The sequence below is a fragment of the Pinus tabuliformis genome, chromosome X (genome assembly GCF_031772625.1).
Source record: "Pinus tabuliformis cultivar Carrire ecotype Pingquan chromosome X, CPIR1, whole genome shotgun sequence".
Lineage (NCBI taxonomy): Eukaryota > Viridiplantae > Streptophyta > Pinopsida > Pinales > Pinaceae > Pinus > Pinus tabuliformis.
In genome coordinates this window covers 1,039,691,438-1,039,763,526 of record NC_142308.1, presented here as the reverse complement: position 1 = coordinate 1,039,763,526, position 72,089 = coordinate 1,039,691,438, and the positions used below count along the sequence as shown (strand labels likewise).

General features: G+C 38.4%; 1 pseudogene; it reads right to left on the bottom strand.

The window, feature by feature from the left end:
• Positions 1-16,483: 16,483 nt before the first annotated feature.
• Positions 16,484-52,196, bottom strand: LOC149143329 (20 kDa chaperonin, chloroplastic-like; annotated as a pseudogene).
• Between the last annotated feature and the right edge of the window lie 19,893 nt (positions 52,197-72,089).

The following is a 72,089-nucleotide window of genomic DNA, read 5'->3' as shown; positions in this document are numbered from 1 at the left end:
GATCGCAATGCACTGAACACAGCATTCGGGAAGATTGACCGCCCGCACGCCCTCTACCTAGAACTCCAGAGCAGTTCCTTTTGGCCTTTTTCAGACTCTATAACGGAAAAAGTCCATTCGAGCATTTGTCACTTCGGGCTCGTTAAAACATCGAAGGAGACTAGAGTCATCTTTAGCTTTTTCTCGACTCTTTAAAATTGAAAAAGCAAGTTGTGTCTAAAGCGTCTAAAAATTCGTTTAATTCGGAAACAAATTTTCCCCTTTTATATTTTGGTTGATCGAGTAATCCGCAATCGTGGAAGAAAGTCAATTGAAACCCCGTCGTTCGCGGAGGCTTACGAGTCAACCGTCTTTGTCTCCGGAATCGAAAACAATACGGACAAAGCGAACTCGTTTAACCGGTTCGAAATCTCCTATCAAAGTTAGAACAAGTGTTCCAACAACATCCGAGATTCCGGTTACTCGAAATATTTCTGGAAACCCTGCCTCTATAGAAGAAGTTCAACAGCCACAAAGGGACAGTGTTACTGATCCTAGTCTGAGAGCAAACACTTGCGTTACTGAACCAGTTCCATCTGCAACCGGTTCAGAGAGTCTTGCTCCTCAAACATCTGTCGTTTTCGATTCAACACCTTCTTCGGCACCAGAAATATTTTACGGACCTAACGGTCTTCCCCTTCCACCTGGTTTGATTGCGATAGAGGAAATTGTAGAAGATCCGCAAGCAAGTTCTCCAACACATTTTGGAGTCGGGGTCACTCTATTTCCTTCGACATCTGAAGTTGGTCTACCACTAATGGAAGTTCCTGTAGAATCGCTAGGTAATATTTTGGATAGACTCAAAATGTCTGAACAACCGTCAATATCTAGGACTGTGTCGAATGACACAGCAACAACAGAACTCCCTGTCGTCACTCCGACAATGTTTGCCCGCATACCATCTGTCCCGACTAGCTCACAACCGCTAGAAGGAGTCCATCCAAGGACTATTTCGACAGTGTGGTCCGTTCCTGTTTGTTCTTCCGGAATAATATCTGGCAACTCTTATGTTGAGACTCGGCAAATTGATCCATTTGGAGGTCAATTTGGGCCATCCAATCCCCAAGGGCAATCAATTCCCCTGAGTTCCGGATTACCACCGTATGGGGGGCAGTATGCCCTTTCATTACCCCCTCCGGGAGGATATCCATACAGGAGTTCTCAACAATACTCAGGTTATACTGGAGTTACGACAAGTGGTTGGGTACCTATACTACCCCAACAACCAAGAGTTGTGTATTCTATGCAACAATGTGTACCTATGTCGAACATCCCGACTACACCAGCTATTGTGACCGTGTCGCAGGTTCAAACGTTGCCTGTTGTATGTCAACCTCAGAATTCCCAGGTTGTAATACAACAGCCCCTTGACCCTGTGACTCAACCACAATCGCCAACTGGTGGGGCAACACAGGTCCAAACGGGTATAATTACCCCACATCTTGGTCCGACGGTTAGTATAGCGCAACAGACCATGGCTTCACAATCGTGGCTGATGCAATACCAACAACCACAATTCCAACAAGTGTACCAAGTTTATGAGCAGCAGATCTTTGCGAACAGTGGACAACCGTACATTCAAAACGGTCAAAATCAACCACTTTACAGTGGTCAAGTCCACCAACCGTATCAGTCATACCAGCATCAACTACATTATGTTGGTATGCAAAGACCAACTGTTCAGGCAATTCCATGATACCCTGGGTATGCTTCGCCTAACCTGAATCAACAGTTACCATTCGTGGAGACTTTAGAGTTACCCGATTTACACCGGTTAACAAACGATCCAATTGCTTACGCCCCTTGGTGGCCAGCGATTCCTCACAAACTTCCATCAGACATTCCTAAATTTAATGGAAATCCAGGTGAGGACCCGTCGAATCACGTGATGACATTTCATCTATGGTGTTCATCAAACACCCTAAACGATGATTCGATAAGGCTTCGCCTTTTTCAAAGGACGTTAACGGGTCCAGCGGCAAAATGGTATATAGAATTTCCTAGAGCTAGAGCTTCGTTCGACAATTTCAGCACCTTAGCCACGACTTTCTTAACCCATTTTCAATTACCGATAAGGTATGAAACGGGAACGGAAATCTTAACCAACTTCAAACAGACAACGGCCACTCACATATCTGATCATATACATGAGTGGCGACGTCGTCGTAGGATGGTAAAAACGTACGTTCCCGATCAGCTATTAGCTGAATGGTTTATCAAGTCGTTACTTCCTGCCATAACAGAAGATGTGGCGAAGGGGGGAGTCGTAACGGAAGAGCAAGTTATCGCTCGTGCACAATATTTGGACTTGGTCTATACTCAGTCTGGCACGCTCTATGACAAAATACCTGACGCCCCTAGACCGGAATTATCAATTCCTCCTCCTCCTAAATCAAATAATGACTCTCATGCCAGCGACGGCGTGATTGGCACGACAAACGCGAAATCAACAAAGGCCAACTCCAAGAAGGCCCGTAAGATTTCAGATCAAAATGCGAAAGACGAAATTCTTGCTTCGGAAGTAAATGCTGTATCAGCAGATAAGGGCAAAGAAACCAAACAACCAGGAAGCAAGAAGAAGCAAAGCAAAGGGAAGAAGAAGAAACAAGGTGAGTCATCTCCTGAAAAACCTTCTTCAAACCATCCTGGAAATAGGAAACCCCCCACAACGGGATGTCACATATGTGATGAGGGTCATTGGACCTCAGAATGTCCATACAAAGCTGAGCTTAAAAGATTCTCTAAAAGTTCAAAAACCTCAGCAGTGTTAACTGATCCGTTTCCAAATCCAGGCACAAATCTGGTTGATAGTGGAAATGCTTCCCCGTCGCAAGTGCTAATGTTGTCAATTTCAAAGCAGCAAAATGATGCTTTGATTTCGACAAGGAACAAAGATTACGGGAATCCGCAGCTGTCGAATGGCAAGGAAAAATATCAACCAAGCAGTTCGACAACAACTTCGACAGAAGTTGTGCCACCCATCATTCCTGAATTAACAATAAAACCGCCAAAGGGAGTAGTACACAAGTCGACATTTAATCCTCGCGCCAGAGTAGCGCAACATTATAACATAGTGGAAGATTTGGCCCAATCGCCATCCGCTATGTCGACTCTTGAAGTACTGCAAAATTGTCCATCCCAAAGGCAGGCTTTGTTATCAGCCATCGGTGGGGTTGATCCTAAGGATTCCAATCTTGTATCCTTTGACCACAAAGGATACAATCCTCAGTTACCAGCTCAACTAGCTTTCCTTATCCAAGTGAAAGCCCTAAACAAAACTATTCATCGAACAATTATTGATGAGGGGGCATCTACATGTATTATGTCGATGAGTTTCTGGAAAACTTTAGGATCTCCAACCTTGTCGCGATCTTCGACAACATTAAAAGCATTCGACGGAAGGACATATACCCCATATGGTATCCTAAATAACTTGAAAGTTGAACTAGAGGGGAAAATAGTAGAAATAGATGTTGAAGTCATAGATGGGAATCTTGATTACAACATCCTACTAGGAAGACCATGGATATATGCCATGGCAGCTGTTGTATCGACCTATTTCAGAAAGATTGCATTTCCTTTTCAAGGAGGGATTACAATCGTCGATCAACAAAACTTCCTCCCCAATGGTTCTCAAGTTACTGGAAGCATTCCAATGATCCATGGAAGCAATCATTTGCTCCAAAATATCGGAGTAGGTCTCCTAAAAGACCCTGCCTTAATGGGTACTTTTGCCCTACCGCCTCCGAGTAATCTGGCGGAAGTGGCCACAGTGGAATATGAAACCTTCTATATATAATGGATTTGGGATTCGAGGATGGTTCTTATCTCATGTCAACCTCGTTAAAAAATGAAACAAGGAGTCAGGAGGATAGTTCTTTTACTGTGTCAACCTCATTAAAAAATGAAATGAACCCCTTTCCAAATCTCAAAGGTAAACCTTCATTCCAACCACTGAGTTGAATGCAATGAAGCTTGGGGGGAATGCACCTCGATTTGCGTTATTATGCTGGGGGCATGCAAGCTTAATCGAGCAGTTTTAGCACATAGTTGATGCTCGTTAAAAAATAAACATAAGTTTCGAGCAGTTTTAGCACATAGTTCATGCTCGTTAAAAAATAAACATAAGATCGAGCAAGTGTTTCAATCCGCGTTTAAGCTCGTTAAAAAATGAACTACCTGTAAATAACCACCGTGAATGTAACATTATCAGCCATTAAAGCCTTGGTCGTGTTTGCACCGTCACCTCCACTTTTCCATTGGCCGATCATTCACCTCCATTTGATTGTTTACCCATTTTGAGGAACAGCTGCGAAGAGTGATTTCACTAAGCCATCCTTGTGACACTGCCGTGATTGGAAAATTCCAAGCCTTACCTGGAATCTGCTGCTACCCTGTTTATCACTCGTTCCTCAAAAGACGAGTCTTCTTTAAGCTCTTTTCATCTGACTCGTAAAATATAAAAAGATTGCCGAGTTTTGGCCTTCCAGCTTGTTAAAGCGACCGGAATGGCCATCCCTCCTCTAGATTTTAATCTTTTTGGACCTGAGGGATTATTGCACAAAAAGATCGAGCACTTGTTTTGTTCGGCTCGTTAAAACTATCGAAAACTCATCCCTTCTGTATTGTTTTATACTTTTTCGGACTTAAGGGATTAGATGACGAAAAAGGAACTTTCGAGTTATCTTTACGTACCTTTTCAGACTCTCTAAAATTGAAAAGGACCGAGTTATCTTTGTCGTTAGACTTGTTAAAAGCATTAATAACGACAAACATGTCTTTAGACGAGAACGAGTTTCACTATCGCTAGGCTCGTTAAAACATAGCGATGGGTTTACCCGAAGGGTAAATTATAGAACAAGCATATGTTATCCTCCTCAAGCTTGACAAAAATAAAGAGGTACTGGTCAGAAATGACTGGGGAAAATTGGGAAGAAACTCAAAGAACTTTATTGGTAGCAAGTCACTCTTGAACATGACACTTCCGCTCCGTGCCTGAGTCGGGTTGGGTTGTTTCATTCACCGGTCACATCACCATGGTCTCGCCATACCATCCACCTTTGGGGTAAATGCTACCAATCCATCACACAAGTGTCGCCGATATGTTCAAGAGAAGTCATCCAGAGAAGTCAACCGTGTCCCATCCACTACCATACATTATCCTTCATCCTTTCATGACCGCCACCCTGAACCATATATCATCAGATCGTTTTCACCTCTATCAAAATCATTTGCTCCGTTCCATGTCACTGATGTGGGATACATTAAGGCCCTCCTTTGACGGATCGCTTCTTGTCGACATCAGCTCATTATCCAAGAAGTTGATCTAGGAACACCCCCTTCAGTACTTTGAAGCTTGCATGCCTCAATGGCAAGTTTCTCACTTCCGGCGACAGGTATACATCAATGACCTTCGACCGAAAGATTTTGCGTGGTGTTCGACGCCAAGTCCTTTATTCACACCACGTGAATTGTACTGCAGTACCTTGAGGGTCATCATCATTATCGGTGATTCCTCTCGCGCTTGTTAACGGTTTACATCATTGACTGGTAATCAAGCGATGTCTTTCCATGTTCGACTTCAAAACATTTCTCACATGGATCGACTTGTACTTAGAGTGAAGATCGGACGAGATTGAAGACCCCGAATCTAGTTTCATCCATATGGGCTGCGATATATATTCAGGAAAAATAAAGACATTGACATGTACAGCATTGCAGCAGATAAGCATCCTACCAAAAGGATGATGATTTCATCAAAATCATCAGTCTACCATCAGACGATTGTCTGTTCTATGTACAGAAAAATGAATTTATAAAGCTGAGCATAGGAATGCCCGCCTCAGCTAGATCATGAAAGTAGTATGAAAAATAATGTATTGTATTGTATCTTATTACAGGTCTCCTCCCAGCATTGGAAGAACTTCGGATCCTCCTGATAAAGCATTTCACCCGATAAATGGCCTCATACTTTAGGGGGCAACTGTTATAGAAATTTTTGTGCCTTACAGCATTGAGCATGAAATGTCCATAATCCAAGGGATCCAAAGTCCCTAAAAGAGTTGTTCCTACCCCTAAAGGAACAAGGTCAACCAATGACAACTTCTCCCAGAAGTTCTCCACCAAAAACCACTCAGAAACAGTCAATTCAGGATCAATTCAAGAGCTCCACTAGCTGTCTGCGCTGAAATGCAGAGTTTACACTGGCTAGGTGCACTGCAACGCAGGTGAAAGCACTACCAGGGTGCGCTGAGCGAGAAATGCCAAATGGCAAGTTCATTCAACGAGGTGTCCAAGCACTGGAAGCTTCCAGAATCTTCCTCAATGACACTTGCCTCAATGAATTCGACTAGTGATGAGTAAGAGGTTCTCAACCTCCAAGTGGAAGCAAGAACTGACAGAGGGAAGCCACAAGTCAAAACATGAGCTGACTCATCCTCTCTGCTCACATCTATATATGGATCTCTCACCCAGAGGTTCAGGAGGCTGGAATTTTGTACTTTGCAGAGAATTGTTGTTGGTTTGAGATTAGAACTATTGGGTGATTTGCTTTGAAGGAGGTGAAGAAGGGATTCCTTTTGCTGGGAAGGTGATGCTGGATTGGGCCTCACTTGGTTGTATCTCTTCCTGAACCTTGTTACTTCATCAATAAAACCATTTGAGTTTCTCCTATATGCTTGTATATCAATGATGTTTTGTTATATTTGCATATTTAGTTTATTCTAATCCTAAACTAGTTATGAATGTGAATCTATGTTTTTGTAGTTTTCCTCTCTTGTGATCTTGCAGGACCTTGACGAAGCTGGACCAGTGAAGGAGCAGGCAGTGGGAAGCGAACAAAAGAGAGAGATTGGATCAGCAAACTAGCGGAAGACACCGGTTAGTTACATCCTTCTTCTCTATTTGCATTTCATAAAGAAGAATACTCAGATTGTTTTCCTTGTTTGTTGCTAAGGCACTATCACACCTTAGAGTGGGATAGGGGCATTCCGTATTGGATACTTTTCCCAACAACATCTATGCCTTATGGATACACTACACATTTTAAAATAAAATAAATTATCATCTATGACTAATCATATAGAAGAAATTATTCCTCCAAAATTAAAAAAAAAATAAAAATAAAAATTATTTACCGCTTAACACGAAATTAGAAAGAATCCAGTTAGACTCCTCCCCTATTTACAACATTTCACAACCATTATCTAACCATGTGTTACCTCCATGCACAATGTCTAATGGTGGGAAACAAAACATTTGAAAACCACTACTTGACCACCCATTACCTTTGTGCACAATAGTCAAAGGGCGGGAAACCCATTACCTATGTGCACAATAATCTAAGGGAGGGAAACAAAGCAGTTTCATATTTAAAACCTGACTTTTCTATCAGACCATTGATTTAGAGTCCATGAAGAAAAAAATGACACAGGTTGCAGTCTACTTATTGAGTGTTGTGCAAGATGGATTCTTACTCATTTCCTATCCTCACTGTAAAAAAACATTTTTAGTAGTCTAACAGAGTTTTGGGTTTGGCCCGTTACCCACAACTAGCTTCTGAAATCAAACCCTAATACCATCTCCCATATCTACCATTACTTCACTCAATACATAACCCAAGCATAAAAACATTTTTAGTAGTCTAATAGAGTTTTGGGTTCGGCCGGTTACCCACAACTAGCTTCTGAAATCAAACCCTGATACCCTCTCCCATATCTACCGTTGCTTCACTCAATACATGACCGAAGCATAGGGATTCTGTGTATGTATGCATCTAGCTATTTGGATTTGTATTCACAAGAATGAGAGCGTGCTTTAGGATCCAGGGTTTATTTTTTCTTATCTACATGCAGTAACAAGACAAAATTACCAATATTCTGTAATCTGGAAATGATTACCGATCTTTTGTGATTTGGAAGTGTTGGAAAACGAGGAGCCACATAGAGAATCCATGGGAAATGTTAATTCTATTTCAAAATTCAGAAGATAATTCCAAATTTTTGGGATTCCAAGACCCCCCTCCCTCTTTTAGCGGAATACCATGAGCGTATGAAGAATTGAACCTTGGACCTTCCTGTTTCTGCGCTAGCTCATAGCCACCCGATCTTCTTATTTTGAGATTTTAACGGGAAAATATTGCATACGTTTTTCTTTCTGGCATGCGGCGAACGCCTGCACTGCTTCCAGGGATCCAAGCCCCTATTTGAAGAGGGGAAGGAAGGGTTCTAGAATTTGTCAATAAAAGAACGAATTCAGGGTCCAAACACCAGTTTGAAGAGGGGAAGGAAAGGTTCTGGCACTTGTCAATTAGTATACATGTGGGGAGAGCGGGGCTTTTTACCCTCGAAAATGTTGATGATGTAAATTGAAATAATACCGTTGGACTGTGTTTATTCTTGGAAAATGAGAATACATGTAGGGGAGAATGGGGTTTTGGAACTAAAAAATGGTGATGGCGGAAATGAAATATAACAACCATCATGTGCTTACTCCTAGAACTAAGGGAAGTTGCAAGCCAACATGTTCTTACTCCTGGAAGTTGCAAGGGTTGTATCCCCAGAGAAGTTTTATTAATAAAGCTTGAAGTTCTGTTAGTCAACTTACTGATTTCATTTCTGATGTGAAAGAGGTTGTTTAGTTGTTTTTCTTCCATGAGCATGGTGCACTTTGATTTGTGGCATATAGGTCACAACACCATGTCAAAGGATATTTTTACTATGAATCAAATTAAAAAAAACTACTCACCCATTTTGTTCACAAAAATCATTACCAGTGGTGGTTCCATTATCCACAAAATTCTAATATAATTCCCTTCTCATTGAGCCCCTATTTTCACCGAAGTTTGAAAGATCTACCCGCACTCACCATGAAGCTTTTTTTTGTGTTTCTTCCACTGGTATAAGATGACCTACAGGCCATTTAAGTTGCATCCAGGATCCGTTTCAATGGATATAACCATCCATCTTAGAGAACATTCATAGTCTCAGATGAACCCATTTTTCTTCGGCTGACCTTCACTTCAAAATCTAAGATATGATGGAAATCTAAGTGTATTGGAAACATACAAAACCTCTAGGGGTTTTCTACCAAAAGAGGCTCCTCACCAACAATCCATTGCTGGTCTTGTTTTGATAAGAATGGAGAGATTATATAGTATAGTTGGTGAACAAGATTGGTGAACAAGATTGCTTTATAAGTATACGGTTTTATGCAGCCCGTTAAAAAGTAGGTCAATCTGATCCGAGCATAAGTTTCAGCTCTCCAAAACTTTAGCAATCACATCCAAGCACAAAGAAACCAATCTTCTCAGTTCCATGATTTCTCTTCAAAGGATATTTTCAGGTCCAATCACCAGCGTACCATCAAGTTCTTCAACGTTTTCATCAATTTCTGCGACTACAGGTGAGATGGACATCATATGTTGCGAGATCCTTGTGCTACCTTTTATATTGGATTTAATGTGTTTTAACATTTTTTCTTCGTACTCATGGAGAAAATTTGCTGAGTCGGAACATAATTAACTGAGATTTAGGTAGAGAGACAATCAAAGCAACCTCTAACTTGGGCATTAGAGCTTGAAATGAAGTAGTTGTAGCAAAATATTTTGGTCCTGAATAAACAACAATCTAATTTGCAGGTTGAAGTGCAGAATCTCTAAGAGAAGATTAGCCAGTATAATAATAAGGTATGATCTTGGAATTTATGGGTTCTTTTATTTTCGTAATATTACTTGTGTAGAACTTGGTAAGTCCAACTTGGATTCAATGTCAGACTCATTTTATTTTTGAGACCTTTAAATCTATCTTCCTTTGGTTAAATGTTGTCACCCAATACTTATGAGGTTTTGAGGTTTTGGATCGTTCTCTTGACTGTTCTGTATCATTTTTTCTGCTAGACTTGCCATTGCTTGAAATACCTCTCACTTATACTAGGAAGCAATCAAGTAGATATTGCTTCTTGCCTTGCAGTGCTTGGTGTTTGAAAAACAAGATATGTTCACACAAGTTGAATACCTTAAGGCAAATGTATCACTGTCTATCTAGAAATTTCTAGCAATTTTTCTTCAAAATATTATATTTTCTTTAAGCAAGCATTGGAAGACCTTCGTTGGTATACTTGCACACAGTTACCACTACAACTAGTTAAAAACTAAAACTAGTGGACATGATAACCAACAATGGCTCTCCTCCGAAGGAACAAAAGAGATGGTCAAACATCAAATACCAATAAGGTCAGTTTCTTAATTATCTTGAAATCCCCATGCAACCAATAGCTTACATTTGAAAGCAAAAATATTACCAAGAGAAAGATCTTGGCCTGTAAGTCCCATCAACACACTTCAAATATAAACTTCGAATATAAAATTCATTGTGTAAGGAATCACATCATAGGCAAGGATCTTCAATGCGCCAAAGCATAAAATCTGAAGTGCCACGAGAAGATTTGGATAAAAGCAATTTTTGAAAATATGTTTCAAGGGAAATGTGATCTAAAAACCCAAATGAAGAAGGTTCCATCAGAGAGCATCAACAACATTAGGCATACCGAGTTCACATTTAAAGAGTAAAATTTTGTAATAAAAAATTTAAGGGCAAAGCGAAAAAAGTCTATGAAAGAAAAAATCGAGAATTAGATGGCTTCAAAGAAAGATATAGAGACACTAAATTCTACAATTAAATGATCAATTGTGAACACCATAATAAAAGTGTTTCACCCCGAAGTGCCAGTGGAGCAAAAAAACAAAAACCACAAAGACATTGATGGAGTCCAAAACTTATTACCTGCAACTCCTCTAGAAGCTAGAGACATATACATCATAGGGCATGAATTCTGTCTTAAACCAGATTCCAAGGTTGGTAACCCCAAAACAAAACAAACTTTATAAAGAGGTCACACTCTAAAAGAAGTTGAGAGAACAATGACAGAAAATGGCAACCCGAAAGTCGCCATGCCTAGACAAGTTCACCATAGAATTCTTTCAAGACTGTTGTAGTTCACCATAGGGTCCTGTTGTGGCCAGAAACAACCCCCCTTCTTATTTAGTTTTATCACTAATACTAAATAAGTGGGGACCCTTATTAAAAAAATTAAAAAATCAATTAATGTTTGTATTTTCGTTTTCAATAAAACTTACTATCATAAACTTATGAGAACACCCTCGAAAAATCTAAAAAGGCTTAAGTTTTATGATAAGTTAGAATAAAATCATTCCTTAAGAAACATCACATCGCAAAAAGGGTAATGGATGCCTCCCTACAAGCGGAATTCTAAGATTGCAAAATCGCGATGCGAAACTACGCACTAAAAACATTCATCGCATCGCATGCCTCAAACATCACTTACGCTGAAATACCTCAAAATACCGATATGCGATGGCGCATATCACAAATCGCATTTTGCAGAAAACCCATTAATGGATGATTGTCATACGCTACGAACCAACGATATTTCGATTCCGCAATATTGCGATCTGCGATCTGCGATATTGCGAAGAAAATCGCAAATCGCCTTATTGTAGATCTTTAGGGCTCGTTGTTCGAAAAATCTTTTTCCATAAATCGAGACCTAGTTATGCGTGTTAATGTTAATTAATGAGTTAGTTGGCAATCATTAATGAAATATGGTTTTGATCTGATCGAAGTAGCCATTTCACGTAAGGTGGTATATTTTATATGTTTTCCGCATTTAAAGCTTTCCCGACACCTTTTTCTTATCATTATTCTCACCTCATTTGTAAACTGCAAGAAAAAAGAGCAGAGAAGTATACATAATAGTATTCAGGATATTATGGCAAAGAAGGGGAAAGCTCCGAGTTCTGAAGACAAAGAAATGACGCCCTTATATACAGACACCGCCTATAACAAAGATGCCAGTATTACTACTTGGGAAGGCATGTACAGTCTACTTGAGGAAGAAAATCCCAAAATGATGGAGGTTACAGCTACTGCAGGCTCACATGGATCTTCTGAAGCATCTATTACAGAATTTTCTTGTTCGTTCTTACACCAGATAGTGGTGAGGCCCAAAATTCTTCCATACACAAACATGGTTAAATGGATACTGGATAGCGCTGACATTACAAATAGACAATTTAAGACTTAGGGTCAAGAACTCACGGAGTCGTTATTTCCACAAAATTTAAGCTTTATATCCTCTAACAAAAAGCGCGCAAGAGGTGAAAATCGCACCAGGGAAGCCCGAATCAAGAAACGGAGGTAGCTAGGCGCTAATCGCGCATTGCTGGGCAAAACCCCTTGAAGAGGAAAGCCTCTAATTTCTCAGTCACCTGTAAGCTCAGAAATTTGTAGGAAAGAAAGCTAGAGGCAAAAGGAAAAACTTGAACTCTAAAACCAGTGGTATTTATTAGAGATATCCTCAAAGTGGTATGTAGATAAGTACAACATCTGCAGACAGGCTGGAGATAGAAGGCTCAAGAAAAGGCAGAATCAATCAAAAGATTAACTAAGTTGAATTGGGATTCTTACTGGACATACTTGGTAAAACCACACAGCTAGTGCATGACTCTCAAATGTATCATCAATTATGTCGAGAAGATGGCGCCAACTCTTTCCGATTCCATTTTCGTAGGACAGCTAAAGTCGGAAGTCGGCCAGCCAACTCTCCTCAAGTAGATACTGAACACTTGCGATTTCAAGGAAAAGATACACAGATAGTTAGTTTTAGATTCAGTTTTAGTGTTAATTTTTCTTTATATTTGCCTGAAATGGGGACGGTCATTTAAACCGCATCCTACATTTTTGTAATAAATTATTTTTAGATTTAGTTAGTAGTATTTAAACCCTTCTCATGCATTTAGAGAAGGGTCCTGAAATTTATCAAAAACTTGTCCTCAAAACGCACTTTTGCACCCTCCGAGGAGGTTTTGATGAATGAATGGAACAAGATTTATTGATATCTGCATTTAATATCTACTACTGATATTACAATTTTGTACTCTTAGTGGATGTTGGATTAAGAAGAGATAAATCAATATTGCTTGAAGCTCATGAGTAGAACTAGTTATAAATGGTACTTTTATCTCTTAACTATTTCTGCCTATGTGTTAAAGTGATATTCATGTTCATTTATTTATGTATGAATGCGTGAATGCTTGAGTTATCATTTGGCACTTCTGTACGGTGATAGTTATTTATTTATGCTTAATATATGAGTAGCTTGTTATGTGATATGTTTTTCACAACTGTTTCATCTAACCTTTTAAACGAAATGGTTTATCTTTATTGAATTCCTTTCTCATAGTAGTTGAATGATCTTTATTACCAATTGTTATTTGAAATATTTTTAGATCGCATAACGGAAAGATTACATCCCAGGTTAGTTTAGAATTAGATGTTTCTGTTTATTAGAATACAATTGCATGTTGTTAGATTAGATTTAGAATAAAAGCATTTCACTTAGGAACTCTTAGAAAGGAAATATCAATTCTCAACACACACACACACATATTGGGAAACCGGTCCCATATCCCCAGTCGGACCCACTATACCAAATGGAAAAGGAGCTGCTAACCAAGGTCCGGACCGGGTGGGTATCCCCCTTGTTGTAGACCCGATTTTCGGGGCTTCAACAGGTCCTTTCATGACTATTGTGTAATCATAGGGGAAAATGTCTGCAAGAAGTCCTCCAAGCATTTAACTCCACTTTCACTTCATACCTAATTTCTCCCACTTTCGTGACTTTCCATTCATACCCAATTACTTCACTTTCCTCTTTCTTGTCTCACACCCAAGGAAGACAAGGCTGATTCTCGAAGCAAATTTAGACCGATTTCACTCTAAAATATGATGTTTAAAATCATATTTAAGATAGTAGCGAACACACTAGTAGAGCCAATCATGTCTTACCGAATTTCACATGTTCAGGGAAGCTATATTGGAGGATATTTAAGATAATAGCAAACATTATAGATTCAATCATGTCCTACAGAATTTCGCATGTTCAAGTAAGCTATATTGGAGTATATTTAAGATAATAGTGAACACACTAGTAGAGCCAATCATGTCCTATAGATAGAATTTCACATGTTCAAGGAAGCTATATTGGATTATATTTAAGATGATAGCTAGCACACTAGTAGAGCCAATCATATCCTAAATAATTTCACATGTTCAAGGAAGCTACATTGGAGAACATCATATTATTGCTTGTGAGACCATTCACTCCTCCGAAGCCCAACGAAAAACCAAGTATGTTATTAAATTTGGCATGCCCATCTCTTGTAATCATTTAAATTGGAACTTCTTAGTTCAAATGCTATGGGAATTTGGATTTAGTTAGTGTTGGGTTAGCTAGGTCAAAATTCTTATCTCGTCATCCTTATTTACTCTAGTTAATGGCTCCCTCACCTTCCCATTTAACCTATCTCGTTGTGTCAAACCAACATGTGGCAGGAGGAGTGCATGGAGCCGCACCATATATCTTTAGTAGGGGGTTTCTATCCTAGTAACTTAGTGCCATATGTGTTTCATGTCCAGAAGGACAAGTATAACTCACTCATAGAATTGATCTGTCGGAGGCGAGCTCAATCAAGAAGGTGTTTTTTAAGAGCCATCAATTCAGATGTTGTGTTTCAGAGGAGGAAGGGCAGGTATAATGCTACTCATCTCATATTCTAGATGTTGCATTTTGGATTCCAATTATTTCTTTTGGGATCTTGTGTACCATTCCTTTCTTTCCTTGGTCGAAGCAAACTCCTTCTGATCTAGTGGATGAACCCTCCACCTCCTCAATGGAGCTAGGGGAGAGGTGAATAAAACTATCCCATATCTCCCTTTTTGTGGGATAGAAATCTTCACTGTGACATAAATTTTAAAAATCAATGGCCCTCTAGCTATATAGTAACAATGTTCCCTTTTTCCACCTTCAATTTGTTGATGGCAAAATGGCAACTCTATCAATCAAGGAAAAATCCTTTGAAGAATTCCTTTTCTTCTTCAAAACTTCGTTATCACCAAGCGCAACATACTTTGAATCCTCGTTTCTCCAAAAATATTATTCATTCAAACTTCCTCGAGGCCCTTCAAAATTCCTCAGAATTCCTCTCCTTGAGAATCCATTGAAAAATATTACCTGAGAAGGACCTCCTTCCCAAGCTTGACCATAAGCTCAACACCACCTTCAAATCTCTCGCTCTCCAAATAAAATTAAATTTGCTTTAAATTTGTCTTTACACTAGACCTCATGCTTTTTCAAGAGGCCTACAAATTCTCAACCTTCAAATTCTTCACAAGGTAAAGATATGGTGGAGGAAACTCAACACTGAATAAGCACTATGGGGGATAAAATAGGACGCAAGAGACATCAAAGCACAAGGTCTTCTAAGAATGGAGTGGAAGCAACTAGGACCTCTGATATAAAACAATGCTCATCAAATCAAAATTATTTTCCAAAACTAGTGTTTCTTTAAAACCAGAGAGGAGCATTCAGAAGTTTACAAATTTCAGATAATTCTTGGAAACTAAAACCTCAACAAAGAAAGTGGTAAATTTTTCAACAATCGAAAATTTGTTCCACATCCTGAACAAATCTTTGTATATACTACAAAGTATCATAAATTACGATGGGTACTACTGTATACCTACCATACTATCATAGTATAACAACCATTGCATGCCAACCAAGCAATGGTGAAGAGTAGAGTGTTTCCAAGTATGACGAGTGTCAACGAATAAGGAGTTCAGTTTGAACTTTGAGCACTAGCTTAATTGGTGAAGAGCGAAATATTGAACTGAGTTACGTTTGACCTCTAAATTTCACTACTTTAAGATCAAAATCATTAACTATATTTGAAATATACTCCCGATCGAGTTATATTTGAACAATGAACTCTACCAAAATGCCTTTAATGGATTTTATTTCAAATCTTAACTCTACCACTTCAAAATCAAAATCAAGTGTATCTGGCATGTTCCTGCCCAGTGAAGGAAAAAATAAATATCAACCGTATCTATCATGTCCCATAAGCCATCCACAATCCAAAGTGTAATCTATCCACACACTATTCAATCTGATACAATGTTTTTATATATTTTTGTACAACTCTACAACTCTACAAAACTCTCAGAAACAAAGTTCAGAGCCAAGTATATAACAAGAACCATTAATAGAATATCATTATAACATTTAAACCTTGATTAACATCTTTATCCTATTTCGTTGGTGCTTTAGGAGCCAAAATAATGAATTAAAAAATGATATGTCAAGCATTATTAATTACAACAAGCCCCGAAATTAAGTATTGACTTGCATATATTATACTGATTTGCAGCATATGCTTGCACTTGTTATGCACATAAAATTGTTGGAAAATTTACTCTGGACAGTTGCACATGTCCATGGTTTGATACACTTCAATTCTCACATTCTTCTACAACATCCAATTAAAGCTGCACTAACAACAATTAGTGGGCATTCAATATCAAAGCTAAGAGACTACAACCAACACATCTGACACCCTCAAGTCATGTATTCAGATCCATCACCACTTTTAAATTCATTACCAGCAATTTTTAAGTATAGAACAGTATTTCCAGCAGTTACTGACATTGGCTTCCTCTTTCCTTCTTCATCATAAGCACCAAGTCCAACTACAATTATCTACTTACATGAAAATATGTAATAGAACTCAAACTTTCAAAAATGGCATCACATATTTTCTAATAAGCCCTATTTTATGCTCGAACTAGATTTAAAACATAGGAAATGTAATCAGAGTTTGTTTCTGAAAATAAAGTTGTCTGTTAGAATACTTTAAGCATGATACCAATCCATATATTTACCAATCCATATATTTTAACATATCGTTCCAATAGAAGGTTTCTCCTTAGCACTTTCAGTGAGGAGCAGACCATCGGTTGTCTTCTCTTCCCCCACTGCAACCTGTAGCATACATTCAACCCTCATAGATTTTCTGAAGAGGATATACAGCTTCCATGCTCAAGTCCCCAATTTCAATTTTCCCTGAATATTTTATCGAGGCCCCTCTAACAATTTGGACTAAAAATTTTATATTTCTACTAAAACTTATTGCCATCAAAACCTTACCTTAATCAAAAGTAGATCATTCAATGGCTTCAAATCCTTGATATCATCTATATCAAGAACCCCCACAATGTCATCGTCCTTTACAAGAAGATGATTAACTCCATTGAATTCAATCTCTGTGCCAGCCCACTTGGAATACACAATATTTGCACCAAGCTGCAAGTACAAACACAATGATGTCATACTCCCTTTAACTATATTTAACCCACATGCAAAAAAAAACAAGTCATCCATGGATTCCTCAATTGTCTTACACAAAAGACATCTTCCAGGACCCCCTTACCCCAAGTTAACATTTTGTTGTCTAAATCTAACCAGTGAAAGATTTTAGCTTTAAGAGGAATTTATAACTTTCAAAATAAGTGCCACTATGGGGATATTTCCCTCATCATTTCTTCTTCCATATTTATCTTGTATTCCAGGTTGGCAATATATTCATCAGGTCCCTCATTTTTTCACCACTTAAATTAGATCATCTTGTTTATAAAGTTTAATCATTAATGGCACTAGAATTTAGGCTATGGTTTCTTGCCTCAGTTTTTACCCCTCACAAATTCAAATCCCATGCTAAATTCAAGCCATGAGATCAAACATTCCTGCCATCATTTGTTGCCACATTTTCCCTGGAATAAATCCCTAAGAGATGGATATCTCTTATTAGCTTACATAGTTTGAAATTACCTTTACAACCAATCTAGGGGTCTTCCCCTATTCTTACCTTGTTCCTTTGAATCCTCCATGCTATCCATTTTCCAATTAATGGGAATGCTTTCACCAAATCTTTCCAAACAATAGAATTTCCATTAAAATGTTCCCTTTCTTCTGTAAACTAATCTTCTGTAGAAATCATTCTCAAATGTTTGGTTTTCAAAATTTTCTCCTACAAAACTTCATTGTAGACTAACCTCTACAGAATTTTAGTAGCTAGAGCTAGATTGAAGAGATTTATGTTTTCTTATGCCCCACCCTATAGCTTCTTTAAAATTTACCACCTGGCTCCATTTAACTAAATAAATTCCTTTCATTTTTCTTTTGTTTTCAATTTTTTTTGTTAATATATATATATATATATATATATATATATATATATATATATATATATATATATATATATATATATATATATATATAGATATATATAGATATATATAGATTAGGAATATGGACAATGGATAACCAATGCACAAGAATACTTTCAAGCACAGCCTTGACCAGTGCTAATCTCCCTCCACTAGAGAACCATCAATTGCACCATAATGAAATTAGAGCTTCAATTTTTCTCTACAACCAAGTTCAATCATACTAAATATAATTAGGAGGCTTTAAGATCCCAAGTATATGTTTCCTTGATCTAATTACGTAAAATTCATAAGAAACAGATTCACGAGTGGCTTTTTCTTCCTCAACCAAAGTATTGAACAACATTGTAGAATTCCTCATAGTGATTTCCATACATGTAGTTTTGCAGTAAATATGCGTTATACCTTTTAACTCCCTTAGTGATTCTTTCCCAGATGTGATGATATCATCAACAAATAATGGATGAGAATATTCAGAGTCAGAAATTTTTACTCCTTTCACTATCCCTCTTCTCCTTGCATCCATGATCAACATACACCTTCAACCACTAATACGAAAAGAAATGGTGATATATAGCACCCTTGACACAAACCTCAATATGCATTAAAGAAACTTTTGGTGGACCTATTGATTAGAACTATAAAAGGAATGGAAGTAAGGCATCCCATTAACCATTCTACAATCTACAAGTTTGTTCCCCGTTGAATCAACAATAGTCTAAGAAAGAGCCAATTCATTTTGTCTTATGCCTTTACAAGTTATAGCATCATTGCTACAGCAGGAAGCTTGTGAGTTTTCATTGTATGTATTATTTCATATATTGTTCCCACATCAGCATAGATTTTCCTATTATAAAGGAGCATAAATTCTTCTTCAAAAATTCAATTATCCATCCATTTGGTATACAATTTTTAGTTTTTTGGAGTTTAAAAATGCTTTTATCTCCTCTTTGGACACCTCTGCCTCCAAGTCTATGTTCATTTCATCACTGATAATGCTGGGAAGTAGCATGATAATTTTCATGAATTCACAAATATTTACTACCATTACACTTTTAAAATTTTTCTTTCTCACTTCAGCTATCTCCTTAAAAGACATATTAACCCTAGAGCTATCTAGATTATTGTTTTCCCAAATAATGTTAATGTTTCTTGTATGACTTGCGTACTTGTGAAAAATTTTAGTATTCATGTCACTTTTAGAGAACAAGATGGTTCTCCTTTTTAGCTTAGTTTCTTTTTCCTCTTTGGCAAGGTGGTTTGTTTTCCCTTCTAGCTCCTTGACAGGATTGATTTCATCTTTCAAAAACACCCCCACTTTATATTTATCAGAGGTTTTTAATTCATTTTTGACATCCTTTAAATATTTTTGAACGAAGCTTTGAGCTCAATCTACAACTTCACCTTTTACCCTTTTCAGATTGTTTATGAACTGCTTCATGTCTCTGTCCTCACTGTTACTATTGTAATGTCATCAATTCTTGATGACCACAACCTTTGAATTCTTTTTATTTAGCCATTAAGTGATTAAAATTAAAGGGCGTTGGATGCTTCTTGCTCTCTGATTCAATTTGTAGCAATATAGCGCAAGCTTCCCTAGACAATTTATGATCTCACTTTCTGAATCTAACATCAACCGAGTAGAAACAAAGGATTTATCTAGCCTTTTTGAAATTCCACTTATGCCTTTTTAGTTATTTCTCCAAGTAGGTGCTTATTTAATTGGTTCTACATCAATCAACTTTTTAACTTCAAAGAAATGATTGAAAAATCATTTAGAAATGGGGTTTTTCTTGCTGCAAGGGCCCCACTGATTGTCAACCGTGCCCTTTAGCTCCTCTTTTTTTGAAACCATGACTTTGCTTCAGAGTTATTAGAGTTTCTTCCAATGGAGACTTGGTGGTGATCTTGATCAAGTGCTAAACCCCCTTCCAGACCCCAAAATCATCCACAACATTATTTCTTTGATCTTAGATGGTAGGATGACTTGAAAATCTTACTACCTTTATTTTGTGAGGCCCCTTTAACTGGCTGACCACCCAAACAGGACAAACAATGAATCCCTACATCACTTGATGAAGCTTCTAAATACTAGATTGCATGGTCTAAAGAATGGATAACTGGCATGAAGAGAATGCCACATTTTCCTGAAGCAAAAGATGGAACTAAATTCCAGTGGGGGTCCTTAAAGTCCCCTAAACCTTCCTTAATGTTATAAACAATTTTGGAACACCCAATAATGGAAGGGGATTCTTTTAGTACTATTATATAGCATGAGGAATTGATAAAAGTGGACCTACCTTGAAAATTCATAGGAAAATCATGTGTTCCTTCAACCACTTTAGGACCACATACCTCAGACTAACACTTATCACCTTCCAAAGCTAGAGTTGGAACAACATATGAATCAACAGCCTTGAGATTTGCCTGCACTTTTTCTTCTACCTTTTCCAGACTTCAAAGTGGCCTCCAAATTAGAATCTGTAGACACCACCATTCATACTTTTTTCTTTCTCTACAATATTCCCACAGAATTGTATGAGAGCCAACCCAATGGAATGGGACTTTTCATTTTTCAAAATTCCAACTTCTAGTTTAAAAACCATTTTCCTTGGGAAATCTTAGTATCTACAGGAAATCTCAGTATTTTCATGAAGATCAGTTTCTGCCAGCATTTTAACCACTCTCCTATCTTTGAAACTGAAAATTTTCTCCAAGGAGACAAAATTGAGCTATAGCATCAGTGACCCTTCCAAAAATTTTTAATTCCTCCACAACTCTAAAGGGAGCTTCAATCTATTGCAAATATGTTGTTCCTCCTTTGGGTCAAAACCTAGTTTCCACTTTTTAGGAATAGTCTAGAGGACCCCCCACATCCGATCTTGCTTGAGAAGTAGGTTCTCATCCTCCTAGATTTTCACCATAAAACAAATCCAGCCCTGGACTAAAATATGTAATGCATGTTGAGTTTTGTAGCTCGGAAGGTACTTTTAGTCTTATGCCTTGACTAGAAAGACCTTTATTTGCCTTGTTATGACCTTGAAAAATGATGATCCGTGCTTGTTATAATGGGTTCTCAAACATTTCTCAAAACAACCCCTGCAACGTTTTACATTTGCCATACTTAGAAAATGAAGCTGAGAAGAATGCAACTTAAAGCAAATTTCCAAACCTGAAATCTGCACAAGAATCTTCACACTATTTTTCCATGTATGCAAGGCCAAAATGAAAATCAGGGAAATCCTCTAGAGCTACTCTCACCATTAACAATGTCCAATTACATGTAGCAGGGAAACCGCCAATGACAGTGGGCATTAACTCTCATGAAGGGGATCAAACAGTTCTCGGTTCCCATCAACTCAACACCTTTCACTCAACCAACAAATGAGCCACATATGGAGGTGAGAGGTATCTAAGATTTCATCCTACATATTTATTTCTTATCGTGTCTCTATTTTTTTAATTATATTCCCCTTCTTATAGTTAGAGATTTACCTATAAAAAGTTAGTTATTCATGTTTCAACCTTTAAATTTACCACATGATATTTGATGGTGAAGGCACTATGATATAACATTGGTGTAAATATTTGAACAACAAATCTAAAAAAACGTAAATGAAACTAGACGATATGAAAGGGAAAAAAATTAAGAAAATAGGCACCAAACTATGTACATACCATGTGGTTAAATTATAACAATAATAAATGAATTACCCAATCCAAAACGAATTCCCTGTCTCCATGTGACTTCAAAATGTATGTACAATATATTCACATCCTCAGCCTGTCACTTTGGAACAAACCAACTGAGCTACTTATAGTCAAATAAATTTCTATGGCACACAATACTTTTATAAATATATTTCGCAGAGTGGGAATTTTCAATGTAACATAGTGTGTAATAGAGTTTCAAAAGAAGAATATCTCAAGTAAAAAATGAAGTAAAGATATTTGAAATCCGAAAGGATAAGTCACAAAATTTTGAAAGTTATTAATGTTAAGAAACGGATTGATAGAGGCCGCTGAAGTTGCAGTCTTTATAGATGGATTAGAGGACACTATTAAAGGTATCTCAATGACTCAAGGCTAGTTGTCCAAATCCGCATAAATATTTTTTCAAACTATGCATCTAATTCCTGAGATCAAATGAATGTTAATCTACTCCTTGTCAAGTGTGAGCCTAAGTTTACTTGCAAAGGTTTCTGTCCTTGTTCAATTGTTTACAAGTTGATGTGTATTTTTATGTAGAAATACTCATTGTCTGATGATTTCATCCTTCAGACATATGATTATTATGGTTAGTATGCCTTCAACGGAAAGGTTTGTTTACTAGTTGGCCGATGATTTAATTCTTCAGATATAGATGATTATTATGCTTAATATGCCTTCAAAAAAAAGGTTTGTTTACTAGTTGGTTGATGATTTAATTCTTCAGAGATAGATGATTATTATGCTTAATATGCCTTCAGCAAAAGGTTCCTTGAACTTGCTGACTCTTGTGCTCTAAATTATTTTGAAATTACTTACATGGTTGTGGTTTATACAAGTTGTTTCAAGACTTTATGGGCTTATAATTACTTGATTGTGGTCCTGCATGACATGTTTGGTCTTGTTTCTTGCAGATGTTGTGGAAAAATTGCACAGTGAAAGGAAAATGGATGCTTTACAATTTGTCTTTGCATTTGGACTTGTAGAAAAATTTCCACTTGTGCCTTTGTTGAAGGCATATCTCGAGCATGAAAGGAAAGCATCAAAATAAATAGCAAAAAAAGGAAGATATCATGTTGGGTCACTGGTATGTTTATTCTTTTTGGTGTGGTTCATGCTCCCTTGTTAGAATAAACTATCAAAATATTAACTTGTCATTAGACATATTCTCTGAACACTTCCATGTCTTATTGCAGAATTCACAACCTCAAAAGAAATTCGTTCATTGAACAATGTAATAAAGTGCATTGAAGTGCTTCACATCTATAAACTTTACCAGACCTATTATTGAGTCTTTGGATGTGGTTATCTTTTCCAAGCACACACGTACAAGAAGACAAGAAATAATATTCCCGACTAATTTCAAGTTATCTTCCTGCGAATAGGGTGTTCCCTTCCATTAACCTGACGACTCGCTCTGCTTATTTCTAGTGAAAAAATTTGGGACTTTTCATGAATTGTGAGACAATTCCAACCCCATAACTATCAGTTCCTTATTTAAAGTTATACCCACTAGATTAGAACCCGCACAAGGAGAATTCCATTCCCATTTCAAAAGAACCTACAATTGACTTATACCATGCTATTTAATATTTTATGTATTTCTTCGCATCCTTGACTTGTGAAATAAAGATGCAACATGCTACCTTGCATTTTCTATACTAACATTCCTAAACAATAATAAAGTATGCCCAAATCTGTCATTTCAAATTATCTATGCATCTCACCTTTTGGTTTTTCAATTATTGAAGTTGTTACCTATATTCATGAGATTATCTACAACCGAGGCCATAGTGACAATATCTATTAAAGTTTTATCCGTGTTGCACTAAAGGTGTTTTTTCTTCAGCAGCACTACAATACATTGTAGTGTCCATTCAGCGAAGAAGTGTACCCAGTAGCGGCCTTGGTCTGTGTGAAAATGGGTTGAATTCATAGTAGAATTTATCTGTTGTTTTTAAGGTGTTTCTCCTTCAATAGTACTTCATCTCAGCAGATCCTTTCAATCTACACCTTCAATAGATGCATACAACCTTGGGGTACATGCTACAGATTCCATTTTTGTTATGAGGGTATAGCAACGATGAAAGAAGCACATCAATTTTAGGCATCTTATGGTTGTTGTATGCAAGAATGCTTGTTTAGTGTTTCCCAAAATTATATAGAGCCATATTTAATATACTTTTATAGTTTGACTTAGACGCTAACTTTTCTTAATTTAGATGTTTTTCTTAGTACTATTTTAAGCACAGATTTATCTTTAAGAAAAGTGCACAGTAGAGAGGGGTTATATATTTTGAGCAAGGGACACTCTTCTAGGTAGGAGGTACTCTATTCGAGGGAAATTCTATCATGCATGTTAGGTGCTTTATCCTAGACAGAGTTCCAAGTCCCTGCCTCCTTGACAAATTACCTGCCAGACAAGACATTGGAGAACAAAGTTCCAAGTCCCTAAATTTTCTAAAAACCGATCTCAGCCTAGCTATCTAGCCTAAAATCCTTTACACTCTAGTCATCTCTTGGTTGTGATTTCACAGAGACAGCCCTCTCTGGTTTGGTAGGGCTAGCTTCCAAACTAAAATCTTTGTCTATGGTTACCCCCGTCGATCTCCTCATCAGCCTGGGACATTGTGGAGTATAACATAGGGCATGAAAACTAGGGAGTGCCAAGGTGTTAAAGTGAATGTAAGGTTCCCAAGTCATGGAAAATGTAATGCTAGTTGTGAGGTCATAACTGCTAATGTGTGTTATGGAATGCTAGGGCATGCTAACATGTGCCAGATATTACGAAGATATATCAAACAAGCTAAGATGTGCCAAGTACTAACTATTAGTTCTCTTATACATAAATATTTTTTCCTCCACCCACTTTTCATAACTTCAATAACCATTAGGTAGGGACTTGTAGCTTTGATGTTTCTTTTCATGTTTAATAAAATATTGTCGAGGCTTTAATTTATTGAAAGTTGCAAAATTTACAATTTATGAAGTTTCAAGGTCTAGTTTTTAAAATTATAATTGTTTAAAGGGTGCTACCTCAATGGAAGAGCCCCTGCTTTACAAGAAGGAGGTTGTTGGTTTGATTCCATCGTGCCCTGACATCCATATGGAATGACGACGATCATTTTTTGGTGACGGAGGCTCTTTTGACCATCACCAATGAGCTTTGGTGACATTTTTCGACCTTCACCAAAAAGATGAAAGGTGACAGTAAAAAAACACCACCATATATACGCATCAATAGTGATGACCCTCAAAGTTCTGTAACCATAAATTTTTGTTGTTGATATGAAATGGGGACGATCATTGTCCATCATTATAGTCATTATTCGTGACGTACCTTGAATGTCACAACAACACCTATACTTCTGACAATGCATCTTTTGGTGACGGTCAACGAACGTCACCATATATATCCACCAATAGTGATGGCCATTAAAGATCCATCACAATAAATCATTGTTGTTCATATGAAATGGTGACGATCACTATCCGTCATTATAATCAATATTCGTGACGAACCTTGAATGTCACCATAACACCTATACTTTTGGTGACACCACTTTTGGTGGCGTTTAGTTTTTGGTGACCGAGGCTATGGTTCATCACCATTGCTCATATGCAATGGTGACAATTGCTATATGTCATTATAAATCATTATTGGTGATGAACATTGAATTTCACTACAACACCTATACTTTTGGTGACGCTACCTTTGGTGACTTTCATTTTTTGGTGACGAAGGCTATGGTCTGTCACCATTGCTAATATGAAATGGTGACGATCGCTATCCATCATTATAAAACATTATTGGTGACGGAATTTGTATGTCACAACAACACCTATACTTTTGGCGACGCCACCTTTAGTGACGTTCAATTTTTGGTCACGAATGCTCTTTTGACAGTCACTAATGAGCTTATGGTGACATTTTTCACCCCTCACCAGTGTCCTTTTTTTGTAGTGATTTTGACAACCATATATCTGTTTTCTCCAATGAAAAAACATGCAACATCTAAGAATATATCTCGCTCCTCCACATTAAGTGCCTCATAACTAATTTGCAGTCCCTTCTTTGTCTCTATGGGGAGTATCTGTTGAAGTTTTTTCAATTGGTCTTCCCAATAAAATTAGTTCTTTCTTCCACACAAAAGTGCCCCAAACACTTTCAAAGAGAGAGGAAGTCCTTTGTAGGCTTCTAAGAACTTATTTACCAAAAAAAAATTGTGAGAGTGGGTAGGGCTTCTTGAAGGCATTGAAGCATAAGATTTCTCAGGATTGTTGTTCATTCCACCCACTTAGCTTATAAATGGATGAGTTTTCAATTCCTGAGCTTATGAGAATATATTTATATCTAGATGTAATCAATATTAAATTATCTGATGGGATGACAATTTGATTGGGAAAAAGTGACTCAATTTGATCTACATCGTCGACAACTATTAAGGCATGAGAAGAGGAGAGGTGTTGTTTAAGAATCTCCATACCTTGATCGATGCAGTCTATTTTTGTATCTTTTGTACTGTGAACTCTTTCGGTTGAAGGGTTATTTTTCCAAGGTTGTTTTTCCTATGCCACACAACCCAAAAATTCCTAGGACGAGAGGCATTTCACTTTGTTCTTACTGCTGCAATAAAAATTCATTTTCAAAATGTTTTACCTTTTCATCTAGACCCGTTGGATATTTGGCTACATGCAAAGGTCTCTTCTTCACTATCTTCAAAACCTCTTCAACTACTATATCCAACAACTCCCCTTCATCGGTGCTTATTCACAACAAAAATAAATAAAGTTATTAAGAAAAAAAACCTTTACATATATCTATCCAAACATAAAGCAATACAATACCGTGAAAAGGTGGAGTTCTCACTTGTTGCAGGACTCCAGCTTGAAAACCGCTTATGGGTGAAACACTAGCAAGAGCATTTCTCCAACTATCAATTGTAATGGAGTCATGTCACAACTTATTTTGGAGAGTTTGATCATCATAACTCATCTTATTTTCCAGTGAATGTAGGGCTTCAACATACTTTCCATGATTTCCCTATGTCCACCTAAGATCACAGGGCTTGACACCATAAAATACTGGAATAATTGTCTTTCTTGATTCCAGCATTGGGAGGAGCTCATTCAAACATAAAATAGAGTCTGCATATCCAAGCGAGAAAATCGCCACATGAACAGAGGAAGTTCTAATAGTGCTTTCTATTTGAGAAGTCAAATAGTCCCCCCCTTTGTAATTCCTTTTGACCTAGAAAGAATTTCAATCCCTATGAGACAAGGCAATGATACAGATGGCTAACAAAGGTTTTCTTCACATCAGGCTTGCAATGATTAATTAAAAATTCATAACAGACACAACCAGTGGTGGAAGAGGAGGTGGCCATTTACAATTTGGAAATATAGAAAGACCCAAAATGCAGAGGAGGTTGATCAAAGTATAGCAAATAAATTGCAATGGAAAACCCAAAGAGATTCTCTACCCTACTTTTTGTACTCAAATATTGGCATTGCCACTGATTTTATCTTTTTGCGTGTAGTGGCCGAAAATCAACCGCATCAGGACAATATTTATTCATGGGGTTAGTACCATTACATTTGAGTATGGAACCCACACACTCAATGTCATGCAAAATTGACTATGTGGGGGCTATCACTTTGTGAATGTGACCCACAGGCCCAATTGCATCGACCGTGGGATCCACACGCTCAATTGCATTGACCTCATGAGCACAGAGCACTATCTAGTTGTGTGTGGTATCCACATGATGGATTGTGGATGTTTTAGTATGACATGCATTCAGGCAAAAGACAAGTCAATACATGACTGAGTGGTGAGAAGTATCGAATTGTGTGTAGATTTAAAAACTAGAATCAGTAACTGACTTTGCCCACGTGAAATTAATTTTCAGAGAACTCGATTGGTCAGATCTCAATACTATGAAATACTATTTTTTTTATTTAAAAAATTCACATTAAATAATAAAACTAGCAATCGATCCTAAAGGTGGAAAGATACACAAAAGGAATAGAAGATTTGGGAATAAAAAATGAAGCCAACCGCTGAATGCATGCTCATAACTAAGTTATGAACTCAAAACTAAATTTTAGAATTGTAAATCAACTACACAATTTCAAAAACTTTTAATAATACAAATACTCATAATTTGAGGTATATTGGTTGAAGCGATGGCGATTAGGGTTCCGGTGGAGGGTTGCACCAGGAAGGAATATGGTTACCAATGTATGCAGTATGAATGATGGTCGGTAGATGGGGCCAACCAACAAATGGCCCATACCTGGCAGCCTTACTTGTCACCTAGGGAATGACACCATTAGGAAACAAAGTAGGGTAGACAAGGGGTTTCAAAGGAGGGTTTTAAAACATTGTTTGGTTTTCTTATTGGTGGTTACTATCAACTGCACGTGCTCGCTTCAGGAGCTCAACAATGAGAGAGTTCATGGTCATTTTCTTACCCTATATACATAAAAAATAGAGATGGTCAACCCTCAGGACTATGTCGACCTAGAACTCGAACCAGAAGATATCCTATCAGTTTGGATTTTGGAGCCTACTTAGCAAAACCCTGCCAAGGTGATTCACCTATGTAGGTCTCCAGCTGGTAAATTGGGAGGCACGTTGATAGATTGGAGCTCGAAAGGTGGATTAAGGTTTTTGGAAGTAGGAAAACCATGCATCAATGGTTCTTTCACTGTAGAGGGAGAGGGTGGAAGTGGGTCCGAGGTTGGTTAGGAGTAAGCCCCAACTCTGATGGGAAAACACAACACAACAAGACGTGCGCAGCTTCTAGAGGAACAGTCCACATGGATGCGGCAGTCACAACACATAAAGGAAGATAACACATACGACACTCAGCGGATGAGTCCGCGTGAGTGCAACAATTTTTATAGCAAGTTTCATGTGAAATGTATGTCTGATGTCCGGGGAGATAGCTACTATGGGCAGGACAACGTATACAAAAAATTTTCATTAATAGATTATGTATGACAACAAGTGAATTAGTTCAAGTGTGAAACAAAGGTTAAAGAAACATGCATCACAAGTGTTCAAGATTAGTATTACAACAGTTACAATACATGTGTGAAAATGTGCTAGCATGTTAGCAGGCTTTTGAATTAAGCGAAATTTCCAAGACACATTGTTACACCATACATCACTAACCCTGTGGGTGGGGCATTGGAGCCACTACTTACTCCTCAAAGAAAATATTACAGACTCTCAAGGCTATGTGGGAGGAGCTGAGGTGAAAAGTCCTTTGCATGTACAAATGAGGGGGTATTTATAGCCAAGGGTGAAACTGACCCTTGTGGCTATTCGACTACCCTCATGAATGTTTGACTTCCATGACCCTTCGACTTTACATGACTCTTTGTACAACAAGTGGGTCTCTTGGACTTCCACGTTACATTTCATTGATAGACAGTATGGCCCACGGTAGGGATGTGGATGACATGACTCCTGACATTATTGGTACATTCGTGTCGCCACTAGTGTGCATGTCGAGCTACAGTTCCACTAGGTGATGGATGTCCTCATGGTGTATCACAGCTTCACCTCTGTGTGTCAAAGTGCGTGGAGTCTTCGATGGTCGTTGGTTCGCTTGATGTTGCTTTTGCACATTTCTCCTTGCTTGTATGTTGGAAGGCTTGAAAAGTTCATTTGTTCGCGAAAGGTGCATGTTCATCCATTCGCGAAAGGTGCATGTTCGTCCGTTCGTCCACTTGTGAGCACATCTTGCATGTTTTCTCGTCCGTCCATCTGTGAACACATATTTGCATGATCACCCGTTCGCGAGCAAATATTTTTGCATGCATTGTTTGTTTGTCCGTTGGTGAACCTATCCTTCTGCATGTGCTCCATTCATTAATCTCATTCGTCGTTGTGCCATGTTTGTTTGTGTATCTGTTCCTGCAGTCACTCATGATGAGACAACATCAAATCCAAAAATCTCCTAGTCTACCATGATATATGATCATTTCGGGTGCAGGTGACCGGGAGAGGAAACAAGGTTGCGAAGCAGGATGGAGGCTTAGGGCATTGCTGATGAAAAATGCACAAGATTCATTGGGTGATGAAGATGGGCAATCAAAATCGACAGTGACTGTCCACGAGGTCCAGCTCAACTAGAGGACAAAATTGCATAGTTTTTGAGGGGAACAGTCTGGGTTGCAAGAAGGCTAGGCAGGAAAAATATGTGAAGTTTCTGGAACGAGTAATAAGTGGGAGCTTGGAAGCCAAAACTACACAATTCCTAGAGGGAAATAGTAGCTGGCTACCGGGACATTGGAAATAAAAAATGGACAATTCCTGGAGGGAACTGGCAGTTTTCTATTAGGTCATTGGCAGCAAAAACTACGCAATTCCTTAGCGGAACTGACAATTCGCTGTTGGAGCTTGGAAGAAAAAACTACACAATTCCTGGAGGGAACTAGTAGTCTACTGTCGGGAGCTGCTGGAAGGAAACATTGTGCGGATGCTAGGAGGCTAGCATGCTGATAACCTTTGCACAGTTTCATAGCTAAACAGACTGCTGGGCAGTAGAGAGCTTTCTCATGAAAACTATGCAATTTTCTGGGTGAGCAGCTAGTCGACTATCGGGAGGCCTGGCTCAAAAAACTGTGTAATTTTCTGAGGTGGATAGGGATGGACACTAGGTGTCTATCTGTCCTATATATGCAATTTTCTCAGCCAACAAAGTGGGAAAGTTCAGAAGCCTTTGCGCAATTTATGATGGGAGTTAGTCTTGCGGTGGCTACTGGGTTAAACTCTTTGGTTGACCAACATGAAGGTGTATTGGTTTTCTTGCGGGAAGCGCAGCTTGAAATGACCTGCTTGGTGCTTCTACATTGTTCTGGGTGACAGTCGATCGATTCGATGGTGAGTTTATTGTTCGGTTTTCAGAGGGGAGTCAAGTCATCAAAAATTCCGCAAAATGACTAAGTGTGTGAATGAGTGAAAGATTCATACATGATTCTACAAACACACACTTACATGACTTGATGACGAGACGAATTAGACCATCTAGACACACATGTTTAACATGATTGATGGTACACGTGATAAGCGCGACACTCGTGATTGATCATTGGTCGAACGTGATGATGCTTGTGTGTCAGTTAATGTGACTCCGTGTGTAAGTGCGACAAATGTTTTCATGGCGAACACAACAAGTACACACAAAGCGAAGACTTTGAGAATGACCAAAACATGGTTGCAAGCATACTCTGACATGAACATGCAAAACTTGGGTGAAATGAACAAGAAAGGTGGATGCGAAGACTCACACAAGCTCACAGATTGAACCCTAGTGTGTGCAGTCATTAAGTGAGACTCTTAAGGGAGGCTCCGAAATTGGGTGCATGCCAAAATTTTGGAGGGTGGTTGTAGCCGCTACAACACTTGGCGACACACTGGTAGAATTCCAACTTCTCTATTTTAGTTCATTGCTAGCATAGGGATTTGGTCTTTCGGGGAGTATTGAATTGTTGTGCAGGTTACTTAGGCTTCCCCACTTACCCCATGGACATACATGGTTCAACTTTTTCCAACTCAGTCAAACACAATCAACAGTTCAGCTTGTTCATAGTGCTTGGAATTCGGGAAGGATAGTTTAGCTCGCGAGTTGAAAATTTTCAGAGTATAAGTTTTCATCTCTGGTGTTGCTTCACTGCCAACAGGCCTAGACAGTACCCCGGTGGAGTCACACAGGAACACACGCATTGATCCACTTCCACCGAGCCTGGTCAATACCCCAGTGGAGTTTCATGCTTCACCTCTCTGTAGAGGAATATTTTCTCTTCTTTCACCTTTGTATTTTTCAAGAGGTTTGTGCATATGGACTTATTTATTTTTGGGGAGGAAGAAGGATCACAACTTACTGAGAGAAAAAGAGGTTGTTCATTCAGAGAAGCATGTAAGACCCTTGACATAGGTTTGCTCGTTTAAATTTCCCCTTCTCTGTTTCTACTAGTTGGATGAGCTTGAACACATAGAACAAAAGGTTGAGTACAGGCATGGGGCTTCCTAGTGTAGACACAAGTTCATGGTTGGAAAAAAACTTCCCTTGCAGATGGTTTTTTTTTTCCATTAAGAATTCATTGACCAAAGGTTATAACCAAGCACAAAGAAGACAGAAACATGATTTTCCAAGTGCTGCAGTGTCATAAGTCTCTTCATATTTTAGCCACATACTCTATTCAAAAGTTAGAACGTAGTAGTAGGCAACACTTATTTATGGAAGCAAAAATAGTAAGGTATCAAGCAAACAAAACAAACTTAAACAAAAATAGTAATCAGAATAAACAAAATAAAAGAAAAGACAGTAAACAAGGCAACAAGATGAAACAAAAAGCAACAAGTAGACTATGTACATGGCACAAGCGAGGCCCTGCCTACTGGAAGCAATTCTTGAGATCTTAGCCATTTGTAGGAAGGTTGTTGTTTCCGGGAAAACTAGTGTCTATTCAGATCTGCTAGTCCCACTAAGACGGGTAGCTATCTTAGAAACAAACAATTCAAAGTAACTTGTGTTTTCCTTTATAAGAGATAGATGAGAGAGAAGCAAAGAGCACCAACCTTAGTCTTTCTTTTGGCTCCTTGCTTGTTTCCTCTCTCCTCTGATAGAGCTTTCACCACTCCTTTCTCACTTGTCCTGCTTCAAAGAACACCTGTAGATTCAAAGCAGCAAAATACCATCAAAGCATAGAGATCTATAACCATAAACAATGTAGAATCAGATGTACATTAATCATACAAATGCATACACAAATACAAGATTCAGAAATATACAAGTATATGGAGGAAAACTCAATTAGCTTTATTGATAGAAGTAGTAGAAGAGAGGATTACAACCCAGCTGTCTGATATAGCATCATCCTCCCAGCATGAAAGCCCTCTTCACCTCATGAAAAGCTAGATCACCAAACAATACAATGCTTTACAGAGAAACCAACAACACTTCCTTACAAAATACAAAATTCCAGCCTTTGGATCTCTAGGATGAGGGATCCATACATAGATATTTGTAGGGGGGTGAGTCAGCTTCTGGGAATATTGATTAGTGTCATTTCTCTGATAGTTCTTAGTTCCACTTGGAGAGTTCATGATCTCTTACTCATCCTTGGGTGAATTCAGAGAGGCAAGTGTCATATGAGCAGTTTCTAGAAGATTCTCTGGGTCTCCACCTAGCAAACTGCCTCTGCCATTTGCCTACCCTCGCTCATCGCACCCTACAAAAGTTTTTTTCAATATGCATAGCACCCTTTGTGTGTAGTAGGTGAGATGCATCGCACCCTAAGCATGGAGCAGTCTGTATGGTCTAGTTTTGACCAGTTCTGAGCAGTTTTTTAGGGAGAGCTTCTGGGAAATGATGTAATCCGCTAACCTTGATCCTTTAGGGTTTGAAACAACACCTTTAGGGGGTTTAGAATCCCTTGGTTTATGGACATATGTGATTGGGGTTGCAGTGCCCAAATATGTCTATAACAGTTTCCACCTAAAGCATGAGGTCGTAAATCTTTTGATGTCGGGTGAAATGCTTTATCATGAGGATCCGAGGTTTTTTGAATTGGAAGGTGACCTGTAATAAGATACAATACAATACATTATCTTCATAATATTTTCATGATCTAGGTGAGGCAGGCATTCCCATGCTCAGCTTTATAAATTCATTTTCATGTACATAGCACAGACAATCGTCTATGTGGCAGACTGATGATTCTGGTAGAGGCATCATCCCGTAGCTCGGATGATTATCTGTGCAGCTATGGGGTACATTTGATGTCTTTATTTTCCTGAATATATCACAGCCCGGATGGATGAAACTAGATCTAGGGTCTTCAAACTTGTTCAATCTTTGCCCGATGTACAAGTCGATCCATGTGAAAATATGTTCTGACGTCGAACATGGAAAGACATCGCCTGATTACTAGCCAATGATGTAAGCTATTAACAGGTGCGAGAGGAATCATCGATAATGATAATGACCCTCAAGGTACTACAATACAATTTACATGGTGCGAAAATATGAGTTGATGTCAAACACCACGTAAAATATTTCGGTTAAAGGCCATTGATGTAAACCTGTTGCTGGAAGTGAGAAACTTGCCATTGAGGCATGCAAGCTTCAAAGTACTGAAAGGGTTGTTCCTAAGTCAACTTCCTGGATAATGAGCTGATGTCGATAAGAAGTGACCCGTCGTAGGAGGGCCTTAATGAATATCACATCTACGAAATGGAACATAGCAAATGATTTTGTGGAGGTGAAAACAATCTGATGATACAAGGTTTAGGGTGGCGGTCATGAAAGAATGGAGCGTAAAGGTATTGCAGCGGATGAGGCGTTAGCTGGGTTGGTGAATTCTCTGAGCGACTTCTCTTGAACATATCAGCGACACTGAAATGGATTGGTAGCGTTAACCCCAAAAATGGATGGTACGGAGGACCAATGGTGATATGACCGGTGAACGGAATAACCCAACCCGACTCAATCATGGTGACGGAGTGAAAGTGTCATGTTCAAGAGCGACCTGCTACCAATGAAGTTCTTCAAGTTTTCTTCCCTTTTTCCCCAGTCATTGTTGACCAGTACCTCTTTATTTTTGTCAATCTTGAGGAGGATAACATATGCTTGTTCTATAATTTTCCCTTCGGGCAAACTTGTCGCTATGTTTTAGCAAGCCTAGCGACAGTGAAACTCGCTCTTGTCTGTATGGACAAGTTTTTTGCTATTGTTTTAACGAGTTTAACGACAAAGATAACTCGGTCCTTTTCAGTTTTAGAGAGTCTGAAAAGAGACGGAAAGGAAACTCCAGTAATCCTTTTTCATAGTATAATCCCTTAAGTCTAAAAAAGTATAAAATAATATGAAAGGGATGACTTTTCCGATCACTTTAACGAGCCGAAAAAGACAAGCGCTCGATATTTTTGTGTAATGATCCCTTAGGTCCAAAAATATTAAAATCTAGAGGAGGGATGGCACTTCCAATCACTTTAACGAGCTGGAGAGGCCAATTGCTCGACAATATTTTTATATTTTACGAGTCTAAAAAGAGCTTAAAAGAGACTCGTTTTTTAGGAACGAGTGATGTTTTCGGGTAGCAGCTGGTTCTAGGTAAGTTTGGAACTTTTCAATCATGGTAGTCTAAAGAAGGTGGATAATAGAATCACTCATTGCAGCTGTTCCTCAAAATGGTAAACAATCAAGTGGAAGCATATGATCGGCTAAAAAGTGGAGGTGATGGTAAGAACACGACCAAGCCTCAAAAGTTGATTGCAATGCGATCACAAAGGTTATTTACCGAAGGTGGGTTCATTTTTTAATGAGCTTGAACGCTGGGGTAACATATGCTCATTGCTAGGTTTATTTTTTAACGAGCTTGAACTTCGCGTAAACCTACTCGTTGCTAGGTTTATTTTTTAACAAGCTTGAACTTCGCGTAAACCTGCTCGTTTTCGGTTTCATGTTTACACAAGCTTAAAACGAAAAAACTATGCTTGTTATAAGTTTTCATGCCCCCAACATAATGACGCAAATCGAGGTGCATGCCCCCCAAGCTTCATTGCATTCAACATGGTGGTTGGAATGAAGGTTTACCTTCGAGATCTTTGAAAGACTCGACTTGGATTTTACGAGATCGTAATCAAAGACTCAATTTGGAAAGGGAGTTGTTTCATTTTTTAATGAGGTTGACATAGTAAAAGAACTATCCTCATGCTCCCTGATCATGAAGGAGAACTCTGGTTCCATTCCGAATCACCCGTAAGAGGTCATGAAGGAGAACTCTGGTTCCAATGCCCCCAGTACATGGTGTACAACATCACTGAATTGATCGTCAGTTGATGTAGGTATGGAACTGGTTGCCACATAATTAATTCATGGCGGGGATGATACCATTGGTACAAAAGGCCCATTTAAGGAAGATAGTTGACTAGGAGCCATATTTGGACCAGAAAATGAAAGTTGCTCAATGGTGACAATCCTGCCTTCATGCGGGAAACAAATCACTCGAAAGAGTGTTGAAACAATAGCTCCCATGTGATAAACATAGTCACGTCCAAGGAGTAGATTGTAATCTAACAGCCCTTGGACTACCATCATGCTCAAGTAAACAGTTTTTCCTCCCAAAGTGATAGGTAACTGAGGAAGGATCCCTAAATGTTGACTGGTTCCTTTGTTAAAGCCCAACAAATTCTGTGTAACAGGCACAAGCGGCGGTGAACCGAAAGCTTACCAGGCAGTTGAGGAAAGGATACTCATTGATGCACCTTCATCTATAATAGCACTAGATACAATCATGTTACAAACTTGTACTATGATCTGGAAAGGCACATAAGAAGGAAGGCGAGATTCTGCCAGTTGATTCCAATCGAAGGAAGTAACTAGACTACTTGGAGGGGGCACCGTAGAAACAGGAGAATTAACCCCTTGAGTTACGAGAACTGGAGGATTTTCCTCCTGTCTTGCTGGAACAGGTGGACTACCCCCAAGCTCATTTGAATCTGAGGTAACAAAAATAACTTGAGTGGTATCATTTTCACTCTCTTTGGGAAAGGTCCAATCAGCTGAATGTGAAATCGATTCAACTGTTACCTCGATCTGTTGATTTTGGTCGGGTATAGACTCATAGGATTCACTTTCAGAGAGAGCGGTTTCGACCGACGGTTGGTTTTGGTCAGTCGGTTCATCAACTAGTGAAGGATTTAGAGATAGTCGGTGCGGTGAAGCAGGATGATTATCCAAGACTCTTTTGGCTTCATCCAGATAAGGACAAAGGTGAAAGGGGTGTATTCCTTCACATAACCTACATGGAACTTTTACCTTTCTTTTCTATCCATGAACTTCACTATTACTAGTTGATGGAGTGTTACCAACATGATCACCAGAGGTTGATGACACCAGAGGGTGTGAACAGGAAGACCATTTTTTCAAGATCCAAGGAAAATAAGGACAATTTTGATGGAGATGGTCTTCCGCACAGATTATGCATGGATATTTGACTTTTTGTGGCTTAATGGACGGATTTTCATTAGATGTTGCATTCGAAGCAATGGTTGCTTGGTTTCCCCCTTGCTGAATTGGCTTCTTCTTCTTCTTCTTCCCTTTCTTCTTCTTCTTAGCCACCTAGTTAATAGCACCAATACTTTCACCAAGCAAAGAGGAAGAGGGGGAGGGAGAAACAAACGAGGAAGAAGGCAAAGGGTCAACTTTAGGATCAACCAAAGGTTGATTTGATTGCAGAGGAATCACGGTATTTTGAACGACAGAGGTTGAGAACAGCCATACTGGCAGGCCAATTGTAATTCCCAGAAGGGACAATGTAGCCATATGAGGAGCACCAATATTTCCGAAAGAAGGAAAAGGACTAGGATTCCCATCAAGAGGGATTCCTTGATTGGTGGACTCCATTACCTCAACCTAAGATCAATGAAAGAACAGGGATGTTATTCCGAATTAAATGAATTTTATGATGCTTTGACACAACTTTCTTTTTCAATTTTTAAGAGTCGAGAAAAAGCTAAAGGTGACTCTAGTCGCCTTCGATTTTTAATGAGCCTAAAGTGAAAAGTGCTCAGATGGACCTTTTCTTTTAAGGAATCGAAAAGGAATGAAAGTGACTACTCTGGAAATCTAGACAGAGGGATTACCAAACCAATCGAAAAACTGCAATATACACCTCTGTGGTAAATTAAAGAGAAATTACCGAAGACTTTACGTATGGCAATCAATCTTCCTGAATGCTATGTTCAGTGCATTGTGATAGATAGGGTGGCAGACACGGCTTCCTAAGGATAAAGGATATCAACGTATTGTGGTCTCCCAATATATACTCGATGGTACATGGGAGCACAAGTCCGTACTGGCACTTGTCGTATCAAATAGGAGGAATCACCCAACCTACGATGAAAACGATAGTTACCAGGGTTTACGACGTCAGAATACGTCTCTAGCCTAGACTTCTATATGTTGTGCATTAGGTTCCAAAGAGTTTTTATGTTCATTGAAGTTTATTTTACAGGTTATATTTCTTAAGAAGTTTGCCTTTCAAGGTTCACCGCGTGATGTAGATGTACAATTCCTAAATATGCAATCTAAAATGATAAACAGTCGTTTATGTTCTTTTAGCAATGAAAATCCTAGCTACAAAAGAAAGAAGATTATGATTTTTCTTTCAGCAAAGAGCATAGAGCACACACTAAATGCACTTTCCTAAATCAAATTCCGCAAGCAGTCTAAATGCAAATGCACATGCATGTATTTTTTTTTCCGCTTCCTTAATGTGAGAATGACAAAAAGAAAACTAAGTACAGATCTGAACTACTTTTCTTCAAAGTGACACTTTAGCAATTTCTTTTCAAAACGAAAGGAAGACTAAGACGACACTTTCACTTTTGAATGGAAAACTATTTTCGACACTTCAAAGAATTGACAATTCAAATCAAATACAATGGCAAAAGTGTAATCGACTATCTAAAAGAGGAAGACTTTACGACACTCTTTTCCTTGACTGAAAATGACAGTTGCGACACTTTCAAATCAAAAGACGACAGTTTGATTAAGCTACTTTTTGCAAAGGAGGACTGTAAATGATGAAAAATACATAAAAAACATTCACAATTCCTTATCAATGGAGGCTGAATAATGTAAAGGAAGAAGGTTTCAACAGTGATATACTGATCATAGACAACAAAACTACTAAATAGAGCTGAAAACAATGAAGAAAAAACCAAAATCTGGAGAGAGAAACAGTCTCATTCAATCATCACACCTATAACACAAGGAAATAGGGATGCATCTCACCTGCAACACACAGGAGGTGCGATGCGTCTGCCAATGAGAGAAAGTGCGATGGTCCAGGGACGATACTAAGATTGGTTTTTACCCACAGTTTGTAGCTAAGTTCAGGGATTTAGGCTGAGCTTATGATAGGCAGTAAACACAAAGTATAGGGGCTGATCTAATGAGGTTATTGAGCTACCACTAGGGCTCTTAGGATGTTTGCAAGTCAGATGTTCAGTTCATAAACCAACCCGGAGATTGAATGAAGTAGTGTTGATCTACTTTGGAGTTACATAGCAAAAGCAGTTTGAAGGCTAGCTGGCTTAACTTCAGGCTCCGTCTATAGTTTATAAAGCAAACAACAGTAACAAACAAACAAACTATTCGCTCCCCAGCGGAGTCGCCATTTTGTTTCTGGGAAAACTAGTGTCTATTTAGATCTACTAGTCCCACTAAGACGGGTAGCTATCTTAGAAACAAACAATTCAAAGTAACTTGTGTTTTCCTTTATGAGAGATAGATGAGAGAGAAGCAGAGAGCACCAACCTTAGTCTTTCGCTTGGCTCCTTGCTTGTTTCCTCTCTCCTTTGATAGAGCTTTCGCCACTCCTTTCTCACTTGTCCCGCTTCAAAGAACACTTGTAGAGTCAAAGCAGCAAAATACCATCAAAGCATAAAGATCTATAACCATAAACAATGTAGAATCAGATGTACATTAACCATACAAATGCATACACAAATACAAGATTCAAAAATATACAAGTATATGGAGGAAAACTCAAATAGCTTCATTGATAGAAGTAGTACAAGAGAGTATTACAACCCAACTATCTGATCCAACATCATCCTCCCAGCATGAAAGCCCTCTTCACCTCATGAAAAGCTAGATCACCCAACAACACAACACTTTACAGAGAAACCAATAACACTTCCTTACAAAATACAAAATTCCAGCCTTTGGATCTCTAGGATGAGGGATCCATATATAAATATTTGTAGGGGGGTGAGTCAGCTTCTGGGATTTTGATTAGTGTCATTTCTATGATATTTATTGGTTCCACTTGGAGATTTCATGATCTCTTACTCATCCCTGGGCGAATTCAGAGAGGCAAGTGTCATATGAGCAGTTTCTAGAAGATTCTCTAGGTCTCCGCCTAGAAAACTGCCTCTGCCATTTGTCTGCCCTAGCTCATCACACCCTACAGAAGGGTTTTTCAGTATGCATCGTACCCTTTGTGTGTAGTAGGTGAGATGCATCACATCCTGAGCATGGAGCAGTCTGTATGGTCCAGTTTTGACCAGTTGTGAGTAGCTTTTCAGGGAGAAATTCTGGGAAATGATGTAATCAGTTTACCTTGATCCTTTAGGGTTTGAAACAACACTTTTAGGGGTTTAGAAGCCCTTGATTTATGGACATATGTGATTGGGGTTGCAGTTCCCAAATATGTCTATAACAGTTGTCAACCCTCCCGTCAAGTGAATGTAGATGATGTGTGTGTGTGCCAAACTTCTCACGGACCAGTATTAGGCTACCGAATTTTGCTATCAGAACTTTGTGGTATTCCAAAAGACCTTTAAGTGAAGATGACACCACTGCTTCAGATACTGCATGCAACATAGGTTCATATGATAGCATAGGGTAGTTGTTTTTATTTTGGGAGTGGTTCAAGTCTCTGAAATCAATGCATAAGTGGATTTCCCTAGATTTCTTATGTGGAAAACTTAAATTAGAAACCCATGTATGATGAAGAACTTTGTAAATAATCCAATCATCCAAAATCTCGGTCAATTTTTTTTGTATAAGGAGTTCAAACGACATATGTGTTTTACCTAGATTTCATTGTAATGGCTTGGCTCCTCCTTTACCGGGAATCCCATGTTGGATTATTCTCATGTCGTATGTACTCAGGTCATCATTTGCCCACGCGGACACATATAGGTACTGTTTGATCAAGCGGTCAAAAGCTTGTAGCTCCTATGGTGTGAAGTTTGTAGCAAGACTGACTATCTTCGAATCGTGATTGGTTGCCAAGTTACTCTATTCATTTGTAGTGGTGGACCTGTGGGTTCTGTTGTTTCTTGGCCCTTGACAGAATTTTTGCAAGTCATAGATATTTTTGAGAGAAACCACACCCTTGGGGATGGCGTTTCATTTCTTTCCATCAGCTGTAGCTTTTAGGGGGTGCTCATGCTCATCTCCATCAGCTGTTGTGTCCTTGAAAGCATCAACATTTTTCACGGGGTGCAGTATCACCTTGAGTGCGACTAGGTTGAGGCTGATGGTCCTTTGTAAGCCCAACACAAGTGCTTCATTATCAACAATGTTGTTTGTGCACTTGAACTTCAAGCAGCTTGAAATCATGCATTTTCTGTTGTTTTTGGCGACTGAGATATACCCAGTCCTTGAGCCGTGATGTGTCTTTGATTCATCAAAATCCATAGCCCACAACTTTTTTGTACACAAGCCGTTTGACGTGCTAGTACTTCTACTACTACTGTTGCTACAGCTACTGCTGCTATTGGTACAGTGTACTATACAAGTTTCATTACCATCAGTTGGGAAAATAAGGAGTCCCAACTGCGTGTCTGGTGGGGTTGGAGTTAGTCGTGCAGGATAACACCCCAATGTTGTTTCTAGGAGCTAGTTGCCAAACATGAGTTCTGCGAAGGCCAACGGTTCATTCTCACCATTAAGGGGGGTAATATTGTGCTTCATATACCTCTTGGATAATACCTTGATTTGGTTGCATTTTCCTGTTGGGTTGTGTTATATTCTTTCCACGACTATCCCACGTAGTTGACCGGGGGGTCCGCCCCCCCGTCATTGCGCCGATTGCATAGTGGGGGGGTCACAGGGGGTTTGAGGGGTGCAGGTAAACCCACTCTATCAGGTCTGGGGAAGCGCCCCAGAAAATTTTGTTTTCTGGACCCTATATTAGGTTGGGTGGACCTACCTATGGTTTTGTGCATGATTTTCGCACATGGTTTTGGACACGATGGTTTTCGGTCCATGGTATTGGATGCTCCGGCATGTATAAATATGTATTGTAACATTGAAAGAAAATAATGAAAAATCAAGTTGGTAGTCTCAGTTTTGGGATCCAAGGTAAAATCTCTATGTATATGTGTTTTATGTGTTATGCTATCGCATTGTTTATTTTCTATGTTTTAGAATTTGTATGCAGATAATTTTTGTACAAGGTTAAAACCTACATTTAGTATTGGAGTTGTTTTGGCTTCAAGGGGACTCCTTTGTTGCTGAGGGGTTTCGCTCGTGCTTGTGGTAGACCCTGTTCAGTGGGAGATCTGTAAGATTGATTCTGGTGGTGAAAGAAGATGGCAAGCAGTGGAAAGATAGAGATCGAGAAATTTAATGGTCAGAGTTTTGAGTTGTGGAAACTTAAGATAGAGGATCTGTTGGTGGATAAAGATTAGTGGATCGCGGTAGATCCGAGTACTAAACCAACGGGAGTGTACGATAAAAAATGGAAGAAGTTGGATCAGAAGGCAAAGAGAACAATCGGGAGTGTACGATAAAAAATGGAAGAATTTGGATCAGAAGGCAAAGAGAACAATACGATTATGTGTCTCAGATTTAGTATTGTTGAATGTATCAGGGGAAGCTACGATGAAGGCTCTGTGGGACAAGTTAGGGACTTTGTACCAATCTAAGTCTTTGGTGAATAAACTGTTCCTGTGGAAAACGTTGTATAACCTGAGGATGAAAGATGGAGACTCAGTGATAGAGCATCTGAAGGCATTTAATACTGTGGTAAGTCAGTTATTATTTGTTGTATGAAAATTTCAGATGAAGATAAGTGCATCGGTTTGTTGTGTTCTCTACCAGATTCGTGGGATATTCTGGTTATTGCAATAGGTAGAAATACAAATGCCTTGTAGTCTGATAAAATAGTCTTATCCTTGCTGATGGAGGAGATAAGATGGAAAAATATGGAGAGCCAGAATGGTGATGCCTTGTCTGTACGAGGACGGTCCCAGAACAGAAACAAAAATAAGTCATCGAGTGGGCGATCTAAATCTAGAGGGAGATTTAAATCTCTAGGAAAACCTGTAAAGGTGGTGTGCTGGAAATGTGGAAAAGAAGGGCACTACAAAAGGGACTGTAAATCTAAAGCTCCTGATAAAGGAAAGGGATCTGATGATGCACCTTCTGCAGAGGCGAAAACCACCTCAGATGAAGGTGGGATGTGTACTTGGCTTCTTCAAGTACACATGTAGATCATGAGGCATGGTTGATTGACTCAGGTGCATCCTTTCACTTCACTCCCCATAGAGAGTGGTTCTGCGAGTATGAGAAATATGATGGTGGTGATGTCTTCTTAAGGGATGATAGTAAGGCTAGAATCGTTGGTCATGGAAAAGTAAAGTTGAAATTGCAAGGTGGAAGGGTTACAAAACTTCCAGGTGTTCTACATATTCCTGCATTGGCTAAAAATCTGATTTCTGTAAGCAAGCTGGATGATGCAGGTGTAAAAATAGTGTTCGAGAAGGATACCTACAAGATGGTTCGGGGAGCACTGATATTGATATGTGGAGTTCGGATTGGAACTCTCTACAAGCTGCAAGGTAGCACTGTTGTTGATGGGTGCAACAGCTCTGTGGTTCCTGAAAGTGGAGTAGAAAATCTAGTGGTCTCTGGAGAGAAGACCATGCTATCGCATCAAAGGCTTGGACATATCAGAGAGAATGGCCTTCGAATACTTCATGGTAAAGGTATGGTAGAAGGTATGAGTAATAGCTCTCTTGATTTTGATTTGTGTGAAAATTGTGTATATGGGAAGCAGAATCGGGTGAGTTTCCCCTCTGGTGGTAAGAGGGTGAAACAAATATTAAAACTTGTGCACAGTGATGTGTTTGGAATTGTGAAGGTTCCATCACTGGCTAAGTTTGTGTACTATGTATCATTTACAGGTTACTTCTCAAGGAATACATGGATATATTTCCTTAAGAAGAAATTGGAAGTGTTTGACAGTTTTAAAGAATTTAAGGCTCTGGTGGAAAACCAGACAAAGGAAAAGGTAAAGGTGTTGAGGATAGATAATGGCGGAGAGTTTTGTAGTAAGGAATTTGAAGAATTTTGTAAGAAGTGTGGTATAGCATGGTAGAAGACTAATCCATACACACCTGCACAAAATGGAGTTGGAGAGACTGAACAAGACGTTGATGGAAAGGGCAAGAAGCATTCTCAGTGGTGCCAGGTTAGGACAAGAATTTTGGGCAGAGGCGGTGGAGACAGCATGTTACTTGGTCAACAGATCACCTTCATCACTGTTGGAGGATAAGACTACACAAGAGGTATGCACTGGTAAGAAACCCTCTCTTTCACATCTAAGGGTATTTGGATGTGATGCATATGTATATGTTCCAAAGGAGAAATGAACCAAGTTGGATAGTAAATCTGAAAAGTGCATCTTTATTGGGTATAAGGATGGTTTAAAGGGTTATAATCTTTGGAACCCAGTAACAAGGAAGGTTGTGTACAACCAAGATGTGGTGTTCAGAGAGGTAAAAGATGTTATTAAACATGAAGTCCAGCCAAAGGAACCTAAGAAGATAGAGTTTGAGATTAAGAAGGAAGAATCATACTCTACAACAGAGGAGGAATCAGAAGATGAAGAGCCACAAACTTTTGGTGTGAGAAGATCAGTTCGAGAAAGAAGGCAGTCAGAAAGGTATAGTCCATATGTTTTTTGTTCAAATTTTTCTTTATCTATTACTGAAGATGATCCTGGAACTATGAAGGAAGCAGTAGATTAAGAGGATGGAAAACTCTGGAAAGAGGCCATGGTTGATGAAATGGCATATTTGCACAAAAATGAGGCTTGGGATCTGGTGGAGTTTCTGGCTGGAAGGAAACCCATTGGTAGCAAATGGGTGTTCAAGAAGAAGACAAATGCAGAAGGAAAGGTGGAGAAATACAAAGCTCGCTTGGTAGCAAAAGGTTATTCTGAGGTGTTGGGAATTGATTTTGGTGATATTTTTTCTCCTACTGCCAAGGTAACTTCTATTAGATTAATTTTATCTGTTGCTATTGCTTTTGATCAGATGGATATGAAGACAACATTTCTTCATGGGCATCTGGAAGAGGAAATCTACATGAAGCAACCTGAAGGCTTTGCGGTGAAGCGTAAGAAAGAACTGGTATGCAAGTTAAAGAAGTCTTTGTATGGGTTAAAACAGTCACCAAGGATGTTGTATCAGAAATTTGATACATTTATACAGGGACTTGACTTCACTAAAATAAAAGTAGATCACTATGTGTATTTTAAATTAATTGGTGACTGTGTTATTTATCTGGTCTTGTATGTGGATCATATGTTGTTGGTTGGAAATGACAAAGAAATTATCCAGGATTTGAAGACCCAATTGTCCTCCAAATTTGACATGAAAGATCTTGGTGTTGCAAACTATATTTTGGGGATGGAAATTAAAAGAGATCGGGCAAAGAGGAAGCTCTTGTTAAACCAGAGGAAGTATGTTGAGACAATACTGCAGAGCTTTAATATGTAGGATAGTAAACCTGTGAAGGCTCCTATTCCTGTAGGTGTGAATTTATCTGTTGAATAGTGTCCCAAGGCACAAGAAGAGGAAGAGGACATGTCTCGTGTTCCATATACAAGTGTAGTCAGTAGCTTGATGTATGCAATGGTATATACTAGACCAGACATTGCACATGCAGTGGGAGTATTGAATAGGTTTACGTCAAAACCAGGGAAGGAGCACTGGACAAAAGTGAAGCGAGTTTTTAGGTATTTGCTAGTGATTACAGTTTGTGCTACCAAGCAAGACTAGGATTGGACAAAGTGTTGGATATTCGTGGCTTTGTTGATGAAGACTGGGCTGGAGATCTGGATCAGAGAAGATCTACAAGTGGGTATGTGTTTAACCTATTTCGAGGTGCAGTCAGTTGGATGAGTAAGAAACAATCTGTAGTGGAACTATCAACTACAGAGGCATAATACATGGCGGCCACTCATGCAAGCAAGGAAGTAGTTCGGTGCCAGAGATTGTGTTCAAGTATGGGGTTAGTACAACGAGCTATAAGGATAGACTGTGACAGCCAAAGTGAAATTTTCTTGGCAAAAAACCCTGCATATCATTCAAAGACAAAGCACATTGATGTTCAGTATCACTTTGTGAGGGATATGATAGAAGACAAAAAGGTGTTGCTGGTAAAGGTGGACACTTTGAAAAATACTGCATATGCATTGACAAAATTTGTGAGCTCTAAGAAGTTCTCTTGGTGTAGAGAAACAATGAGTGTTACAATGCTGGATATATGACTAAGCTCTCTTGTGGCCCCCTGTGGAAAGAAAACAACAAGTGGGAGAATGTTGGGTTGTGTTATATTCTTTCCACGACTAGCCCACGTAGTTAACTCGGGGGTTAGAGGGGGGGTGGACCCCCCCCTTTGTTGCACTGATTGCGTAGCGGGGGGGTCACAGGGGATTTGAGGGGTGCAGGTAACCCCACTCTATGGGGTCTGAGGCAGCGCCCCAGAAAATTTTGTTTTCTGGACCGTATATTAGGCTAGGCGGACCTACCTATGGTTTTGTGCATGATTTTCGCACATGGTTTTGGACGCGATGGTTTTCGGTCCATGGTTTTAGATGCGATGGTTTCAGTCCATGGTATTGGATGCTTCGACATGTATAAATATGTATTGTAACATTAAAAGAAAATCATGAGAAATCAAGTTGGTAGTCCTGGTTTTGGGATCCAGGGGAAGATATCTGTGTATATGTGTTTTATTTGTTATGCTCACGCATTGTTTATTTTCTGTGTTTTAGAATTCGTATGCAGGTAATTTCTGTACAAGGTTAAAACCTACATTTCACTTGTATGGAAGCCACATGTGGAACCATTCTGTAGCAAAATACTTGTCCAGCTTGTTGGACAAGTCTCTACTGAGTAGTAGACCGTATGCTTCGGGTATGTCCACAACAACTATGTTGATGCATTTGTGAACTCGACTGTCATGAGATAGCCGGATGATCAGATCTCACAATTCACCAATGGTTGGTATCAATGTTCGATCAAGTTGGATGATTCGTGCGGATGTCTCGCTCCATTGTGCATTGATCTTCTTCGCAATGGAGAGTGGCATGACGTTGGTGGCCATGCTAGAATCAACCAAGCAATTGTGAACATTGTAGTTAAAAATTTCAAAGGGTAGTAGGAATGGAGGGAAACTTGAGTTTTCTTCTTCCATCTAGAGAATGTTGAGCACAATAGAAAGTGATTTGAGAGGTTTTCTTTCTCCCTTGCTGGCAAGTGTTGCGCTGTTTGTTGTTGTCTGCCCCAATGCGCGTAGCAGGATGTCTCGTTGACTCTGGATCTTAGCTAACTCAAACAAATTGATGTTCGCCCAATATTTCTTCATGTCATAAAAAATGTTGTAGTCCAAAGGTGGTAGACTCACCAAGGTGTATGGGGTAGAATAGATGTTCGTTTTGTCCGACAGAGTGTTCTATAGCTTGCTGCTCATGAATGTACTCTTGTCCACCACTGTCTTCCCAGACTTGTTTTGTGTTTTCTGCTTTGGGGTGGCCGGTGGATCGGCCTTCCTCATCAGAAGTCTCATCTTTTCTTCTGCTTCCCCAAGTGTAAGGGGAGCCAGTTTACTCTTGATATTGTATCAATCATTTTTCTTTGGTGCTGCTTCTTGATGTTCATCTTCGACATTTCTTGCAAGCACTAATACGCGTTCACCACATGCCTAGAACTTGATGGTTCATGAGGTGCAACCTCTTCGTCATCATCAGTGTCTTCCAGCTACTCCTGCATAATGTTTTCCACATCAAGTGTATGAATGCATACAGAGTTTGCGACTTTCTTCTAGTCCGAACAAGATTTCTCAGGATGATGTTCTTCGTGGAATGAACAGAACTTGGGATCTACACATTGTTTGACCTGGAACATAGATTTTTGCGTAGTTTTTGGAGCAAACTAATTGTTGCCTGATGAGCCGCTTGCCTATCTCTACCCGGGCATATGGCTGCTTGTAGATGTGTCTGTTTTCCATTGTTTGAGCTCAAACACTTGCGTAGTCAAGTTCTTGACGAGGCGAGTGAGGGTTTCAATATCAGTTGCTTCCTTGTCTCTACCCTTGCTCGCTATCGCTTCGGATTTCCTGCTCAGATATTTGGAGTCCTTTGTTGGTTTATCGTCCTTGATGACTCCAATCGCGCATAGGTCTTTCTCAACAGCAATAGCCTCTTCACAACTTTCCAAGAGTGTTGGTTTTACAACTCTCTTGATGAACTGTGCAATGCTGGTCAGCAGGGTAGACGTGTAGTAATCAACAGTGATGGAGTCATGAGGTTTAGTGTCTGCTGCAAACTTTTTCAAGATGCGTGTAAACCTTTGATTGAAGTCTTTTACTTTTTCTTTTCCCTCCATCTTCAGGCTTCCCAATTCTTTGAGTAGCATGGCTGGGGTCTTTTCATCAGCAAACTTTTCAAGAAACATGTGTTTGAATGCACCCCAGTTCTGTATAGAGTTCAGTGGAAGGTTGTGATACCATGTAGTTGTGTGACCGTCCAAGATACATGGAAACAATATACATGCTATGTCGTCATACCATACCTCAAGGGTCTGCAGCTGTAAGTAGAAGTTTTCCAAGTGATATTCTGCCTTCACCATGTTGTCAGGGTTAAAATTGATGTTCATTCTCTTTGCTCGCTTCGACATCTTATGCTGAACAACCAAGAGAGCCAATGGTACCTAAGCCATCCATTCCAAATTTGGGGTAGCCATCTCTTCTTCTTTGTCATCCTCTTCCTCTCTTTCAGAATCTGACGGTTCCATCTTTGAGTCTGTTGGTTCAACTTCACCTTCACCTCCTCCGCTTCCTTCCCCTTTGCCTCCTATACCAGAGTATGATCCCAAGATCACAAGAGTGTCTTGTTTTCTTTTCTGGAATATTGGAGGTTCCTCTCTGTCTTCAATAGCTTCTACCAGACCTTCAAGTGTGGCAAGGACTACTTCTTCCACTGATGATACAACTACTCCTCTAGGAGTGTCTTTTGGCTTCCTTGATGCGTATGGAAGATGTTATATGCCTGGGATCAGTCCAACTGCTTTCACGAACTAGCGAGTGATGGGACAGACCGAGCGAAGGTGATGATACAGAATCCCGTGTTCAGTCCTGGGAGGTTAAGAGTAACCAACTGCAGAGTCACATGTAGGTGAGAGGGAGTGTGAGTTACTGCCTTGAGCAAATAGTTGATGAATGAGTGTGAGAGGATGTTCAACCATATACAATTGGCTTCCTTCCTTCTAGTGCTAGAAATGTTAACGGTGCTAGACCCACCAACATTCAGGGGATCACCCCGGTATGATGTCCCAACTAGACCTCACAAATTTTGGTGTGGGAGTCCCATCTGGTATGATGGCCCAGTTGCCATTATCTTAAAGATTTTCCTCAAATATTTCTTTTTAGCACAGGAGAGTGGTATGCTTTGTCTTCGAGAAGAGAGGTTCACTTTCCTCGTGATTGTATGTGTTACTTGTGTTAATGGTTCTTTCACTCTAGAGGGAGAAGGTGGGAGTGAGACCCAGGTTAGTTGGGAGGAAGCCATAACTCTGCTAGGAACACACAACACAACAGGATGTGCACAAATTCCAAAGGAATAGTCCACAGAGATGCGGTAGTCATAACGCAAAAGGGAAGATAACATGTACGACACTCAGCGGATGAGTCCATGCGAGTGCAACGGTTGTTATAGCAAGTTTAATGTGAAAGGTTTGTCTGATGTCTGGGGAGATATCCACCACGGGTAGGACAATGTTAACAACATATGCAACACATTTTCATTGATAGATTATGTATTACAACAAGTGAATGAGTTCAAGTGTGAAACACAGGTTAAAGAAACATGCATCACAAGTGTTCAAGATTAGTCTTACAACAGTTACAGTACATGTCTAAAAATGTGTTGAGATATTAGCAGGCTTCTGAATTAAGCGAAAGTTCCAAGACACATCGTTACACCATACATCACTAACCCCATGGGCAGGGTGTTGGAGCCACTACTTACTCCTCAAAGAAAAGATTACAGACTCTCAAGGCTTTGTGGGAGGAATTGAGGTGAAAATTCCTTTGCATGTACAAATGAGGGGGTATTTATAGCCAAGGGTGAAACTGACTCTTGTGGTTGTTCAACTACCCTCATGCCTGTTTGACTCCCATGACTCTTCGACTTTAAATGACTCTTTGTACAACAAGTGGGTCTCTTGGACTTCCACATTACATTACATTGATAAACAGTATGGCCCATAGTAGGGATGTGGATGACATGACTCATGACATGATTTGACATGATAATGATGGTACATTTGTGTCGTTGCTGGTGTGCATGTCGAGCTGTAGTGCTACTGGGTGATGGATGTCATCATGGTGTATCACAACTTCACCTCCGCATGTAAAAGTGCGGGGAGTCTTCGATGGTGGTTTCAATTAATGTTAATTTTGCACGTTGCTCCTTGCTTGTATGTTAGAATACTTGATATGTTCATTTGTTCGAAAAAGGTGCATGTTCCTTCATTCGTCTGTAGGTGAGCACATCTTGCATGTTTGCTCATCCATTCATCAATGAACACATATTTGCATGATCATTTGTTCGCGAGTAATTCTTTTTGCATGCATCGTTTGTTCGTCCGTTACTGAACTTTTCCTTCTACATGTGCTCCCTTCGTTCATCCCATTCATTGTCGCGCTATGTTTGTTTTTGTACCTGTTCCTACAGTCACTCATGACGAGATGACATCAAATCCAAAAATCTCCTAGTATACCATGATACATGATCATTTTAGATGCAGGTGACCGAGAGAGGCAACAAGGTTGAGAGGCGGGATGGAGGCTTCGGGCATTGCTGATGAAAATTGCGCAAGAGTCACATGGTGATGAAGATGGGAAATCCAAATCGTAAGTGACTGTCCGTGAGGTCTGGCTCAGCTGGAGGACAAAATTTCTCAGTTTTTGAGGGGAACAGTCTGGACTGTAGGAAGGTTTGGCATGCAAAATCTACGTATTTTGTGGAACGAGCAGGCAGTGGGAGCTTGGCAGCGAAAACTGCGCAATTCCTAGAGGGAACTGGCAGCTGGTTATTGGGACACTAGCAACAAAAACTGCAAAATTTCTTGAGGGAACTGGCAGTTTTTTATTGGCTCACTGGCATAAAAAATTGCGCAATTCCTGAGGGGAACTAGCAGTCCATTACTGGAGCTTAGCATAAAAAACTATGCAATTCTTGGAAGGACCTGGAAGTCTATTGTCAGGAGATGCAGGCGGGAAAAATTGCGTTGATGTTGGGAGGCTGGCTTGCTGATCACCTCTACACATTTTTTGAGCTGAGTAGACTGTTGGACAATAGAGAGCTTTCTCATGAAAACTATGCAATTTTTTGGGTGAGCAACTAGTCAAATATTGGGAGGCCTGGCTGGAAAAACTGCACAATTTTCTGAGGGAGATAGGGAAGGGAACTGGGTGTCAATCCAGCATGTCTACGTAATTTCCTCAGCCAGTGAAGCAGGAAAGGTCAGCATCCTCTGCGCAATTTTTGATGGGAGTCAGTCTCGCGGTGGCTGCCAGGTCAAACTCTCTGGTTGACCAGCATGAAGGTGCATTGGTTTGCTTGTAGGCAACGCAACTTGAAATGACTTACTTGGTGCTTATGTGTTGTTCTGGGTCAGAGTCGATTGAGTCGATGGCAGGTTGATGGTCTAAATGTCAAAGGGGAGTTCGGTCGTCAGAACTTTGCAAAATGACTAAGCGTGTGAACAAGTGAAACATGCATATGTGATTCTGCAAACACACACTTGCATGACCCAACGACAAGACGACTCAAACCATCTAGACACACATGTTCAACATGACTAATTGACGGTACAAGTGACAAGCATGGCACTTGTGATTGATCGTTCGACGACCATGAAGACACTTGCACAACAGTGAATGTGACTCTGTGTGTGAGTGCAACAAATGTTTTCATGGCAAACACAACAAGTACACACGAAGTGAAGACTTTGAGCATGACTAGAACATGGTCACAAGCATGAATTTGACATGAACATGCAAAACTTGGGTGAAGTGAACAAGCAAGGCGGATGCGAAGACTCACATGATCTCACGGAGTGAACCCAAGTGTGTGTAGTCATCAATTGAAACTCTCAAGGGAGGCTCTGAAATTGGTGCAGGCCAAAATTTTGGAGGGTGGTTGTAGCTACTACAACTCATTGGTAATATATATTTTTTTGAAAACAATGAAAATAATAAAATAAACCAATGTAGATGGAGTCCATTGATAGTCGATATTGGATTAAATTAATCTTAGTTTCTTGCAGTCTTCAAGGGCACCAAGGTTGTTACTTACCATTGTTTTGTTCATATCCATATTAATTCGGTAACCTATCCATATTAATTCGGTAAACCTAATGGCCTTGCCACGGCTAACCTCCACTGCAATTCTTGCAGGCTCGGTCATGTTTGCCCACATATACCCTGTACATAGACAAAAAGTTTACATATAGATGTCATGGTGGGAAGTTGAGTCGCAAACCTTACGAACAAGATCTAAGGATAAAATATGATTAGGGCCAGATTCCTCACCATGGGTCAATTGAATACACTCATAAATTAAACCGATGAGAAAAAAAGTGGAACATATTACAACCAGCAGGGCTTTCTTTCTTTTGTGTTTCTTTGCCTGATGGATTTATGCACAAGGTGAAGGAACAATCTTCTCATATCATTTATAAGCATTCATCTATCTATTGATGTTTAAACACATATTAGACTCAAAGCTCTTAGGTTCTTGGTTCTGCTCCATACCTTTAAAAAGTGAGTTTTAAAGAAATTTATGACAAGAGAAGCATTGTGAAATTCAAAATTGTAACAGTGAGATGGTGGACATAACAATTATTTGGTGCAAGGAAATGGAAAGCATATTAAAGGCGTGTTGTGAAGAGCGTATGAATCAATTTCTTAGGTTATTGGTTCTGTTGCATACCTTTAAAAGGTTAGATTTAAAGAAATGTATGAAGAGAGAGGCGTTGTGAAAGTCAAATTGGAATAGTGAGATGGTGGACATAACAATTCTTTGGTGCAAGGAAATGGAAAGCATGATTAAAGGCGTGTTGTGAAGAGCATATGAATCATAACTGAAAAGTTGTCAATTGAATTAATGCCACTGCTTCGCTATTATTTCCCAATACCTACCACATATAATAGAAACGCAAACAAGGTTCAATACTTTCCACTCCAAAATGAAAGCATTCCTATTTTGACCTATTGGCTTTCCATTCATGAGGTCCCACTCTGTTTTGGCTCAAGTAACAAAGTGGATCATGGGGTGCAGGTGTCAGATGCGTGTGTTAGATGCATGGTTGAAGTGTACCCAATAAAAATTAAAATAAATAAATCAAAATAATATAAAAATAATACAATTCAATTTCTAATATTAAACTATGGACAATATGTAGATTTATTTTTAGTGAAACCTAAATAATAGCAATAATAGTAGTGAAATAAAAAATTGAATGCATAATGTCATGCCCAGATAAAACTAAAAAGCAATAAAGACATAAAGATTTCATCACAAAAATAAAACAACCAATAAAATATTGTATCGTTGAATGTTATCCCTAAAAATTAAGAAATATGATTAACTAATATTGTTTATATTAACATATATGCACTTTAATATATATGTTTATTTTTTATATATACTTTTGTGTTTTATTTTTATTAATATATATAAATTTTTATAATTAATTTTGTTAAAATAAATTTTTAATATAATAATAAGTCATTTTAAATTGAAAATATGGAGAAAAAAACTATAACTCATGAAAATGAAAATAAAGGAAAAAATATTTAAATGAAAAGAAAATAAAACTAAAAACAAAAAATTAGTAACTAATAGAAATGTAAGTTACTAAACAACCCATAAAAATACCTTAATCAATCACCTTATAAATAAATAAATAAATCAATAATAATATAAAATAACAAAAAATGAGTTCCTAATGCTAAACTAGGATAAGCACCATAAATTTTTGGTCAAAGACAGGCTAATACACAATCAAAGAAAAAATTGAATGATAATATCATGTATAACTAGCACAACCACATTAAAAATTAATGTGGTTGATATAAGCCCAAGGCTTCATTTGTATCTACCATTGATAAATATATAATAATAGAAATAATATTACAATAAAAAAATTAATATCATTATAACTAATAATTATTATTTAATATCAAATGTAATTTATTATAGTTTAATTTTTATGATAGTTATTATTTATTATTAATTAAAATAACTTATTATTATTATTATTAACCATGGGTAATTTTTAAACCATGGTTGATCATGCTTAACCATTGCTTATTTTTATAGCAACACAATCATTGTGACAATGCAAGGTTTGTTCGTGCTTGACCATGGTTGACCAAGATTGACCATGATTAACCATGTTTGAGAATGGTTGATGATGCTTATCATATTGAGACAATAATAGGTATCATAACAAAAATGACTTAGTTCAGATACAATCTTTGTCTGCACAGGTCACACAATATCACTCCACCATTTTTCCAAAATTGACCATTTTATGAACATTCATTTGAATAGATGCATTGATATAGTTCATTGGCATCTCAAGCTCTTATCCCCTTTTCGGCTTTGAGCTCTTCTGAAAAGGATAAAAAAAAATTGACTTTGAGTTGTAAATATAAAATGAGATTAGTACATAGATTAAAAAGAATACGAAAAAAATTGTGGTGTCAACTTTAGTACATAGAGAAAAAAGAATACAAACAAAAATTTGTAACACCCTCCTCCTACAACTACCCAAGTAACTAGCCAACTAGGGTAAACATGCGACGAGAGGCTACTATGATTGGATTCGACCTCCTACGTGACCTTAAGGAAGTGGAATCGACAGAAACATAACACATATCCATTCAACATCAGCTTTAGGACCCACAAGAACCAATTCAACACTTCAGACAACTTGCCCTTGGGTCCAACTAAGTTTTTAGACAACATAGGCCTCAATCAATCTCATGTTATAGGCCTGACAACGTCCAGAAACCAAAAGCTACTCTCACAAGCTTGCCTGCTACTGTCTAGAGACTCAATTAGCCAATTCTGTACCAGTACCCCCGGGATTTAAGCCACTTTTTCAGGCCGAGAGCCTAGGTCACTACCCATAATGGAATGATAGCTTAAGATCAGTAAAAAAACAAGGAAACAATGATGAAAAAGCAATAATTTAAAAAATACCTTAATTAGATCCCTACTAGCCATGACAGGAATTTTGTCAAACATGTCGCAAGCATGTAATCTACAAGTGTAACCAACAGAATTAAACATAGGGATATTGTACTTATCTAAGAATCGCTAAGAACCATTGCTCCCTCATGTAATTTGTTGCATTACCATATATTACACCATAGATACATATCCATTCATTTACAAGTAAAAACATCCTGAGAGGCATACATAGTTGTTGTCATAAAACACACACATAACCAACATAATAACAACAAAAATACTCATGAAATTACAACCATATAGACCACATATAATCCATCAAAATTCTCATATAAATACAAGGAGAAATAACCTTTCTATAATTATACAAGAACCAAACCCGGGATGGGACTTCCATGTTCCACCCGACCATAAAATGGCTGACCCAAATCTCTCTTCAACCATTCACCCCCATGCCATATTCCAAGCTTGGATGTGGGACTCAAACCAAAATAACTAACCAAGGCATATCGAGGCTAAACCACCTCACCCTCATTAAGAGAAACCAAGATTTACTATAATCCATCCCGGATCACTAGGCCAACACAATGAACACATCATAAAAGGATTTACCATGATCTCCACCCGATCACTACGCGAAGCAAGCATGGATGCCACCGAATTTCTCCACCTACACCGTGAGGAATTTCCTTGTCTCCTAGCTTCTCAGGGTTTACTGCCATCCAAACTCGGATCACTAGGCCCTAAAACGAGACCTGCTCTCTAGTCTTTACCATATGTCCAAAACCCGAGATTACTAAGCCCAATGGAGAGAAAACCACCTCTTGGCCTTACTGTATATCATGTCATTCACCAACAAGGATTCTTAGGCCCACTGAGACAATACAACCTTGGATTTACTGCAACCCACAATTTGCCTCAGGGGTCACTAGGCCAGTGGCTTTACCATGATCCACAATCTGGTTCAGGGACCACTAGGCCATGTGCTCTATCATTCAAAGATCCACCCCACTTAGCTTTGAATCCATTTGGCAATCCATCTCAACCAAAACATGAGAACCCCATCACACCATGGCTATCTGGAAATGGAAAGGCTAGGATGAAAACATTGTTACACCTGGCATAACCAATGCCACAACAACAAAAGAACCACATGCAATACCATGCATTCCAAATCTAGCAAGGAAAATACACATGCAAATCGATACCTACAATGAATCATGTTGTGGCTTCTTGATCCTGCATTTCCCTGCTTGATATTTGCTTCCTCTTGCCTTCTTTTCCTTTCTTGATCCAATGCCAAAATACTCCAAGAAAAATCTAAGTGTCCAAGAGTGAGAGAGAGAGTGACAATAGTAAGAGAGCTCCAAAACCGAACTGAAAAAAGGTTACCAACTGATCCTCAGAAGCCTTTTTATGAATGAGGCCTCTATTTTCTTCATTTTCCGTTATTTTCTTTCATTTTCCTCCTCACGTGAAACCTGTGACCTTTCACCTTACTTTTCTCCTAATTTCCATTATTTTCATTAATAAATGTGCCAAAAATGTCATTTTTCCTTTCCAAATCCTTAGCCATTGCCTTTTCCAATTTCCTTAGCCATAAAAAACCAAATGAACACCCACTAGGATGTCTTGCCCAACATTCAGCTTGAAATAAGTGTCCCATGACTTGCGATTATTGTTTTTGCCTTTATTAACTTTTATTACATGGAATTTTCACCAAGGTTGTTACAGAACCCTCCCCCCCCGGGGTAACATCGTCCTCGGTGTTAAACCACACCAAGACCTCACAAAAACCCTTGAAAAGAAAACATATTGCCCATGGATATTTGTAACATAGCTCAATGCAATATTTACAATGATCACACTACTGAAAAGAAAACAATCATAACAACATAATAACATCACATCATAATGACATGAAACCCATACCGCTTATTGGAGCTTTATAACTTAGCTCATGGCAATATTTACATCTATATACATATGTACATATACCAAAAAATCATCAAAACATATACCAGAACATATATCAAAGCATATACAAAAATCACACCAAAACACCAACCAAAAACTGCTTTACCTCAACCGAAAACAAGGATACATAGCCTGCATCTAATTCGTCATCTTCCATGTCACTTCATTGGGCCCAAAATTCTTCCATTAAAATTTAACTTGCTCGATTGCTCAGTTCCAGAGCATGAACACCTTTTTCTTCAATATACACTCAGGCTCACGCTGGAATTCTCCATTTGGTTCCACATGCAATACAAACAAGTCAATCACATGATCAACATCTTTAACATACTTCTTAAGTAATGACACATGGAAAACATCATGGAATTTTATTGTCGGAGGCAATACAAGTCGATAGGATACTGGCCTAATCTTCTCAACAATGTTGAAGGGTCCACAAAACTGTGTTTCCATCTTGGCACATGATCCAATACGAAAATAGCTCTTCTTTGGTTCAATGTGCATGTACACCTATTCCCCAACCTAGAACTCCCTGAAAATCCTGTTATGATCTTCATAGCTCTTCTATCTATCTTGTGTTTCCTTTAGATTCTTCTTGATTACCTGCATTTCCTGTTCCATGTCTGCGCAAAAGTACTTGTCCTCAATGACTCCTGATACCCATTTTTGTATGTGAACTCTACGAAGGGGAGATACTCTTCCCACTTCCACTGTTGACGCATCACATACATCCTCAACATATCCTCTAATATCCTGCTGACCCTCTCTGTCTGTCAATCCATCTGCGGATGATAATCGATGCTGAAGGCCAACTATGTGCCCAAACATGCAAATAACGCCTTCCAAAACTTGGAAGTGAACTTCAAATCCCCGTCTGACAAAATATTCTTTGGAGAACCATGAAATCTAACCACATCTATGATCAATACCTATGCCACATCGCTAGCTGAGAATGTAGACTTCATTGGAAGGAAGTGTGCAACCTTTGTCAACCTGTCCAAATAACCATGATGGAATCATGTTGTCTCACTGTCTTCGGCAACCCTATGATGAAGTCCATGGAAATGACCTCCCATTTCCACTTTGGAATCATGATCAGTTGTAGCAGTCCACCTGCATGTTTACACTCTACCTTCACTCACTGACAATAAAAACACCTCATCACAAACTCTGTTACATCCCTCTTCAAATTTGGCCAATATTAAAATCTCTTCACTACATTCAATGTCTTTTGATAACTCGAGTGACCTGAATAAGGTTTGACATGAAACTCCCTCAAGAACACCTTCTTGAGCTCACTGCTATCCGGTACATATACCTTGTCTTTGAATCTAACCAATCCATCCATTGTAAGACAATAATACATAACCTTTGCACCTACACATGTACCATTGCATGTACATGTACTTCCACCTATACTTGTACCACTACCTATAGTTTTACATGCACTTGTACTACCACCTATACCTGTACAGACACCCTATTGCAACCTATGCATAATCGCCATATACCTAACATCCTACTGACTTTCCTGCAAGATCCTATCCTATAAGTTTGTCCCATAGGAGCTCACAGCTGCCAAGTGATTTACCTATACCTACCTGCTGAGAGAATCTGCCACCGTGTTCTCTTTACCTTTGATGTACCTGATCTCGAAATCAAACTCATGATCATGGCCAGCCATCTAGCCTTTTTGGATTTCAGATTTGGTTGGTCAAACAAATACCTCAACCCAATATGATCACTCATAAGTACAAACCTCCTGCCAAGAAGATAGTGCCTCAACATCTTCAATGCGTGTATGATCACTGCTAACTCAAGATCATGTGTCGAGTAGTTTTTCTCGTGCTGATTTAGTTTTCAGGACTCATATCATACCACCTATCCATCCTGCATAAGGACTCCACCAAGTCATCTCTTGCACTCATATATGCATACTACAAACCCTTTGTCTAGATTTCCAATCTGTAGCACTTGTGCATGTGTCAACAACTGGTTAAGTTTATCAAAGCTAGCCTCACACTCCTCTGTCCATTCAAAATTCTTACCTTTCGTCTGCAATGATGTGATAGGATAAGAAATCTGCAAGAAGTTCCTGATGAACCTCCTATAATAGCCTACCAAACCCATGAAATATCTCATCTCATGCACGCTCTTAGGAGCTACCCACTCCATGATGGCCTTTATCTTCTCTATATCTACTGCAATGCCCTCGTTGGAGACAACATGCCCCAAGTAGTGTACCTCACTCTGAAAGAAACTACACTTGTTGAGCTTAGCATACAATTGATGCTCTCTCGAAAACCTCAACAATGCTACTAAATGTTCGGCATTCTCTTACTTATTTTTAGAATATACCAATATATCATCAATGAACACAATAACAAACTTATCCAAATATGGACGCAACACACTATTCATTAAGCACATAAATCTAGCTGAAGCATTATTTAATCCAAATGGAACTACAATGCACTCATGCTTCCTATACATGGTCCTGAATGCAATCTTGTAAATGTCCTCCTCTTTGATGCGTACTTGATGGTATCTAGAGCTCAGATCAATCTTCAAGAACATTGTTGCTCTCTTCCGCTGATCAAACCAGTCATTAATTCTCGGTAAAGGGTACCTATTCTTGATGGTCACTTTTTTCAACTACCTGTAGTCAATGCATAATCTGAGAGTTCCATCTTTCTTCTTCAAAAAAAATACTAGTGCACCCCAAGGTGATATGCTTGACCTAATGTATCCCTTTTCCAACATTTCCTTCAACTACAACTTTAACTAAACCAACTTAGGTGTTCTCATCCTGTAAGGTTCTTTTGATGTTAGAGCTGCCTGTGGCACTAACTCTCTAGAAAAGTCTACCTCCCTATGAGGTGGAAACTTTGAAATTTCCTTAGGAAATACATCCTTGAACTGTTGTAGAACTGGGTATCTGCTCAACACATCTGCATCCTCAACTCCTTTACCCTTATCACTAGAAATGTGCACTATGAATAACTTGCACACATTCCTGTGGCTATTCTTTTCTTGCATATATGTCACCATCCTAATTGATGTGGATTTCTTCTTACCATGTAAGACTCTTGGTTCTCCATTGTCATCAACACACTCAATGGATTTGTCATAATAGACTACTTTGGTTCTATGAAGATACAATCAAACCATGCCTAAAAACATACTATATGAACCCAATGGTAATACATTCAAATGTGTTGTAGTAGGCATACCATTCAAATCAAATGCAGAATCTCTTGCCCAATGATGAACTCACTTGTTCACCAAGTCAATCCTAACATAGTTATAATTAGATCTATGGTCAATCAAAATAGAAATAACTTGATCACAAAGCTTACCATCCATATCAATGGTAGATGCTTGATGATCTACCTGCCTGTTGTCCAAAACCACATAAATATGAGGAATGATCTGCCCCACATCTCCAGCAGTTTTCATCTCCTATGCATTGTATATCTGAGGCCTACCACCCTAATTTTGTGGACACTATATCTTAAGGTGTTCCTTGCCACATGTCCAACACTCCAACTGACCAGTACCAAAACCTCTATGTTGTTGTTGTGACTCATGTCCCTATCTAGCTGCATTAAACCTCTTTTTCGATGCCACATTTTATTTCTTATCTACATTCTAATGCCTTGTTCTCATATGCTTCCATTTAACTTTATCTTTGTCCTTTCCCTTCCATCCTTGCTAAGATTCATTCTTACGCTTTGACTGTTCATAGAAATTCTTTAGTTTCCCAATGACTTCCTCAAGTGACCGAAGCTCATCATACTCAATCCGGTCTCTAAATGTTAATTGCAAACCATAGACAAATCATTGAATTTTAACCTTCTCATATGTAAGATATGGTACATACCTCAATAGTTCTAGAAACTTGGTCATGTACTCTTCATCTATCATTGATCCCATCTTTAGCTCATATAACTCTTCAGCCTTACTATCATAGTACCTTTCTGACAAGTACTTCTTCCTGAAAATCCTCCTGAACTCCTTCCAACTCAAGTCATATGTCCTGATGTATCTAACCCACTTCACGCCTTCCCACCAAATATATGCTTTACCAAGTTTCAAGCTGAAGATCACCACTCTAGCCTTCATGTTATATGTGTATGCATGCAACTCAAAGAATTTGGTCATCCCAAGTATCCAAGCCTCTACTTCTTCCTGCTTCTTCACATATCCATCAAAAGTAGGTGACTTCACTTTCTTAAACTCATCTGGAAATTGTCCCCCATCATTCCTCATGTAAGGATGATAGCGATGATGATCTTGATGCGTGTCAAAACTAGAACTAGAATAGTACCTATATCCATCGCCTCGCCTCTCCAGAGTGTCAAACAACCTTTCATATTTCACTATGTCAGATCTATCCAACATGTGTCTACTAGGAGACCTACTGCCATATGCCCCATCAGTTTTTTCCTCTTGTCCATAGCTTATCCAAAGTGGCCCTTGTGGTTGCAATTCTGATAAACTCTGAATAAGTATAGTAGTAGCCTCTGCTTGTTTCGCTTGTGCCTATATGATCCGGTCATTACCTGCATTACAACTCCTTATTTATTCCTTCAATCTTCTCAATGTGTCTTCCAAATCAGAAGAGTAACCCACACCACGCTGCTCATCTAATTGATAGGGAGATTATACAGAGTCTACCATCTTGCTAGCCGTTTGATCTATTTCCTGCAATGCATAATATGTCAGATAAACCAAATCACAATAAATCAACGTACCTTAGTATAATTTTGGGAGGATACCTTGTGTGCAAGATCAAAAATCAGGGTGATACATGTATCACACAAACATAACAACATACAAACATACACAAATAAATGTATCAACACATAAATATCACTCTGGTTAGGGTCCAATCATCAATGAAGGGGTTATATCAACAATGCAAGCTCTAACCTCATGCATGACAAAAAACATTACTCCATTATACATATTGCCACAGAAAACCATCAACATGCATACGCAATGCCTAATCAACTATACATAGACATAAACGCATGAAATCGGGCATAAGGGATCAATTCTTGTAATCAACCTACAAGATTGATACATGTAATCAAAACATTCAATAATGTATCCTAACATACAAGGACGTAAGTAGGCGACATATAATAAACATGTAAATGAAATATAACCATATGCAACTAACCATATACTCATGATGATGCATTCCACAATATCAATCATCAAGTTCCTCATGACAACTTTATTACCATCATGATCAACATCAGGAAAATGCAACAAGCACATGGAATGGAAGTGTAAGAGACACACATGAAACTAACATGCATGCATGACCAACACACACTGCCCATCCAGTCCGAGGGGTGAACCATGATTTGATACCACTCTATAACACCCTCCTCCCACATCTACCCAAGTAACTATCCAACCGGGGTATACATGTGACAATAGGCTACTATTATTGGATTCAACCTCCTATGTGAGCTTAAGGAAGTGGAATCAATGGAAACATAACACAAAGACATTGAACATCATCTTCAGGACCCACATGAACCAATCCAAAACTTCAAATAGCTTTCCCTTGGGTCCCATTGAGTTTTTAGACAACTTAGGTCTCAGTTGCCCTCATTCTATAGGCATGCCAACGTCCAGAAACCCAAAGTCACTCTCACAGGCTTTCCTACCAGTGTCCATAGACTCAATTAGCTAGTTTTGTGCCAGCATCTCCAAGATTTAAGCCAAAATTTCAAGCCCAGAGCGTAGGTCACAACCCATATTGGAATGATAGATTAAGATCAGTAAAAGAACATGGAAACGTTGATGCAAAAGCCATAAGTTAAGCAATACCTTAGTCAAATCCCTACTAGCCATGACAGGCATTTCATCAAACATGTTGCAAGCATGTAATCTATAGGTGTAATCAACATAGTTAAACATAAGGATCTTGTATTTATCTGAGAATCACTAAGAAACATTTTTCCCTCATGTGATTTGTTGTATTACCATCTATTAGGCCATAGATGCATTATCAATTCATTTACAAGTAAAAACACACTGAGATCCATACATAGTCGTTGCCATAAAACACACATATAAACAACATAATAACAATATAAATACTCATGAAAGTACAACCTTATAGAAGAAATAACCTTTCATTAATGATACAAAAACCAAACCGAGGATGGGACTTCCATGTTCCACCCGACCATAGAATGGTTGAGCCAAATCTCTCTTTATACATTCACCCCCATGCCATATTCCAAGCTTGAATGTGGGACTCAAACCAAAAGAACCAACCAGGGCATACACTAGGCTAAACCACCTCACCCGCATCAAGAGAAAGGGGCTTTATCGTAATCCATCCCGAAACACTATCCCAACACAATGAACACATCATAATAGGCTTTACTGTGATCTCCACCCAATCACTAGGCCAAACAAGCATGGATGCAATCAGATTTATCCACCTACATTGTGAGGCATTTTCCTGTCTCCTAGTCCCTTAGGCTTTACCACAATCCAAACCCAGATCACTAGGCCCTAAACTGAGACCCACTCTCTAGGATTTACCGAATATCCCAAACCTAGGATTACTAGGCCCAACTGAGAGAAAACCACCTCTTGGATTTACCATATATCCTACCATTCACCGGAAAGGATTCTTAGGCCCACTAGGGCAACACAATATTGACCTTATCGCGACCCACAGTCTGGCTTAGGGGTCACTAGGCTAGTGGCTTTACAGTGATCCACAATTTGGTTCAGGGATTACTAGGCCATGTGCTCTATCATTAAGAGATTCACCCCGCTCAACTTCAAATCCATCTGGCAATCCAGCTCAACCAAAACATGAGAACCCCATCACACCATGCTTATTCGTAAATGGAAAGTCTATGATGAAAAATTGTTACACCTGGAAAAACCCATGCCACAATAGCAAAATAACAACATGCAAACCATGCATGCCAAATCTAGCAAGGAAAATACACATGCAAATCGATACCTATAATGAATCTTGTTTTAGCTCCTTGATTATGCCTTTCCCTACTTGATCTTTTCTTCCTCTTACCTTCCTTTCCTCTCTTGATTCACTGCCAAAATACTCTGAGAAAACTCTAAGTGTCCAACAATGAGAGAGAGAGAGAAACAATAATGAGAGAGCTCCAAAACTGAATTGAAAAAAGGTTACTAATTGATCCTCAAAAGCTTTTTTGTGAATGAGGCCTCTATTTTCTTCATTTTCCATTATTTTCCTTCATTTTACTCCTAACATGCAACCTGTGACCTTTCACCTTACTTTTCTTCTAGTTTCCATTATTTTCATAAATAAATGTGCCAAAAATGCCAATTTGTCTTTCCAAAGCCTTAGTCATCTCCTATGCCAATTTCTTTAGCCATAAACAACCAAATGAACACCCACTAGGATGTCTTGCCCAACATTTAGCATGTAATAAGTGTCCCATCAACCGTGGTTATTGTTTTTTCCTTTATTAACTTATTACATGGAATTTTCACCAGCGCTATTACAAAATTGTAGTGTCATCTTGAGTTGGACGGTGCTGGTATACATTTTATAAATCATTTAGTTTGTTTTCAATAATTATAGTGCCTTGAAAGTGTTTTCTAGATTCATTTTTATAAAAAAAAATGGAATTTATTTTATATGTGTTTATTTAGTAACAACAATTGTTCCTCCCTAGATCTAGGTGTTCATGATCACCCAACCACTTGCCTTCATGTAGAATAAAACCCCCTCCACCTGACATGTTGAAGAGTGTATCTAGTGTCAGTCTTCATAATTGTATTGGTCAAAAGAATGAAAAATAAGCTTTTATTATTAAAAGAAATTGACTTATAAAATCTTGGGTTTCATGCTTGGGTCAATGATCAATAGTTCAAAGCCTCAATTGTAGGCTTCCAGGGTTTATATCAAGTGTCCTTATCCATGTCCTCATGTAAAATACCCTTCTTGGGCTCTATCTATCAAGAAAACAACACTTTTATTTTGGTGTAAAATGAGTCATCTAAGCCTCCTCCATCAAGTCAGCCTCAAGTATATCAAGTCGACCTCATTATGGGAGCTAAAACCACTATAAGTAGAAGTGCTACTTGACCTATTTGTGTATATAATTCAAGAATTTTGATCTGCAATAATAAGGAGAAACGAAGGTAAGACGAAAGGGTGTAAAAGGCTTGAAAAAGGAAGAGAAACCTTAGTCAAGAAAGGAGAAACTCTAGAGAAGAAGAAAACTTCATTTTTCTCTCACTTTCCCTCACATGTGTGAAGAATCTGAAGTTGTAGAATGTCTGAAGCTGCAGACTTGAAGCTCAGCCGAAATTCTAAAGCAGTAGGGCCGAAATTTTGTCTTTGATGCAGTACTAATGCAATATTGTTGCAGTTGACCATTGAATTTTGGAAGAAAAAATTGAGGAATGACTTGGTGGATGATGAAGGTCTTTTGGTCTGGTCTAAGGTCTTGATTTGTCTCAATTTGATTTAAGTATACTAGTGGAAAAATTGGATAGGGTTTTCCCCTAGATAGGGGTTTTCCCTAGCTGAGTGCCTACATCTTGTGTATGTTGTTGTGATCTTCATTGTTTGGAATTTTTATTGATGCAAGGAGCATAATAAGTTGAAAGAAGAACTAGTAAGAAGAAACATGCAATTACAAGAAAATTTCAAAGTCTAAGAGAGATCTCCCTAAAGAACCTAATCCATATGATTCCCTAGATTTCTCAACATGGGATTCGTTCATCTTGGCGTAATCACCCATGAATCTTCTCCTCCTTAACTAATGTACCATGCCGCATCCTCATGTGCTCTAATCCATCACATCGTTGACCTTCATCCTATATAATTTAATGTTGCAGTCTTCACACACCATGCCAGTAATGTGGAGGTTCCCTCCTTCATCGTTGGCTCTCCCACTCCATGCTTCATACTTCATTTCTACATGCCTATCTCCTACAACTCCTGTGACTCCTGATCCCCACATTTTCCTCCAATTCTCCCAAATGATCTATGAACAAGGTCGAGCTCAACATGGTTATCATGGCAAAGGGGAATGGCATCTGCCTATTTCTCCAACAATGGAAGCCAAATTGGCATACTTAGAAAGCAATATCTCGACCAATATCTGTTGTAGGGTATTTATATTAGAAGTAAAGGTGATATGCCATGGAGGGGGCACCATGATAAACCTCCTACTCTTCACAATATCCCTACCTTCCACCTCCTCTCTTAGGAACAAGACCACTCTAATGCCGCTAAAAGAATTGTAGATGTCAACGCCCACTCTAGTGACCTCTACTCCTCCCTTCATCATCTCTCCCATGACCTTGGTGGTGTCTTCCCTCGAGATCTCCCCTCCTCATACTCCCCCAGTCCCTCTGCCTCAATTTTTTTCCCTCTCAATTCTTCCTCACCATCCACCACCTATGCAACTGGGTGTAATTACCCTGCTAGAAAATTGTGGAACTCCTCTCTTTGTCACATGGATGTGCAACTTCAAAGCGACAAAATCTCTCCCTCACCCCAATCCATACAACTATTACATCTTGAAATAACAACCTAAATTTGGCCCCTCCAGTCTTAGAAGCGCATAGGTTATTGGTCTTGGAAGCACATAGGTTGTTGGTCCAACCAATGGAAAACACACAAAGTAGAAAAGTGTCCACAATCTCTCCAGCTTACATGGCACCAAATTAGCTTGACAAGGTCCACTCTTTTTATGGTTTTTTTGTTGGTATGTTTTGTCACCGACTTTGTCGACATGTTTTGTTGGTATATAATGGTTAGAATAGTGGAAGTGGTTCTAGCTCTGTTTCAATGGCTTTGCTGAACTCTTTTGTTTTGATCTTATCAATGTATTTTAACTATAATGATGGCATAGATCATCTTCTTCATGGGAATAACATCTAGTCTCCCCCCCCAAGGGCAGATGCTTTGCCCTCTGCATCCTTCTACGGAGCTTTCAAGATGTGACTCATCATGCTTATCTGCTAGTACTTTTTGTGAACCATTTTTTTTAATATAATGTAAATCATTTACCAACAGAAAAAAGACAATAGTTGATCACATTCCTTCCATCATCTTGCTCATAAGAACATTCACCATTTGTAAGTGAAAATTTCATTCATGAAATTAATTATTGTTATGCTTGTGATGTGAATATTCTGCTTAATAATTGTATAGGGTATAAGGTGTAATGGTGGGAATGCGAGCTTATCTTTTATATTTATGAATTACTTTGAGGCATTTCAATTGTATCCAATTTATGGGACTTAGCGGTATGTCCAAAGAAATTGAGAATCTAATTTATGAGATTTAGCCTACTCTCAAAGTCACTGAAATATGATTTTATCATTATAAATTAGATAAAGGGATGTGCGTTTCCCTAGAAAAGATTATTACATTTGTAGAATAATACTACCCAAGAGATGCTCTAAATAATTTAAAGCATGAACAATAAAAATAAATTTTCAAACTCCATAAGAAGAAGAAGAATTTTTATTTTTATTTTTTTTACATCTTCAATTATATGAATGGGTGAACTTTAACATAATTGTGAGTAATTTTATTTATGTATATGATCAAAATAAGTATTGTAAATCCTACATTGCATTCATAGAGATATAGAAATAGAATTTTATGTGTATATGAAATAAATAATTATAAATAACTAACCATACAATAGATTGCATACAGGGTGCAAAAATAAAGCTTTACAACTACATATTATTTTAAGATATTTCTTAATTAATAGTTGATTGCTTTTATAAATAGACAATTTTTAATACTATATTAAGGTTAACACATATGTTATATTATTCTATAGTTTTGTATTACAAATAAAGTATCTAAATAAAATAGAATTTCATTCCCATAAGTTGTCCTTTCCCCAATTAAAAGAAAGCTTTGTTTTGAGCTTGACTTTTTAGTAACTGTGGTTTAAAAACTTACTTAAAGTTCAATATATTTTTGGTGCTATAAAGCTAGACTAGTAAGATATGTTTTTTTTTTTTTTTTTTATAACTATTTTCAAATTTGCTAAAAGGAAAAATTCGTATAAAAAATTTACATATAAAAATACAAAAAAATTAATTCACAAATCTATAAAGCATAAAACGACAAACATGTAAAACAAATAACTGTCGTAAAATTTCTACTCAACATGTAAAATAAAAAATAAAAGATTATGCATATTTCAATATTTACAATAAGTAAAATATATAGACGTTCCCGGGAAGAACTTTGATCAGGATTATAATAAAGAGACAGGGCAGAGCTAGAGCACGGGCAAGAGTGATGATCAAAATATACGAGGCACGATTTTTTGTTGGAGACGGTCAATTGTTCGTTGGAAATTTCTTTCCCCCTATATTTAACGGGTCCAACCTTGCCAGCCTCAACATATGGTTTGGCCCTACATTTTTCCTTAAAGGAAAATCTTGGAACAATAGGAGCCACTTGTAAATTATTCCCTCCAACACGGGCTTATTGATCAATAATTTCATTATTGTTTTCAATACATATAGAGAATTCTAATTGTATTGGTATTAGTTTTTGAATTTATGGTACGAGAGATGTGTACTCTATATTCTTAATTATATTGGTATTAGTTTTTGAATTTATGGTACGAGAGATGTGTATTTTTTTCAAAATTTAATATAGAATTAATATATAATATTTTAAAAATATATTAATAATAATAAAAATTAATATATACATAAAAAGAATTAAAAAAATCTTATTTCATGATATATGTTTTTTATTTTATTTTTAATAGAAAGAGATGTATATTTAATAATAAAACATTTTAATGTATATAATGTGAGAGATAAATAAAATACTTTAATGTCCGTGTTGAATAAAATATTGCAATATCATATATATATATATATATATATATATATGCTTGATTTAATATAGAAGTTTGTTAGGCTGTTTGTCTGAAGACAGTTCTGTAATTCTCAAAAGACCTTGGAGAGTATAAGGTGAAAATGAAGACCGGAGGAGTGGTCGTGGTTCGCGTCTCTCGGTGAGAGAATTAGCCCGGCATTCGTCTTTCTATTTGTCAAGTTAGTATAGAGTCCAACATCCCTTTTTGGTATCAGAGCCCGTTCTGTTTCTGGTTACTGTTAACATGGATAGAATGATGAAAGCCTTTTCTTTGGTTAATAGAACCCGTATAGATGAAGTAAGTAGTAGAGAAGCTGAATATGATATAGAAGAACAACCTTTAATAGACCCGTCCAAGTGGAACCCACCCGAGCTCACAAGCTCCCTGGTCTATAAAGATACTACTATGTCTGTACTTACAAAAAATATCATTCTTAAAGAAGTTGAATTAAAAATCTGCATCTATGGGGAAGCAACCCAAATTGTTGGGTTAAAACTCTTTTAAGATAAGGAGCTAGAGGAGTTTAAAGAATATGTAAAAGCCAAAAAATATACATAAATACATTTTGGAGAAATGAGGCTTGGTTTAGTTCCATTATTCAGGAATGAAATAAATGCTCCAGTCTTAGCAGCGCTATTAGATTATGAGCAGGCTAGAATTGGGTCCATAATAGGCAACCTGATTACAGGAAGTCAGTATGGTACTATTTATCCAAACTACACCATGAGTTTATCAGAAAAACATCTAAAAGATCCGTGGAAGTTAATGGTGGGAGTACAACATCTAAAAATGTTACTATAGTCTAAATATTTGTCAATAATAATGCAAGCTCCATTCCAGCTAACAAATACAACTCACCTGAAAATGAAACAACCCATACTTAAAGACTGTGTCACTACAAGTTTAGCGACAGTAGATTCCCAAGGAGTGATATATGAAGAAGTAGGACTATTGGAAAATTGGTACTTTGAGTATCAAGTTGCAAATAAAGAACTAAAGAAAGAAAAACGTTCGCAAATGATAGTTTCATCTGAAGGAAAGATTCAAATCATTCCTTCACATTTAGATCAGATAGAAAGACCAATTTTTCGACCACCTAGGTTATCTATAGATATCCCACAAAACCTGGTAGGCATAGAAAGGTCTAGCAGACCTAGCAGCAGTAGGTCGAATATATCTGAAAGTAGCAGCCGTCTGATTATTCTCGAAGAAAAACCTTTCATGGCTAAAGAATTTAGGCTTAAAGGGTGTATATTTCAATAACAATCATTACCAAAGGGCTACAGATCATTAAAATATTCTATAAACCAGAAAGCCTTCAGAAATACTATTTCATCCTCAATACCCCCAGTCAAAGAATGGTAGTTTCAAAATAAAAGGTTTCACAAAGGTGGAAAATGGCCACCTAAGACAAAATATTGCACAACCAATGACAATAGATCACATCAGCCAGCTACAAGAGAAAATTGTGCTCCACTGATAGAGAATTCAACGACATCCCTGAAAGATTTGGAAGAATCTTATCAACTTTCAAATCATCTTTCTAATTGGCGTAATCATGCAGAGGTAGCCATAGATGATTTGGGTTGTCAAGTAGAACAAATTCTGCAGAATCTAAAGTTAATTCGTGATAATCAAACTTTAGATAAACAAGCAAAATATGGGAGAAGGAAGAAAAGAGAACTTAAAAATAAGAAAAAGTTAGAATCTAATAGATTTGAAAATCTAGGCATATGGAAATCACATAAAGAAGATTTTGAAGCTACAAGTTCTCAATCTGTTGCTGAACCCAATAGGACAGAAGTATTGTCTTTTTCTGAGGGGGAGAGGTTAAGTAGAAAGCAACAGGTATTCTTTGGTTTTAAAAAAGGTGATATGAAATTAGAAAATGCAGCCAAGAAATTTCCAAGCTTTATCAGACCTAGTCTACACAAAGCACATATTTTCCATTCTGCACCAAAGTATACAAAAGTAGAAGAAGATCTAATGGCATCTAATAGAAATGGCTATATTTTAGATTTAGATCATACAAACAAACCAGAAGACTCGATCAGGATATGGATTGGTGCTTTATGGAAAATGCAAATAACAACCAAATTAGATAATGTTGCAATCTTTAATTTGGCAGAGAAAAGAATGACTGGAATAGTCTACACATGGTGGAGAACACCACCACAAGAAGAAAGAGAAGAGGTCATAAAGGTAGGATTAGAAGTTTTTGAGAAAATACTCAGGACTCGGTTCTATATATAACCAAAGGACTCTAAGAAACGGACAATGGTGGATCTGGCCCATATGGAATTAAAAGATGCCAAAAGATTACAAGAATTCTACAAAGATTATTTTAGGCTAGTAATAACAATAGAGCTAAGCAATGATTTAATGAGTAAAGTCACATTTCTGTCAAAACTTCCACACACCATAGGTGACTTAGTAATGGAAGATCTAGAAGAAAGGGATAGGAAGCTGCAAGCTATATATTGGGTAGATCTCATAAATCATTGTAAACAAAAACTGAAATATCTTTGCTGGCAGAAAAAAGCTCAACAAATTCTACTAAACCATCACAAGAATGTTGTAAAGAAATACTCCCATGGACTCCGATGAAAAGAACAAATCAAAAGAAAAGACACTTTGGGAAATACAAGATAAAATGGGTAGAAAATCTAAGGAAACCATTTCCAAAATACAGATACATAAAAAGAATAAATGCTCCAATCAAAGATGGATGTTATTTTATCTATAAGAAAAAAGGACACTTTGCTGCTACTAAATGTCCTAAAAGTACTTCATCAAAATTAAAAGAATGTAGTTGCTTTTGTAAACCTCTACTTCGCACACGCAACAACCCCCGATGCGATCTGAGTACTCACTCCATCACCATGGTCCCAGGGCCCCCTCCTCCTTCGCTGTCTCCATCAGAGATCCTTGCGTTCAGGAAGCTAATTGGCAATAGTAGTAAATGCCCAACGAGGTAAACTCAGCGCAAGTTTGTAAAGAAACTTGATAGCATCCCCACAATCGCCTTGCTTGTTGAAGATTCTTGTAGATTTTCTTTAAACTTAGCTGAAATAGGGCTCATTGGTCAATTTACAGGGCTATGGCCTTCCCCCAAGGCTGTCAAGGCGTGGATATAGAGCAACTGGCACCACTAGTAAAGGAAGGCATCGAAAGTTTCCTGGTTGGTAAGGGCTTTTTTGTCTTTGTTTTT